Source organism: Abramis brama (genome assembly GCF_963993115.1).
Source record: "Abramis brama genome assembly, contig: SCAFFOLD_52, whole genome shotgun sequence".
Taxonomy (NCBI): Eukaryota; Metazoa; Chordata; class Actinopteri; order Cypriniformes; family Leuciscidae; genus Abramis; species Abramis brama.
Window position 1 is genome coordinate 49,556 of NW_028156020.1, and position 72,089 is coordinate 121,644.

The 72,089-nt window shown below is 40.9% G+C and overlaps 1 protein-coding gene across 1 annotated transcript; it reads left to right on the plus strand.

The window, feature by feature from the left end:
* Positions 1-7,214: 7,214 nt before the first annotated feature.
* LOC311077156 (hydroperoxide isomerase ALOXE3-like) lies at positions 7,215-25,008 on the plus strand (the record flags this gene model as incomplete). The annotated part of the gene is made up of 6 exons (XM_084138964.1): positions 7,215-7,224; positions 7,339-7,483; positions 8,798-8,919; positions 9,379-9,479; positions 22,477-22,647; positions 24,682-25,008. The coding sequence occupies 6 exons, from the start codon at positions 7,215-7,217 to the stop codon at positions 24,859-24,861; spliced, it is 729 nt and encodes a 242-aa protein (XP_083995090.1). The 3' UTR covers positions 24,862-25,008.
* Between the last annotated feature and the right edge of the window lie 47,081 nt (positions 25,009-72,089).

Consider the following 72,089-nt stretch of genomic DNA (forward strand, 5'->3'; position numbering starts at 1 on the left):
AAACTTCATTTAGCCAAGGATGCAAAGCCGACTCTATCAATTCTGCCACTAAAGATTGCTTTATTAATAATCTTCCTAATCAGTTTCATCATCTCAGCATCCCAGATAGCTTAGACAAACTAGATATTGTGACAGAAACTTTTAACTCTCTCTTTTCCAGCACTTTAGACACAGTTGCTCCGTTGCGCTTAAAGAAGATTAAAGAAAACGCCGACGCCGTGGTACAACGAGCACACTCGGGCCCTTAAGAGAGCAGCCAGAAAAATGGAGCGCAACTGGAAGAAAACAAAACTAGAGGTATTTCGCATTTCATGGAAAGAGAGCTTGATTACTTACAGAGAGGCTTTAAAAGCTGCTAGATCTGCTTATTTTACAACCCTATTAGAAGAAAATAAACATAATCCTAGATATTTATTTAAACAGTGGCTAAACTAACGAAAAATGAAGCTTCAAGCACCGAAGTTTCCAAGCAACACAGCAGTAATGACTTTATGAACTTCTTCACTTATAAGATTGATAATATCAGGGACAAAATTATAACTATGCAACCGTCTACTACAGTATCGCATCAGGCAGTGCATTGTAGTCTCCCTGAGGAAAAATTGGTAACACTTTAGAATACTGTATCTTACTTACTGCATAACTAATAAGGAATTATTGAAGAACTAATAGGTAATTATTCATTAACTACTTCTTCACTACTGTTAACTACTAAGGAAGATGTGTTAACTAATCAGTATGTAATATATTTTTATGATTGTGTTAAGTAACAGTTAGTTAATCAATAACTAATGAATTATGTCATAACTCTTGAAGAACTATTATTAATTATCTATTAATTAATGTGCAAGAAAAATACCTAAGAAGTAACTACTAATGAACAGTCATACACAGTGGTTACTACAATAAACCGTTTTATTTTAGCAGTGGAGTGGTGGATGAAGTACACAAATCAAGTACTTGAGTAAAAGTACAGATAACCCAATAAAATATTACTCCAGTAAAATGATAAACTATTGGCCTATTCATTTTCAAAATTATCTTAGTAAATGTACAAAGGTAATTACTTGAAAAGTAAAAAGCACTGATCAATGTTTTTTATTTTATTTTCTAGCCAGTTTTAGTCATTCTTCAGCACTAATAAGAAAGATAAGTGCAGACATTTACTAGGCTATATATTGATCTGCAAATAAGCAAACTTTTTATTTAATTAGCAAAATGTATCATAATGTATGATAACTTATCTATTTTACAAAGGTTTAGATAATACCGTTAATAATGTGTTTTTTACAGTAAGTTTGATTTGAGTCAGAAGTATGTGGTAATTCTGTATTAATTACTAATGAGTTCCCTATATTCTCACTTTAGAATACTGTTCCAGGTTCCAAGTAATTCCTGAAGAATTATCTAATAATTATTTGTTAATTACCAATTAATTTCCTTATATGTTCACTATAGAATACTGTTTCAGGTTATAAGTAGCCTAAATCCTGGATAATTATTTGATAATTATTTATTAATTACTAATGAGTTCCCTATATTCTCACTTTAGAATACTGTTCCAGGTTCCAAATAATTCCTGAAGAATTATCTAATAATTATTTGTTAATTACCAATTAATGTCCTTATATGTTCACTTTAGAATACTGTTTCAGGTTATAAGTAGCCTAATTCCTGGATAATTATTTGATAATTATTTATTAATTACTAATGAGTTTCCTATATTCTCACTTTAGAATACTGTTCCAGGTTCTAAGTAATTCCTGCAGAATTATTTGATAATTATTTATGAATTACAAATAAGTTCCCTATATTTTTTTAGTTTCCCTCAGTCATTGCCTCAAACATGAATTTACTCAATGGCATTCTATGCTGAGGAAAACAGACACACACAGTACTCTATATAAAATATAAAAACTAATCTGAGGTTATTTTTGTATGACTGTTCATTAGTAGTTACTTCTTAGTTATTTTTATTGATCCTTAATTAGTAGATAATTAGTAGTAGTTCTTCAAGAGTTATGACAGAATTCATTATTTATTGATTAACTAACTGTTACTTAACACAATCATAAAAATATATTACATACTGATTAGTTAACACATCTTCCTTAGTAGTTAACAGTAGTGAAGAAGTAGTTAATGAATAATTACCTATTAGTTCTTCAATAATTACTTATTAGTTATGCAGTAAGTAAGATACAGTATTCTAAAGTGTTACCGAAAAATTTGATTAATTCGTTGCTATAGGAGAGGAAGAATCTACTAAACTCGTTAAATCATCTAAATCGACAACATGTGTGTTAGACCCTATACCGACTAAGCTACTGAAAGAGATGCTTCCAGAGGTCATAGATCCTCTTCTTAATATCATTAATTCATCTTTGTCAATAGGATATGTACCAAAAACTTAAGCTGGCTATGATTAAACCGCTTGTTAAAAAAACGCAACTTGATTATACAGAATTAGTCAATTACAGGCCGATCTCGAATCTACCTTTTCTGTCAGAGCCACTAGAAAAGGCGGTCAATTAGTCAATTACAGGCCGATCTCGAATCTACCTTTTCTGTCAGAGCCACTAGAAAAGGCGGTATCCTCACAACTGTGTTCCTTTCTTGAAAGAATTTATATCTGTGAGGATTTCCAGTCAGGATTAAGACCGTACCATAGTACCGAGACTGCTCTCATTAGAGTCACACATGATTTGCTTTTATCATCTGATCGTGGTTGTATCTCGCTATTAGTGTTACTCAATCTTAGTGCTGCATTTGACACTATCGACCACAACATTCTTTTAAATAGACTCGGAAATTATGTTGGCATTAGTGGAATTGCACTAGCATGGTTTAAATCATACTTATCTGACCGTTATCAGTTTGTAGCAGGAAATGATGAGATGTCTTATCGATCACAAGTTCAGTATGGCAGTCATTAGACTTCATGAATGTGAGAAGACGAAGCTTTTGTCAGAACAACGATGGAGGTTATGGCTGGCGAGGATAAACAGGAAAGAAACTCCCTCAAAACACGTAAGAATTTGTTGTGTTTTATTGCGAGTGTACACAAATATAAGTTAACACTTTGCAGTTTGAATGATGTCCTGTATGTACAAAATGACGAGGTATTAAAAACATACAAAAACAACATTGTTTCCACTGTTTGATCACGCCCGCGACTCTCTCTCACTCACTCACACACACACACACATTCCAGCCTTGCAATCTCAGATTATGTCCCTAAAGAACCCGCGTATAAAGTAGTTCCGCATTAACTGTTACATTAATTAATTTGCACGCGAGTTTTATTTATTTTCATACCATTCATATTCATGCACATATTTCCAGGTTCGGAATTGCTTACATGTGTTAAAACTCCTAGCCAATTACCAGATAATGGTACACATGGATAATACTGTATCTGAGGCAAAGCTGCAAAATCAGTGCTCAGTGCATACGGATCCACACCATTTATGACTGAAATTTTGCATTGTACTTCTCTCTGTCTTGTGTTAATAGAGTCTCTTTATAATCTCTGTCACTTTGTCTCTACATATGTGTACTTTGTATGTACACATATACATATATATATATATATATATATATATATATATATATATATATATATATATATATATATATATATATATACATATACATATACATATATACATATACATATATATATATTTATTTATTTATATATAAAATGAACACCAGGTTTGTTGTGCCTTGTAGGCATATATGTGCAGTTCAGCATAAAATAATAATAACAATAGCTTATAGCAGGTGGCCTATCAATCGTTACAAAGGAACACTTCAGTAACACTATACTAGAGAAAAATAAATTGATTATCATGTCACTTCAAATGTTTACAATCGTTATGATGTTATAAAATGAGATTGAAGTAAAAACATGAAGCCTAATGTTTGGTGCGTTTTGCTTTTCAAACGCACAGCGCGACTGACTGCAGAGTGCAGAGAACATTTACTGAAACGATCGAGCCACTCCAAACTATGAAACATTATTGTTACCATATTATACATATCTACGTTTGAGCAGATATAATATTCACCATATTAGAAACACTCAATAGAGGCAATAGAGGCAACATACACTTTGAGGGTGGAGGGAGACAGCCCTCCATCCAACCCCTCTTGCAGGAAATAAAGCAGAACACCATTCAGAGAAGAACACCATTCAATGAATAGGTTCCACTTCAAGGCATCAGCATGCCTCGTAGAGGGTGCTCTCGCAGAAGTGATGGTGTCTACAACTGACTGTGGTAGACCACCTAGAACCTCTGCGTCCCGTCCAGGGACCAGACATGGAGTCTCCAGAGGTCTGGACGCGGGTGCCATATGGTGCCCCGTCCCTGAGAGAGGAGGGCCTCTCTCAGAGGAATGGGCCAGGGAGGGGCTGTCGAGAGGAGTGTGAGTTCGGGGAACCAGGTCCGGTTGGGCCAATAAGGGGCAACTAGCAAGACCTGCTCCTCTTCCTCCCTGACTTTGCTCAGTAACTGTGCAATAAGGCTTACTGGAGGAAACGCATACTTGTGGAGGCCCCGAGGCCAGCTGTGTGTCAGCGTGTCCGTGCTGAGGGTCCCCATAGTCAGGGAATGGAACAACTGGCAATGGGACGAGTCCAGAGAGGCAAACAGATCTATCTGTGCGGCCCCGAAGTGGTTCCAGATCAGCTGGACCGTCTGGGGATGGAGTCTCCACTCTCTGTAGACCACAGGCTGTCGTGAGAGCGCATCGGCGGCACGATTGAGCAGGCCAGGGATATGAGTGACACGAAGCGAACTCATGTTTCTGACTTCATAGGAGGAGGTGGTGGTCGAGTTACGACATGTGACGGGAGAGTAGACCACCTTGACGGTTGATGTAAACAACGGCCACAGTGTTGTTAGAACGGACCAGTACATGCTTGCCGCGCAGCTGCGTTTTGAGGGGTTTCAAGGCAAGGTGTACTGCATTCAACTCGAGGATTTTGATGTGCCAGTGCAGTTGGGGGCCCGTCCAGATCCCCGCTACTGCGTGCCCGTTGTACGTGGCCCCCCAGCCGGTGTAGGAGGCATCTGTGAAAACCACAGCATGCCTGGACACTTGTTCTAGGGGCACTCCGGCCCGGAGAAATGAAGGATCTGACCACGGGCTGAGGGTTTTTCCGGCAGGCTGGGGTGATTCTCACACGGAGCATGCAAGCTGCGCCACGCCCACCTCGGGACTTGGTCGTGAAGCCAGTGCTGAAGCGGTCTCATATGAAGCAAACCGAGCCAAAGACCCAACTGGCAGATATGTTGGAGCAACAAATCCCTGTGTTCGCACAACTGTTTCTGAGACTGAGCTAGTATTAGCCAGTCGTTGAGATAGTTGAGGAATTGAAGGCCACGCTCTCTCATGGGAGCAATGGCTACCTCCGCGACCTTCGTAAAGAGGGTGACAGGGCCAGCCCGAAGGGTAGGATTTTGTACTGATAAGCTCAACCCTCGAACGCGAAACGCAGGAATGGCCTGTGTCGCGGCAGGGTTAGGGTTAGACATGAAAGTATGGGTCCTTCAGGTCGATCGCTGCAAACCAATTTTGGGGACGGATGCACTGAAAAATGCGTTTCTGCGCTAGCATCTTGAATGGGAGCTTGTGAAGGACCCGATTCAAGTGTCGCAGGTCCAAGATTGGCTGTAACCCACCTCCTTTCTAGGATACAATGAAGTACGGGCTGTAGAAGCCCGACTCCATGTCGGCTAGAGGAACCGGCTCCATCACATCCTTCGCTAGTAGGATCGTGTAGCCAAGTCTGATGGTACAGAAGAGCCAGCTGGATCGACCGAGAAGCACTCTCCAGGCTTCCACAAACCGGGACAGGGGGACCAACACTTACTGGTCTCCACTGGTCGGCAGGGGTTATGGAAGAGGGCGTAATCGGGTCCTCGGACCGTACCCAGCTGCCGGCTGGTGACACAAGAGGGGAGTCTTACACTTGCTTAGTCTTACACTTGCCACCTGGCTTGGCAGTGACTGATACAGGCTGGGCGGCCTGCCTGTGGCTTGCTCTGCGCTGAGGCCTGGGTGAAGGCGGCTGCTGTAGGCCAGTGAGAGCGGAAGCGGCGGGTGGAGGATGCCCTTGGCGACGAGCAGGCGGAGGAACTGCCACCGGCGGCAGGGTGATGGCACCAGCGGGCCGCTAGGGCAGGATGTGTCGGATTGCCTCCGGTAGAAGCAGTAGAAAACTGTTGGGTGCAGCTCTCCACCGCGTCTCTGAAAAGCCCAACCTGGGAAATTGGGGAGTCCAGGAACCGAGCCTTGTCCGAATCTGTTAAATCCACCAGGTTGAACCAACGATGGCGCTCCTGGACCACCAGAGTGGACATTGTTAGGCAGATCGCGCAGGCGCAACACTTGTGCTCCGGAGAGCCAAGTCAGTTGAGATGCGGAGCTCACTGGTGAGCGCATAGCCTAAACTACCCTTGTGCATGTCCATGAGTGTTTTGGCCTGGTAGACCTGAAGCAACGCCAAGGCATGCAAAGAGGAAGCGGCTTGCCCACAGGCTCTTTACGCTTTGTCTGTAAGAACAGATGAGCGCTCACAGGCCTAAGGGGGGAAACGAGGATCTCCTGTCCAAGACGCAGCGGCTGCCGGGCACAGATGTGCCGCGACAGACCGCTCCACTGGAGGGATGGCCTCGTAGCCCTTCACTGCTCCTCCGTCAAGGGTAGTGAGGGGGGAAAAGCTCTCCAGGTAGCTTCTGGCAGTAAAAGGTGCCATCCACGACCTAGTAAGCTCTCCATGCACTTCGGGAAAGAAGGGCACTGGGGCGGCGGGCTGAGAACCAGCACAGCCGGGCTGAGCGGGACACGGTGGAGGGTTCCACTCGAGTCCGACAGCCTCAGCGGCCTGTTTGAGGATAGCTGACAACTGAGGATCTGGCTCAGGCAACGTTACACTTCCCGAAGGGAATAACGCAGCTGAGTCGTCATCTCCAAAGGTCAGCTCACCCTCCGATGCTGTAATTGGCATCCTGTCCCCTGGAGAAACCTCGAGTGAGACATCTGGTCGGTCCATTACAGAGGGACCAGTGCTCTCAACGGGGGGCTCCACCGGTATCAGTGTGATGGAGGAGTGAGGAGCACCCAGGGAGTGGTTACTGGGCGGAAACTCCATCACTGTTCTCTGATCACCCATCCCACACAGCACTCTGGGGTGGGGCGTGGTAATGGGGGCCCGTCAGAAGTCAGACAGGGAACAAGACCAACAGACAGGGAACGACCACATCCAGAAACGCACGGGCGGAATGACATCTTGAAAAAGATGCAAACGCACCCGTGTTGCTCTTTCAGGAAGTGAGAAACCTCTCACCAGTGCTGAAGCACACAGGGGAATGATCGCTGCAACACTGACAGGGATGGTGCAGCCTGTACCAGTGAAGAAATCACTCTTCTTGCCCTCAACCGGCTGTCAGACAAACAAACACAAACATAAAATGTGATGCTGTTAGAACAGCAGTTGAGAGCTCAGAGTTCGCGACCACCGCTGCTCACACTGTAGAAACATCAGCCTGGGAGAGACTTCCTGAAGAAACACCTACACACTCGCTCGTTGTAGAAAACAACACTCTTCAGAGACATCGACATAAAGAACGATCGGCTCTGAAGCGAAAGACAGGTGGTGCGTGCATCCGCTTCCGTATTTATACCCGCCTGGCGGGGCGGAGCGCGTGATGCAACTCACGCACGCCAATGCGCCCATTGGCTCGTTCTAACATGCTCGAAGATGACAGGCTCCCTAGTGTGATCCCATTCAGTCTACGTCTGACGTTCTCGACTGAAAGAGAACCTGTATAGAGAATCCTTTACAAATGCCCATTAAAAAAGTACACAGGTGATCTTCAGTGTAAAATATTGCACGGCACAGTTGCTGTTAATGCATTTGTGAATACTATTAATTCTAATGTGTCTGATGTGTGCCCCTTTCTGTAAAATAAGGGAAACGATTTTCACTGCTTTTTAGAATGTTTAAGATTGAAGAATTTGTTTAGTGTAGTTAAAATTATTATTTTTTTTTTTTTAACTTCTCCATTCAAAGCTTCACTCTTGGTCCATGTTATAGAGCGGCCCTAGGAAGTGAAAGTCAATTGCTAAACTTCTTGATTGGACAAGCTAAACAAGCTATTTATATTTCAAGGGGAAAAAAGTTAGAAGATATAGATGGTTTTTAAAAATTTGGTGAAAAGTCGGGTTCTGACTGATTTTAAGTTTTATAAGTTGGTTAATGATTATGAAGGTTTTTTGCAAAGGTGGGGATATAATGAAGCTATTTGCACAGTTGTGGATGGAATGTTGTTTTTTGCTTTGGTATTGGAATAAGTATTTGGGTGTAGAAGAAATAATGATATGTGGAATACAAAAATGTGACTATAATTTAAAATCTATGTGAAGTTCTTATGATCAAATAAAGTTGTTGTGAAACTCTCTCTCTCTCTCTCTCTCTCTCTCTCTCTCTCTCTCTCTCTCTCTCTCTGTATGTGTGTGTGTGTGTGTGTGTGTGTGTTACATAATACATCCAGTTGTTAGGGCTGAACTAATACATCCTGGTTCACTTTCTGATTCATATTTCAACAAATACAGTGTCAATAATACAGCTTAATGGGTTTATTAGTTATTGAGCACATGCTGTACATGTACTGTGTTGTAAGTCGCTTTGTATTTATTTCTTAAGCAGGAATTTATTCAAAGCAAAAAAAAGTAAAGCTGTAAATATGTAAATCTGGAAAACATCTGACTGTGAGTTTACTTACAGGTTTGTTGGAGCTCTCTTGTCACACTTCTTTCAACATGATGCACACGTGCAGAAGGACACAGAGCTGCAGCGTTGGATCAGTGAGATATTCACCAATGGCTTCCTGGGAAGAGATTCCTCAGGTCTGTTATCAGTCTGTTATCAGGGCTGTTGCAGTTGAAGATGCTGCAAGTGTGATTTCTGGTGGGATAGAAATGTGTCTAGACCAATGACTGCATTTCCAGTGGAATTGTTGCCATATTAGGACATTTACTCCAACAAAGGTTTCTTTTCTTTTTATTTTGTGTTCAGTTTAGTATTTGCACAGCATAAGATAGACATATTTGCTTTGAGGCACAACCTCTTTTGTAAACCCCACTGTAAATCAATGTTTTAATGCAGAATAATTGAACCAGGTCAATAGACAAAATTAGTTTGGTTTATGGCTCCACTCTCCATTTCATATTGTGTGTGTGTGAGTGAGTGAGTGAGTGAGTGAGTGAGTGAGTGAGTGAGTGAGTGAGTGTGTGAGTGTGTGCGCACATGTACAAACATCCTAAACTGAGTTCCTCACAGAAACAGCCTTTGATTCTTCTTCCCAGGAATACCATCATCTTTTCAGACACTGAAAGAGCTTATCAAGTTTGTCACCATGGTGATCTTCACTGAATCAGCCCAACATGCCGCTGTAAACAGTGGACAGGTCAGTTAGTACAAGTCACTTCACTTCCAATCACACAGAGCCATTAAAGCTGCAGTCCATGATCCTAATCTCATACACTTTTTCTCAAATCCAGTGAATTAATCCAGACATTCATCTAGCTGTACAGGGTGGGCCATTTATATGGATACACCGTAATAACATGGGAATGGTTGGTGATATTAAAGTCCTGTTTGTGGCACATTAGTATATGTCATGGTCACCACCCATCTTGAGGAGTTTGCCCCCTCACATATACTAATGTGCCACAAACAGGACTTTAATATCACCAACCATTCCCATGTTATTACGGTGTATCCATATAAATGGCCCACCCTGTACATTCAGTGTCTCGTGTTCATGTGTTTTGATTCATGTGTATAGTTCTGTTCTAGTGTTTTGCGGTCTGTGTGTTAAGCCGAGTGCACACTGCGATTTTGGCCACGATTAGGCCGTCTGAGACAAATTTAGCAAATCCTAAAAAATTCCTCTGATCCTTGGCTAAAATCAGAAGTCTTTGATTGTTAGTTTGACATGTTCACCGACAGCCGATTAATGACCTTTGCGGTTCCCGTGCCTGAGCTTGTTCCCATTCTTGAGATTCTTTTTTGTGAAGATTTGAGTTTGTTCTTGAAATTAAAGTTAAAGGGCCCTATCTTACACCCGGCGCAATGCAGCGCCAAGCGCGACAAGTGTTTTTTACTAGTTTCACTAGTTCGCCTGCCCATTCATCCTTAAAGGTTAATAGTAAACTAACTTGGCTTGCTGTCCTTGGAGGAGACTCGAACACGAGGCTTGGCTTGAGCTCCGAGTTAAATGAATCCCGTAGTTTGCCCGTAGATGGTCTGCTCGCGTGCTTTAACCTCGCGCACACACACACACAGCTTTAACCTCACACACGAGCAGATCCATTTCCTCTCTGGAGACGCATTTGGTCTTTCCACTATCAAATTCCGTCATGTAAATAGGGAATCAACCATGGCGCTAACGCAACTAGCATTTAAAGGGAATGGGAGATGAGACTCTGATTGGTTTATTGCACGTAAAGCCCAAAACACACCCATTACGCATTATGAGACAACCCTTTTATGGCGCTTTTCCACTGCATGGTACGATACGGCTCGGTTCGGTACGGCTCACTTATGGCACGTTTCCACTGCATGGTACGGTACGGTACGGCTCGCTTTAAATGGTACCACCTCTGTTGAGGTTCCAAGCATACTGTACCGATACTAAAATGGTTGCCAAGGAGAGGATGGGGCAACACGGAATGAAAAATGTGCATTTAATATGATGATGTCATGGCAGTAGAGACGGCAACTATAACGATAAGTCCCACCCACTTTGAAGCGGTACTAACTGCAGTGGGAAAGCAAGCGAGCTAAAGCGAACTGAACCGTGCAGTACCGAGTCAAGCCGTACCATGCAGTGGAAAAGTGAAGCGAGCCGAATCGTTCCGCGCCAAGTCGAACCGTACTGAGCCGAGCCGAACCGTACCCATGCAGTGGAAAAGCGCCATTAGACCATATGCCGGGAGCACCGACCATTTTTCCCGTCGTTAAACTAGCAAAAATGGATTCGGACATGCCCTAAGTGAACTTGCGCCCTTCGCTTTAGATCATGCGCTTAGATCGTTAAAATAGGGCCAGCAGCATGAAGGGGAGAGTTTTCATTTGATTGGCTCTTGAGCTTAAGTGTCAGAAACCTTTCACAAACCCATATTTGCAGACTCTGCTTTAAACTGTTTTCTGTTATTAACATTAGCTCAAGATACATTAACCCCCTAGGCAGTGGTTCTTTAAGTTTGGGGGTGCACAGATACTGCAGAGGGGTGCAGGAGATCAGCAGAAAAACAGAACACAGCCGTTACAGTGGCTTTCAATTGCGTGAAAAGCGTTTGGCACTCTGCCTTTATAAAGTGAACGAACGCTAATTCCACTGAATTGTTCTTCTTAAGACTGTTGACTTGTCACCAGATTTTCTTTAAAGTAAATAAGGGGTCATGACTAAAAAGTTTGAGAACGTACTCGGTTACTAACGTAACCTCGGTTCTCTCTAGAAGAGGGAACGAGTACTGCGTTGAAAACGCTACGGGAAAAGTCTCTTTTCACGAAACACTGAAGCAAAAATTATCCTTTAATTTTTCATATATGTAAAACGCGTTGCGGCAGCAGCAGACAGCTGAAGCAAGACGGCTTGTCTGCTCATTGGCTGCTCTGCGGCAACTGCATAAGCCTATCGAGCGCAGGCTGATGCAACATCAGACTAATGAGGGCGCTTCGCGCCCTCCTCGCCACTTCCCGCCGAGACGGGCGTGGCTTACCTCTATAAAAGGAGCTCGAGAAGGCTGATTCACTTGATTTTGATCGCCGAAGCGAACCAGAGTGAACCAAACGCACGGCAAGGGAACGCAGTACTCGTTCCCTCTTCTAGAGAGAACCGAGGTTACGTTAGTAACCGAGTACGTTCTCTTACGAGAGTTCTCTCGTACTGCGTTGAAAACGCTACGGGAACCCCTTGCAAAACGCCGTGCGTGCTGGGATAAGAACACTGATCACCGGAAGCTATTTCAGGCATACAGTGCATAATCACCAGATAGACTCACACAGAGTCAGGGAATAAAGGGGGGGAGCCTTAATTCCCTATATTGTAGCGTCCGCAGGCTTAACATGACCTCACAGGGAGAGTCTAAAGACAGGAGGGGTTTCCTCCGTCCTTATATAGACATGTCCACAGACGCGAATATGACATCACATAGCCAGGGTAGGGAGCCTGCACTAATGTGGGAAAACGTGGGTCTTACACAGTTCTGCCCAGTATAGTCGGTAGCGCATTGCGCCTGTAATTAGATTACACCGACAAAAGCTTAGCCTGTAAGGCGGGAACCTAGGTTATAAAACCTGATAAATGTAGACGGAGAGGCCCAGCCTGCCGCCGTACATATATCCTGTAAGGAAATCCCGCTGGACCAAGCCCACGAGGAGGCAACGCCTCTCGTAGAGTGCGCTCTGACTCCCAACGGGCATTGAATGCCCTTGGCAGTATAAGCCAGCGCTATGGCGTCAACTATCCATCTGGATAGACTTTGTTTCGAAACAGCCGTTCCTTTGGAACGTCCGCTGAACGAGACAAAGAGCTGCTCTGTCTGTCTAAAGGCAGCAGAGCGGGACATATAAGTTCTTAAAGCCCTAACAGGGCAAAGAAAACTCGAGTCCCCTTCCTCACTCGACGCCGGCAGGGCAGCCAGGGAAATGACCTGAGCCCGAAAAGGCGTGTTGAGGGATTTCGGCACATAGCCGTGCTTAGGTTTGAGTATGACTTTAGAGTCATTAGGACCAAACTCCAAGCATGTCGGGCTCACGGAGAGCGCGTGCAGATCGCCTATGCGCTTCACTGAAGCGAGAGCCATGAAAAACACTGTTCGAAAGACAAATGTTTGAGGCTGATTGACTGGATAGGCTCGAAAGGGGCACCTTTCATGGCCGCCAGGACCGTAGAAAGGTCCCACATAGGGACTGACGGAGGTCTGGGTGGATTCAGTCTCCTAGCTCCCCTGAGGAAGCGGATGACTAAATCATTCCTTCCTAGTGACTGACCCAGCGTTGAACCGGAGAACGCTGAAATAGCCGCCACATACACTTTGAGCGTGGAAGGGGATCTGCCCTTATCCAACAGCTCTTGTAGGAAGGAGAGAACCTCCGTTACCTCACATTCGAGGGGTGAAAGGCTCCGAGCTGTACACCAGCCGGAGAAAACCGACCACTTTGAAGCATAGAGTCGCCTGGTCGACGGCGCTCTAGCCTCCGTGATGGTATTCATGACTCCCTCTGCGAGACCAACGGGTATCCGTTGAGCGCCCACACATGAAGGGACCATAGTTCCGGGTGTGGGTGCCAGATCGAGCCCCTGGCCTGCGAGAGGAGATCTCTCCTCAACGGCACTGGCCATGGAGCGATGTCTGCTAACTGCATCAGAACTGGGAACCATGCCTGGTTCTTCCAGAACGGTGCTACAAGCAGCACTGGGCATTTCGTTTTCCTGACCCGTTCCAACACCTGAGGCAGGAGGGAGACGGGGGGAAAAGCATATAGCGGGCAGCGCGGCCACTTTTGGGACAGCGCGCTGTCGGTCTTTGAAAAGAATGCGGGGCAGTGAGGACACATTTATGTAGGACACCACTGCCATGTTGTCCGAATGGACTATGACGTGTTGGTCCTTGATGTGGGGACAAAAACGCGTCAGCGCGTTGTGCACTGCCAGCATTTCTAGGCAGTTTATGTGTCGGAGCTTTTCCCGTTCCGACCATAGGCCGAAGGACGGTCTGCCCTCGAGCAGCGCTCCCCATCCCGAGGTGGATGCGTCCGTAGACACCATCCTCACCCTCGAGGAAGTCCCCAGGCTTACACCTGATTGGTACCAGTCGTTCGCCATCCAAGGCACCAGGGCTGTGACACAGTCCTGATCGACCTTGAGGCGTAATGACCGGACACCCACGCTCTGCGCGGAACCCGCGCTTTCAACCAGAACTGCAGCGGGCGCATGCGGAGCAAGCCCAGCCGGAGAACTGACGATGCTGAGGCCATGAGACCCAGCATCCTTTGAAATTTTCTGAGCGGGGTGAAAGCGCCGCGGCGGAAAGACATCGCCGCGCGCTGAATGTTCAGCACGCGCTGTGGCGACAGCCGCGCTGTCATAGACTGTGAGTCCAGAACTATACCCAGAAACGGAATCGTTTGGCTGGGGTTCAGTGAACTCTTCGCCCAATTGACCGTGATACCAAGATTCTCCAGGTGATCGAGTAAAATGGCTCTGTGCTCTATGAGCTGAGATCGTGATTGGGCTAGGATCAACCAGTCGTCCAAATAGTTCAGCACTCGCATGCCTCTGAGTCTGAGAGGAGCGAGCGCTGCGTCCATGCATTTCGTAAATGTACGAGGTGCCAGGGACAAGCCGAAAGGCAGGACTGTATACTGGTATGTCTGACCCTCGAAGGCGAATCTCAAGAATCGCCTGTGATGTGACGCTATCTGTATTTGAAAATATGCGTCCTTCAGATCTATCGACATGAACCAGTCTTCTCGGCGAACATGCGCGAGAATTTTGCTGGTTGTGAGCATTTTGAAACGGCGTTCCACTAATACTCTGTTCAGTCGTCTTAGATCCAGAATGGGTCTGATACCGCCGTCCTTTTTGGGGACTAGAAAGTATCTGCTGTATACCCCCTGTTTGCTTTGAACTCGGGGAACAAGCTCTATCGCCCCTTTGCTTATCAGTTTTGATATTTCGGCGCGAAGTAGGTGTGCTACATACAGCGGAACCGAAGTTTCGACGCGCGCTGTGAAGCGCGGAGGGCGTCGACAAAACTGTAGCGAGAAGCCTCTCTTTATAATGCCTAAAGACCCAGTCCGAAACCCCTGGAAGCGCTGCCCATGCATCTGCATGGTTGGCTAAGGGCCGGATACAGAGCGCGCTCTGTTCGCCGTGCGACAGAGGTGCTATGGGGCTCACAAACATAGGCGTTATGCCTGCGGCATTTGAGGCGGGGGGCGCGCTTAATACAGCGGGCGGAGCGCTCGCCCTCGACCTTACAACAGTGTTTGGCTGAGTGAGGGGGGGGCTGCGCGAGTCCCGTGGGACTCATGTGTGCGAGTAGATGTGGGCTGTGAGCGGGCACATTTACTGCTTGGGGCGCGCTGCTTGTGTAAGCTTGTGAGCGGGCACAGTTACTGCAATGAGTGCACTGTCTGTCTGAGCAGAGTGAATGCACACAGGTTTCGTCTTCACAGAAACCACAAGGCATGCAGAACATAGTGTTTGTGGGCACTAGGCAGTGGGCACGTTCACTATGTTGCGTGCGTGATCGACCCGAGTCGAATATATGAGCGCGGGCCCTGTGTGAAGGGCTGTGCTAGTGTGTAGGGATGGGCACTAGCAGTGGGCATCTTCTCTACACATATAGCATCATTGGCCGTGCTCGTGGGCAGCAAAAAACACGTCTGCAGTTGCCTCTCGGGAACAAACAGAGTGATTTGCATTCGGCGGCATAAATATTTTCTGCCGGTCGGCCTGGGGTTTGAACCTCCGATCCCCCGCGCGCAAGTCTAAGAATCTACCACTGGACCACAGTGAAGATACATTGACCAAGTCAGCGCGAGTATTATCCGCACTGGCGTTTGCTTGTCAGGCATGTACCACGTGCTTGTGGGCAGCAAAAAACACGTCTGCAGTTGCCTCTCGGGGAACAAACAGAGTGATTTGCATTCGGCGGCATAAATATTTTCTGCCGGCCGGCCTGAGGTTCGAACCTCCGATCGCCCGCGCGCAAGTCTAAGGATCTACCACTGGACCACAGTGAAGATACATAGACAAAGTCAGCGCGAGTATTATCAACACTGGCGTTTGCTTGCAGGCGTGTACCACGTGCTCGTGGCCAGCAAAAAACACGTCTGCAGTTGCCTCTCGGGGAACAAACAGAGTGATTTGCATTCGGCGGCATAAATATTTTCTGCCGACCGGCCTGAGGTTCGAACCTCCGATCGCCCGCGCGCAAGTCTAAGGATCTACCACTGGACCACAGTGAAGATACATAGACAAAGTCAGCGCGAGTATTATCAACACTGGCGTTTGCTTGCAGGCGTGTACCACGTGCTCGTGGGCAGCAAAAAACACGTCTGCAGTTGCCTCTCAGGGAACAGACAGAGTGATTTGCATTTTCAGACGCCTGCAAAATGCCAGAATGTGAGAAGAGTGGAAATCGCCCAGTTTCAGCGGGGCTGAAAACACTCCATTCTCCTTTCGCCAGTGACGCGCGGGAACCGTAGAAACGGTGTTCGGTTGCAGGCAAGCGGGTACTACGCGCTCGCTGGCTGCAAAATGCATCTCTGCAGTCGCCTTCAGGGGACTTACAGAGCAAAGCATTGGCGGCATAAATATATATGCCGCTAGACCGGGATCCGAACCCCGGTCCCCCGCGTGGAGAACCTATTGGCGCTTTTCCACTGCACGGTACGGCTCGGCTCGGCTCGGTACGGTTCGTCTCGGCGCGGAACGGTTCGGCTCGCTTCGCTTTTCCACTGCGTGGTACGACTCGACTCGGTACGGCACGGTTCGGTTCGCTTTAGCTCGGTTGCTTTTCCACTGCAGTTAGTACCGCTTCAAAGTGGGTGGGACTGATCGTTAATAGTTGCCGCCTCTACTGTCATGACATCATCCTAAACGCGCCACATTTCAAATGCACAACACAGGAACAATGGAGCCTATCGAGGGGATGGTGTTCTTGATTCTCGGCATGTGGATGTTTTTAACTTCAAGACGGAGAAATGTGTTTAAAATGAGGCTGATGGCAGCAAAACAAATTACTGCAAAAAAAACCAAAAGAGTCTGGGAACTCTTACAACAAAGCGAAGATGACGACATCACTCGGTTTGCCCGACAGCGCACGAGGGTAAGCTAATCTTGCTTAGGATCTCAATCGCTATATTGTCACAAAGCATATAATGAATTTAGCTGCCAATTTTATGTATTAAAATGTGTACTCTGTGTATTTCAGATGTATCATATTTCGCAAAGTCGCCGCCACAGACCATCTGTTTGGACATTTAACAGAGCTTCTGAGTGGTGGGATGTGATTGTTCCTGGGTTTACAAACACGCAGTGGTTGGAGAACTTTAGGATGTCGGAAGAAACGTTTATTTACTTGTGCAACAAACTGCGTCCTGCGATGGAGAGACGGGACACAAACTTCCGCGTGTGTGTACCTCTAAAGAAGAGAGTAGCCATTGCACTGTGGAAACTTGCAACCGGCTCTGAGTACAGAAGTGTTGGACATCTTTTTGGAGCAAGCATTTCAACTGTGTGTCGGTGTGTTCAGGAGTTCTGTGCTGCAGCAGAGACGTTGTTGGTACCAGAACAAATTCGTTTTCCAGATCAGGAGAGGTTTAAAGAAATGGCTGCCTACGTTGAGAACAGATGGGGACTTCCACAGTGTATTGGTGCTATTGATGGATCACACATACCCATAATAGCACCACAAGACTATCACTGCGACTATTTCAACCGTAAAGGCTGGCACTCCATCATCCTTCAAGGTGTTGTGGATGGAAAGGGACTTTTCTGGAATGTGTTCACAGGACTCCCTGGAAGCCTGCATGATGCTCGGGTTTTGAGACTGTCCACACTGTGGGAGGTGGCAAGCCGTGGAAACCACATACCAGCTAGCACCAAAAACATTGCTGGGGTGAATGTTGGTTACTACATCCTTGGAGACTCTGCCTATCCCTTGCAGAACTGGCTATTAAAACCATTCATTGACACTGGACGGCTAACAGCGGAACAGCGGGTCTACAACATGAAAATCTCCAGAGCACGTGTAGTGGTTGAAAATGCTTTTGGTAGATTAAAAGGAAGATGGCGTTGCCTTATGAAAAGAAATGACTGTGCGGTCGACCTAGTGAAATCTATGGTGCTGACATGCTGTGCTCTACATAACCTTTGTGAGAGTCATGGAGAGGCCTATGAGAGTGCATGGGATCCACCTTCAGCAGCAGAGCCTGTGCTGGGACTGGCACAGCCTGTAGAGGAGGAGGGCAGGGATGTCCGTGAGGCTCTGATGCGTTACTTGAATAGTTGACCATGTCTGTTCTGTAAAGTGTGTTGTAAATAAACTTTTGTGCAGTATTTGAAAAAGTTTCCCTTGCATATTTATTTACCCATTTATTATAAATATAATATTAATAATAAATAGCATCATTATAAAGATGTAAGACTCCAGCTTTGATATTTGACCACTGTTTATGATAAATCTGCTTTGCAGTGACATTAAATTCTTAATTTATTCCAGGAGTGCAAAATTATTAATCTGTAACATTTGATATTTTGAATAGGTAATGCAGTCAATAATGCAGTCAATCATGTTTTCTCAGGTTTGTGTTCACTTACATGCAATATACAGCATTCATCAGGGCTCTTATTCAATTGTGTGCATATTTGGAGAAATAATTATCACATGTTCTTATAGATATTTTGTCATACAGAATAGCATTTTTGTTCATTTTATGTCCAAACACTATTTTAAACCACGAGCGGAATATGATACAAATACTCAATAGCGGTTTAAAGTGAGTTTTAGGTAAAAGTGTACTATTAATCTTTTAAATTGTGACATGTAGCTTGATGATACCTGTTGCTCTAATCCACATGCACCATTAAAAAGGAAAGTACATGTTTGACAAGTAAATTTTATTGAAGAAAAATGTAAACAGATCAAACGTTAAACAAAGTGCAAACGTATGTAGTGCAAAAAAATGTATATAAAGAAAATATAAAGACATATATAAAGACAAATTTAAAAGTAAAGAATGTACACCAAGCAAACTTTAAATGTGCAAATGTATGTAGTGCAAAAAAATAAATATAAATACGACATATATAAACAAATTTAAAAGTAAAAAATGTACACTAAGCAAACTTTAAACGTTGTGCACAAACGTATGTAGTATAAAAACATTCACAGGAAAAACAAGTTAAAAAAATAACTATTTCCGTGAAGTATGGACTAGGGAGGTTTTAGTCGGGCAGAGAGTTCTGTTCTTGTCGGTTCTGTCACTGTTCTGTTCGGTCACTCATCGCCTGTACAAGCATCCCCATGACGTTGAGAAAGGCTTGATTGAATGCAGCCGTTTGTGCATTTCCCTCCCTCCTTAAGGCCGCTTCCTGCTCCCTTGCTTGCCGGGCCTCATCTATTGCCATCTGCAAATGGAGCTCCCTCTGTGCACGGTTCAGTTCCTGCTGTTGAATATCAGCCACCTGCATCTCTCTTAAAACAGCAAGATGCTCCTGATGGTGCATGCTCCGTTTCCTCTTGCCTGGACACAAAGAAAGAAAAGTTATAATTGTGATTTTTTTTTCTAAAATGTTTTTCTAAAATCAAAAAAAAAAAATTGAGAGTAAAAATAAAGCTAACATTATCACATATCATCAATTAATCTATGAAAGAACTGTTCATTAACAACCCCATGATCTACAGTGTGAACTAATCAAAGTTACAGTAGCTAGCAATAATGTACAGTACCAGTCAAAAGTTTGGAAACACTACTATTTTTAATGTTTTTGAAAGAAGTCTCTTATGCTCATCAAGCCTGCAGTTAAAAAAAAAAAAAAAAAAAAAAAAAAAGTTATATTATGAAATATTATTACAATTTAAAATAATGGTTCTCTTTTTTAATATACTTTAAAATGTAATTTATTTTTGTGATGCAAAGCTGAATTTTCATCAGCAAGTACTCCAGTCTTTGGTGTCTTATGATCCTTCAGAAATCATTCTAATATGATAATTTATGATCAATGTTGGAAACAGTTGTGCTGCTTAATATTTTTTTTATAACCTGAGATACTTTTTTCAGGATTATTTGATGAATAAAAAGTTAAAAAGAACTGTATTTATTTATAATAGAAATCTTTTGTAACAATATACACTACTGTTCAAAAGTTTGGGAACAATAACTATTTTTTTTTTAAAGAAATTAGTACTTTAATTCAACAAGGATGCGTTAAATTGATAAAAGGTGATGGTAACGATTTATATTGTTAGAAATGTTTTTATTTTGAATAAATGCTGTTTTTATGAATAAATGCTGTTAATGTTTTACTCATCAATGAATCCTGAAAAAAGTATTCCAAAAAAATATATTAAACAGTTTCCATTATGGATAATAACTGAGTATCAAATTATCATATTAGAATGATTTCTGAAGGATCATAAGACACCAAAGACTGGAGTACTTGCTGATGAAAATTCAGCTTTGCATCACAAAAATAACTTACATTTTTAAATATATTAAAAAAGAGAACCATTATTTTAAATTGTAATAATAATTTATATTACTGGATTTTTTTTTTTTTTTTTTAACTGCAGGCTTGATGAGCATAAGAGACTTCTTTCAAAAGCATTAAAAATAGTAGTGTTTCCAAACTTTTGACTGGTACTGTATTTATTGTGAGCAACAGGAATTCATGATATATCCAATTTTAGTGCAGGCTTTCAAAACGACATAAGAAAAGGATTAGGTAAGCTTAGTCTACTCTAAATATATGATTTGTAACAGTAAGTGTTTTAGTCATATTTCATACCTGGTACCACACGCTCTGGTGTCCTGCTGCTGCTGCTGCTGCTGGAGGTTGCTGGTGTCGACGGTCGTGCTGGTGTCGACGCTGCTATCACCAGTTGGGACGTTGAGGCATCACTGCACGGAGAAAGTGCTAACGAGTCAATCGTAGACAGTGCATCTGAAACAAAAAGTTTGTACAATGTTTGTTAATGCACAAATTACAGCAACACAAATCAAACTAGCAACAATAACAAATCCAGAACAGAATTGAATAGGCATACATGTAAAAAAAAACGAAATAAAGCTTTACAGTATATAGATGGTCAGTAAAGTGAAGCTTTCAAACTTAATATATTGTACACAACGTTACGTACCATCCTCGATTGTGTTGTCCAACAACGAGGTGGCCGAGTCCAGGGCACCCTCTCTCCCATTGCTCGCAGGTCGACTTCCGTAGATAGCGTCCATTTGGTCGAACCACTTCCACGTTCTTCTGTTTGCACCACTCCGGCCGTTGTGATCCTTTATGGCTCGGTAGTCACTTTTTAGTTTTTTTAATTTGTCCCTACACTGTTTGTAGGTCCGGTGGTAGCCGTGTGCGGCTAAGAGCTGTGCTACTTCTTGGAACACTTTTTCATTCCGTGTCGCCCCATCCAGCTCTCGCTGGATCCGCTCCTCGGCAACCAATGAGAGGAACGTCTGAACCTCGTCCACTGACCACGATTCAGCCATTTCTTTTTTAATTTTTTTACTTCTTTTGTCAAGTAAATACTCTAAAAACAGGTGCTACCGCGTTGGCTGTTGTCTGGCTATTTAAATCTAGCGGGTGTAGTGTCTCGTGTCGCAAATACAATGACGCTGGTAGTGACGATTCTGTCTGACCAATCAGTGATCTGCAGTGTTTTCACGTCACATTTTAGTATCGGTACGGTACGCTTGGAACCTCAACAGAGGTGGTACCATTTAAAGCGAGCCGAAGACCAACGGTGGGACTAAGAACACTCTTTTCTCCTTCGCCGGTGAATGACGCGTGCAGAGGCAGGGTAGCTTTTCTTGTAACGTAAAGAAAAACTAATCCCGCCCTCCGCTTCCAGGAAGGGCAGCCTCGGAAGGATGCCCGGTGAGTCCTCAGAGTCACCGTAGGCAATTGGCTCGGAGTGAAGGCGTTCGCCGTCAACGAGCGCGAGCACTGCATGAGAAGGCATCTTGAAAAAGACGCAGCTCTTTTAGGGGTGTGTGTTGCAAAGCGAACACACACACACACACAATAACAAGAATGTAAAGGATATGGCGTCGGAAAGCGCAGCAGGTACGGCGGTAGAAGGCGGCGTTGGCCAGCGGCTTCAAGGGCTCGTCCCGCTGAAGTGCTTGCATCAGACGACGCGTGCTTCCTCGTGATCCAGCGATGCGTGCGCTTCGCTGAAGAGATTAAAATCAAGTGAATCAGCCTTCTCGAGATCCTTTTATAGAGGTAAGCCACGCCCGTCTCGGCGGGAAGTGGCGAGGAGGGCGCGAAGCGCCCTCATTGGTCTGATGTTGCATCAGCCTGCGCTCGATAGGCTTATGCAGTTGCCGCAGAGCAGCCAATGAGCAGACAAGCCGTCTTGCTTCAGCTGTCTGCTGCTGCCGCAACGCGTTTTACATATATGAAAAATTAAAGGATAATTTTTGCTTCAGTGTTTCGTGAAAAGAGACTTTTCCCGTAGCGTTTTCAACGCAGTACGAGAGAACTCTCGTAAGAGAACCACTGCCCTAGAGCAAGTAACCCAGGACGACAAGAAAAACCTGTCCATATCCACTTTTCATGACCTAAGTAATGTTAATTATGTGCTCTTGTTATTCTTTATGAATATTTGGCTTATATATCACATTTTACACCAATTCTTTATCCCCAGTTTGACTTGGGCGGCTGGATGCCTAACTACCCCACTGCCCTCAGAAAGCCCCCTCCCAAGGAGAAAGGCCGGACCACTGAGGACATGATCCTGGAGACCCTGCCTGATGTGAGAACGACGGTGCATGGGATGGCTGTCCTGAAACTCCTGAGCAAGGACTCTGCAGACCATGTGAGTTTGTACATTTTAGATTTTCCTTTATTTGTCCTCAAGAGGAAATTTGTTTCCACCATAGGTGCGTACATAATACAAATACAAACACACATAACATATTAACAACATAATCAAACCATAATCCTGCATACCTGACACATCAATGGCCCATTACCTATGTACCGTATTTAGAGCTCGTGTAGATACAGGAACAAAACTCTTACTAAACTTGGCCTTTCTACACATCGGTAACCTATACCTACGGCCAGAAGGCAAAAGGATAAAATATTTATAAAGTGGGTGTTCTGAATCATTTAAGATTTTTTGTGCCTTTCGCAATATGAGTGTTGAGACAATATCCGATAGAGAAGGGGTAGTGATGCCAATAATTTTACTTGCTAAATGAGTTATATTTAAGAATTTGTTCTTATTGATAACTGTAAGCATATGGAAAAAACAAATGGCACCATAAGTAAGAACTGGCTCGATAATACTGCGATACAGAAGCAGAAGAAGACGTGGCTGAACAGACAAGTGCCTAAGTTTACGAATAGCTGTCAGTCTTTGTTGACAGCGTTTGTAAACCCCTAGAGTGTGCTGATTGAAATCGAGATTTTGATCCAAAATAATGCCAAGATATTTAAAATGCTCTATTCTCTCTACTATCTCTCCATTAATGATAATGCTAGAAGCATGGATCTGTGTTTTTGATGTGCTAAAGACCAGTTCCTTTGTCTTAAGAATATTAAGGTGCAGAAAGTTATCCTCACACCATGTGCTAAAATGTGCTGTAGAACGTTGATAGTCCAAAAAAGAGTCATTGTCCTCATTAAGCAGAGCAAGAATGGCTGTATCATCTGCATATTTAAAATAATGAGTAGTTGAAAATTGACTCTGACAGTCATTTGTGTAGAGAATAAAAAGGAATGGGCTAAGTACGCACCCCTGAGGGGCGCCGGTGTTAAGGACAATGGTTGTTGATAATGCACTGCCCACTTTAACCACTTGGGGCCTATTAGAAAGAAAATTGTGGATCCAATATATTAGAGATGATGGGACTTGCATACTCTGTAGTTTCTTTATCATCTGATGACGCTGAATCGAGTTAAAAGCGGAACTAAAGTCAATAAAGAGAAGTCTGGCATAATTCCCAGAGATGTCCAGGTGTTGAAGTAGACAATGTAAGAGACAGGCCACTGCATCATCAGTACCTCTCTTCTGCTTATATGCAAATTGTAAACAATCTAGAGATGGTGTAACGTATGGGAGCATAATGTTTTTGACGATTTTCTCAAAACATTTCATTATAATAGAGATTAATGATACAGGCCTGTAATGATTTAACTCGGATGGATGCGGTTTTTTTGGAACAGGAATAACAATCGATGATTTCCATTTGACAGGTATTGTTGAAGTACAGAGTGAGCGAAGGAAGAGAGAATGAAGAATAGGGGTTAGTTCCAGGGAACAGCTTTTCAAGACCCGACCCAGAATACCATCTGGCCCAGGAGCTTTATTTGGTTTGCACTTAATGAGCTGGAAATAGACATCCTGCCTGGTTAGAAGGGACTCATAGTTCAACTCTTGAAAGGGCAAAGAATCCAAAAGGCTATCACACTCTGCTGAGAAGTCAGAGGTGTCAAAACGGGCATAAAAATTATTAAGATTACTTGCAAAGGTGGTAGGATCTGAAACATAAGTAGTTGTTTAGAGGCTTGTCCAGTAAGGGTCCTCACAAGTTGGAGCAGGGCACATGTTAAAATACTGCAATTCAATTTTGCTGTGAAAAAATGAACAATTAAATGGTGTTCTTGTGTATGCCATCATATTACTCTGGATGACAATGGCTTACTTACACTGCTTTCATTCCTCTAGTTTGCATTACCTGACTGTTACATTACAAAAGAGATTTTGCAAACTGTAAGCATAGTGTTGCAGTGGGCTCTTATAGAATATTAGTGTGCTGTCATACGCACTGTGTTAAACATTGTTATGAACATGTTTCTTATCAACATGTTATTTACGATTACAATCTTGATACCCTGTCCATAGTACCCTCTGGGACATTTCCCTGAAAAACTGTTTGATGAAGAAGTCCATTGCAAGCTCATTGAAGATTTTCAAAAGGATCTGAGGGAGTTGTCAGATCTCATCGAGAAGCGGAACAAGAAGTTGGAGCTTCCCTACACCTATCTGAACCCCAAAAATGTGGACAACAGTGTAGCCATTTGAAAGGATACAGTAGTCCTTAATACATGTGTCTTTCTATTACTATCTTAGTCCATAAAAATAAAGACTAAAGCAAAAATAAATCAAAGTGAGTCATGGATGTTGCCTTTCAGAGAAAATAAAAAAGAATGTGAAAGGCACTGTGTGGTGCATTAATGTGTGGTGCATTTTTTTTTTACTTGTGGATTATGATATACGTTTTTACAGCTGTGGTGCCACCTAGTGACATTAATCAGTACAATCCTGCAATGTTAAACATTGCATATGTGGCAGGGTCGTCAGGTAATGGGGAAAATAGAGACCCCAGAACTATACTTAACACAGGACTACACCACCGGGAAATATCAGCCCTACACAGGGGGGCACACAGGTTCATTACCAATATGTGGGCAAGTAGAGAGACTGGCAAGGGAGTACGATGGGGTAATTTTATTAAAGTATACAAAATATTAAAAGCGGTCAATACATTAATCTTACAAGGGGTCAATATTCACAAGCCACAAAAAATGAACAAACGACGAGTGTACACTTCATCCACACATAAAACAATTTATAATTCCATCATCTTTTCAGACTGTGAAAGAGCTTGTCACGTTTGTCACCATGGTGATCTTCATTGCATCAGTCCAACATGCCACAGTTAGTAAACCCATGCCACAGAAGGCCATACTGGAAAAGGAAACTGCCTTGTGTAGAACCAATAAGCTAAGCCAATACAGAGTCATCTGGGTTTTAAAGTGGAGAGGTTGAAAATGTCATCACAATCCAAAGTGTCTGTTAGTTCTCATTCTCTTTAGTCCTTCAGACATGTTTTTATAAAGAAAAAAGGTCAAAGATAGCTTTTTAGCCATAGTTACACTTATCAATTGATAAGCAGCTGCTACGCTAAACTGACAGAACTGCACAGGTACAAAGATACAAGGGATTTAGGGGGATCTATTAGAATAAATGGAATATAGTATTCATTGTTTTCATGCCTCCTCTTCCTGCCCCTGCTCTCCACTGCACATTCACTGAAGCTAACGTTAATATTTTGCAAGGCACTGGCAATTTTTCAATCTGATCTTTTGCACTCTCTTTTTGGGACCTTTATTTTTTTATTACCTTTATTTTCTAACGTTTTAACCCTCTAAGCGCCAAAGTCGCAAAACTGCGACAAGACGTCATACTTGATAAAACAGGCTGTAGATCCTAATATGGTGTAATATCTCATTTGTATTCCCTACCACTAGATGGCAGACATGTAATACTTTGATTCAAGACCAAAATTACGTCATGTTCCTATTCAAAGTGTTGGAGAAAACAGCAGAGCAAGTGAGCGATCGTGTCATTGATGCGGAAGCAGTTTAGTTCAGAGCGTCTGAGTAAATTGTGAGATTAGTGAGAGAAAATTGTCAAATGGCTATTAAAAACTTGTACCATGAGGATGTGTTGCAAATGTTATTCGCTGATTCTGACTCTGAAGGGGAATATCTGCCTTTTGGAAATGACGATCGGCCGTCTAATGATCGCGCTTCTCCCGGTACATCTTTGCCGCGCAATGGTGTCGCCCGCGCCTCTCCCGGTACAACTTTGCTGCACAATGGTGCCACGCGCGCTTCTCCCGGTACATCTTTGCCGCGCAATGGTGTCCCCCGCGCCTCTCCCGGTACAACTTTGCCGCACAAAGGTGCCGCGCGCGCTTCTCCCGGCAAAGTATTGTAATATAGTAATAATTTAGTACTTTCTCCTGTTATTGTTGGTTTCCTCTTTTCCGATCATTTGGAATTAGGATAAAAAAATAAAAAATAAAAAAGCATGTAAATAAATTCCAACATCAATTCAATATCTACTATTTCCTGAATATTACTGATGAACTGATCAAAAAGTAGGCTACTGTTCACATGCGTTTTACTACTATATAGTATAGTAATAATTTAGTACTTTCACCTGTTATTGTTGGTTTCCTCTTTTCTCAACATTTGGAATGAGGATAAAAAAATAAAAATAAAACATGCAAATAAGTTCAAACATAAGTTCAATATCTACTATTTCCTGAATATTATGAAATTCAAGAGGGCCGCCCCCTGATGACGTCATAATATGCAAATTAGATGAGTATATTTACACCCCATATAAACTTTCAGTCATCCCAAACATTTTTCTAATTTACAGTAGACCTCTATCTTTAAGCCCTTTCAAGCCACAAGCTTTTGAAATTTTGATGTCAAAATCCAGCATTTTTTCAAAAAAAAACCTTGACGCCTAAAGGGTTAATAGCTTCTTGCTTTTTTATTATTTCCGCCTGACATGGACCGACTGATCCACTTGACAGGGTAGGGAGAGGAGACGACACTAGCACTTCCTGCACTTGCCTTACAGTATAGGTAGCCTACACTAAAAGTCACTAAACGAAATGAGTTCATTTAACTTATTTAAAAAAAAAAGTTCATTTCATTTCATTAATAAAAAATGTAATATTAACTCAAAAACTGCAATGCATTAAGCAGAACTTACACTGAATAAGTTATGAATAACCTAGTTGTAGAAAATCCTGCTGTGATCTGATTGGCTGACTGAGTCTTGATAAAGAGCACCTGTGGCCCTTACTAATTATGTTTCAGTCTCCTCTTGTTTGAACCAAAAAGCTGTTGTTCAGACATGGCTTGTGTGGAATTGTTGCGTTGTTGACCATGTAAGTTTCCTTTTTGATTGTTTAGTTTAAAGGATTATGTGTTTGATATGATATATTGAATTCTAGTTATGTTTAGTAGCTCTTTAATGTTATACTCATTTTATTGTTAAAGATGATTTCAGATGTATGTGTAACAGTGTTGTCTCTGTGTTGTGTGTTGAAATCAGATGGACACCAAATCGCACTTTAAGATGTTTATTCTGTTGACAGTGAATATAGAACAGCGGTGATCAGTTTCAGGAATCACCCTCGTGCATTCGCAGCCATTCTCACTCTCGACTGGCGCGAGTCTAAATGACTCTTTTACATAAACTACATAATAAACAGTAATTAATAACACATTTGAAACTGGTCTGTACCTGTTGACAGTGAATATAGAACAGCGGTGATCAGTTTCAGGAATCACCCTCGTGCATTCTATTGGAAGTGAACATTAAACTTGATATTACAATACATATAACAGTGACACAAACCCAAATCATACAACATACTTATAAACACACGTATAACTCAGTATTATCCCCTAAAATGGTTATATAATTACTCATATATTTAACACACGGAGCACTCACTCACCGCGGCCATTCTCACTCTCACCTGACGCGAGTGTAAATCAAATCAAATCAAGTATATTTGTATAGCGCTTTTTACAATACAGATTGTATCAAAGCAGCTTCACAGTATTAAAATAAAATAATACAAAAAAGTTTGTTTCTAGTGGAATTTATTGATTGATAGAATAAAATTAAATATCCCCAAAATATCCCCAACTGAGCAAGCCAAAGGCAACAGTGGCAAGGAACCGAAAAACTCCATCAAGTGACCTAATGGTGTCCTAAAACTCCATCAGGTGACCTAATGGAGAAAAAAAAAAACCTTGGGAGAACCCAGGCTCAGTCGGGGGCCAGTTCTCCTCTGGCATTTATGACTAGAGGCCGGATTGTAGTTTGAAACTGTGAGATTAACAATATTATATGAATGCCTGGCTGAAAAGATGCGTCTTTAATCTAGTTTTAAACTGGGAGAGTGAGTCCGAGTAACGAACAGTATCAGGAAGGCTATTCCAGAGTTTTGGAGCCAAATGTGAAAATGCTCTCCCTCCTTTGGTTGATCTGGATATCCTAGGTATGACCAAAAGCCTTGAATTTATTGATCTTAAAGAGCGCGATGGATTATAGGGTGATAGAAGATCCGTTAAATAGACAGGAGCTAAGCCGTTTAGGGCTTTATAAGTCAGTAGCAATACCTTATAATTAATACGGAACTTTATAGGTAGCCAATGTAGTGATGATAAAATCGGTGTTATATGATCATATTTTCTTGATCTAGTAAGAACTCTAGCGGCTGCATTTTGGACTAACTGTAGCTTGTTTATTGAGGATGCAGGACAACCGGCTAATAAAGCATTACAGTAATCTAGTCTCGAGGTCATGAATGCATGAACTAACTTTTCTGCATCAGAAACTGATAGCATATTACGTAGCTTAGCAATGTTTCTAAGGTGGAAAAAGGCTGTTTTTGTAACATACGAAATATGATTTTCAAAAGACAGGTTACAATCGAGTATAACACCCAGGTCTTTTACTGTAGAGGATAAAGTAACAGGACATCCTACGATGTCAAAGTTGTATTGTGAGAGGTTCTGTGGGCGGTTTTTTGAACCGATAAGTATTACCTTTGTCTTGTCTGGATTTAATAAAAGAAAATTACGCGTCATCCAATCTTTTATATCTTTAACACACTCTGTCAATTTGGATAAATTAGCGTTTTCATCCGGCCGTGATGAAATATATATTTGAGTGTCATCAGCATAACAATGGAAACTAATTCCATGTTTCCTTATAATATTTCCAAGTGGCATCATATATATTGAGAATAACAGAGGGCCTAACACAGATCCCTGCGGCACTCCATAGTTTACTGGAGTTATGATCGATTTTTCTCCATTTAAATAGACAAAATGGTAGCGGTCAGATAAGTATGATCTAAACCAGCTTAATCCTTGTCCTTGAACACCAGTATAATTTTGTAGTCGATCTAAGAGTATTGTAAGATCTATAGTATCGAACGCAGCACTTAGATCAAGTAAAACTAGTATTGAGATACAGCCTTGGTCAGAAGCTAAGAGTAAATCATTTGTGATTTTAACGAGCGCAGTTTCAGTGCTATGATGCGGCCTGATACCAGACTGAAACTTTTCATAGATATCATTTTCTTGCAAGAAAGAGCCCAGTTGAGTGGACACAACTTTTTCTAGTATTTTAGACATAAAAGGTAGATTTGAAATGGGTCTATAATTTGCTAGATTATTATGATCTAATTGTGGTTTCTTAATGAGAGGTTTTATCACTGCCAGTTTAAATGTTCTTGGAACATGACCTAAAGATAAAGACGAGTTAATAATATTGAGGAGAGGCTCTTCCACTACAGGTAACACTTCCTTCAGTAGTTTAGTTGGTATAGGATCTAATAAACATGTTGTTGTTTTAGATGAAGTGATAAGTTTATTTAACTCTTTTTGTTCTATAGTTGTAAAGCACTGTAATTGTTCTTGCGGGGGGAAAATTGAGGCTGAATTATAAGGCGCGATTGAGGATTGAACGTTTACAATTGTGGTTCTGATGTTTTCTATTTTCTCAGTGAAGAAGTTCATGAAATCATTACTACTAAACTGTAACGGGATATTTTGTTCGGGTGACGTCTGTTTATTTGTTAGTCTAGCCACGGTGTTAAATAAAAACCTAGGATTGTTTTGGTTGTTTTCTATTAGTTTGCGGAGATGCTCAGCCCTGGCCGCTTTTAGGGCCTTTTTATAACGTGACATACTGTCTTTCCACGCGATTCTAAAGACCTCTAAATTAGTTTGTTTCCATTTACGCTCTAAATTACGGGTTTCTCTCTTTAGAACATGCGTAGTATTATTGTACCATGGTGCTTTAATTTTCTCTGTAACCTTTTTTAATCTAACGGGTGCAACAACATCCAATGTTCTAGAGAGAATGGTGCTCATAGTGCTAGTTAGTTCTTCTAGTTCATCTGTTTGTTTGGGTTCAGGCAGCAGCTGAGACAGATCAGACAAGCAACTCTAAATGACTCTACCCGAACCAGTTCATAATTCTACCAGATCTGGGCGGAGAGTGCAATTAAAGGTCCCGTTCTTCGTGATCCCATGTTTCAAACTTTAGTTAGTGTGTAATGTTGCTGTTAGAGCATAAATAATATCTGTAAAATTATAAAGCTCAAAGTTCAATGCCAAGCGAGATATTTTATTTAACAGAAGTCGACTACAGTGAACGGCTCGTTTGGACTACATCCCTCTACTTCCTTCATTAATGATGTCACTAGAACCGTTTTTTAACTAACCTCCGCCCACAGGATGCTCCCTCAACCGAAATTCGTTTACGTACTTGCGCACTTCTTATAACTTACTGTGTTTACTCCGCTCTTACGGTGATTTTCTGAAGTAAAACTGACGCTTCATCTTTTGTGTGATGTACAATAAACTTTATTAAACTCATCAGTATATGTTTGATCATCATTCAGACAGCAGACTTGTAGGCCATTAATATATAATGGATACATACAAGCAGATGACAAATACGTTATAATAACCGTAATTAAACTACTAAACTATACCTGTTTCATCTCTATACAGCACTCTGACTCGGTAGGCATTATTGTCCGACTCGAAATGAACACCGTTACTGAGAGTTTCTGATATTATCATCATTCCGTGAGGTGATATTATCCTGAGAGACTGAGCGTGAGCTCGTGAAGCTCCGCCCCCTGGGTCGTGCAGCAGCAGCTTATTTGCATTTAAAGGGCACACACTAAAACAGCACGTTTTTCTGAGGCCCAAAAAATGACAATTTAAACATGCTGTAAAAAATGATCTGTTGGGTATTTTGAGCTGAAACTTCACATACACACTCTGGGGACATCAGAGACTTATTTTACATCTTGTGAAAAGGGGCATAATACGGGACCTTTAAAGGGGCCATACATGAAAATAACTGTAGCAAGTGGAAACACATATTCGACCTGTTACACTCCCCCCTGCTGAATTCCACTCGCTTCTGCACAGAATAGCACCAAAATAATGACCAAAATTACATCAGGTACAGAACCTCAAGAACCATATACATTAATAAGAGAGAGAAGAAGAAGAAAAAGAAAAAAAAACATAGAAAGTGTTCAAAATTTCATGAAATTGTCAGTTCAATTCAGTGTAAACACTATTCCCCCACAGGAATTAAAGTGAAAAGAGGGGGTGGCCAATCCCCTAGACACTCTTAGAAAAACATGCCCATTACATGTTAGCTAAACAATGACAATTCATACATTTGAACACACAAGTTGCTCAGCAGCGAGACGTCACTCCAGTCTCAAATTAATAGATCACAATCTCTTAAAATAACCAAAATACATCAATATAAACATCACAGTAACATTTGCATTAACTAATACCGCAAAATGTTTACCAGAAAGAAGAGAAGAAAAGAAAAAGATGAGTTAACATACAAAACTCAAGCAACATACTCATGTTTACCCCAGAACTTTTTGCTGGTTCATTATCTCAATGAATCTCGTCACTGGTTTAAACAATCTACCAGCCCTGGATCTCACACGACTTAGTGAACTTCCAGCAGGGAAGTCATGAACACTGATATTTGACACTGAATTGTTTTCCTCAAAACGACCACCAATAGGCATTGAAACACTCAAAGAAACAGAAGCAGATTTATCAACTTGCTCTGCAGAGGATTCAGGTACATTCCTGTCCATACTCTCAACATCCTCATTACTCTCTGGTCCCAGCTGGGTAGTGGTAGAGCTGTCAATCACATTATGGTCTAATTCATTAGCCTGAGTGGCATCCACAGCCTGTGTCGGTTCAAAAACATCTGTAGCTTCCTCCACATTGTCCAAGTCTGCATCATCAGAAGGTAGCTGTGATACCCACTCTCGTGTTCTGTAATTGGTAGCATCCTCAGACACATCAGCAACCACAGCATCAACACTCTCTGAGCCACTCAGGTGGCTTTCGGATGGCTCACCTTCCAAGTCATCATCAGGAAGTGGAAGAAAGTTAACTGGCATTAGAAGGTTACGATGTACAGTCTTCACAACACCAGTACCACTGTGCTGAATCCTGTAAGTGTGACTGTCTGCATTAAGACCAACAACAGTGTACACAGTATCCTCCCAAAGGTCAGCAAGCTTCCGTTTTCCACGTGCTCCCTTGTTGGCAAGCAAAATCAAATCAAATCAAATCAAGTATATTTGTATAGCGCTTTTCACAATACAGATTGTATCAAAGCAGCTTCACAGTATTAAAATAAAATAATACAACAAAGTTTGTTTCTAGTGGAATTTATTGATTGATAGAATAAAATTAAATATCCCCAAAATATCCCCAACTGAGCAAGCCAAAGGCAACAGTGGCAAGGAACCGAAAAACTCCATCAAGTGACCTAATGGTGTCCTAAAACTCCATCAGGTGACCTAATGGAGAAAAAAAACCTTGGGAGAACCCAGGCTCAGTCGGGGGCCAGTTCTCCTCTGGCATTTATGAACTAGAGGCCGGATTGTAGTTTGAAACTGTGAGATTAACAATATTATATGAATGCCTGGCTGAAAAGATGCGTCTTTAATCTAGTTTTAAACTGGGAGAGTGAGTCCGAGTAACGAACAGTATCAGGAAGGCTATTCCAGAGTTTTGGAGCCAAATGTGAAAATGCTCTCCCTCCTTTGGTGGATCTGGATATCCTAGGTATGACCAAAAGCCTCGAATTTATTGATCTTAAAGAGCGCGATGGATTATAGGGTGATAGAAGATCCGTTAAATAGACTGGAGCTAAGCCGTTTAGGGCTTTATAAGTCAGTAGCAATACCTTATAATTAATACGGAACTTTATAGGTAGCCAATGTAGTGATGATAAAATCGGTGTTATATGATCATATTTTCTTGATCTAGTAAGAACTCTAGCGGCTGCATTTTGGACTAACTGTAGCTTGTTTATTGAGGATGCAGGACAACCGGCTAATAAAGCATTACAGTAATCTAGTCTCGAGGTCATGAATGCATGAACTAACTTTTCTGCATCAGAAACTGATAGCATATTACGTAGCTTAGCAATGTTTCTAAAGTGGAAAAAGGCTGTTTTTGTAACATACGAAATATGATTTTCAAAAGACAGGTTACAATCGAGTATAACACCCAGGTCTTTTACTGTAGAGGATAAAGTAACAGGACATCCTACGATGTCAAAGTTGTATTGTGAGAGGTTCTGTGGGCGGTTTTTTGAACCGATAAGTATTACCTCTGTCTTGTCTGGATTTAATAAAAGAAAATTATGCGTCATCCAATCTTTTATATCTTTAACACACTCTGTCAATTTGGATAATTTAGCGTTTTCATCCGGCCGTGATGAAATATATATTTGAGTGTCATCAGCATAACAATGGAAACTAATTCCATGTTTCCTTATAATATTTCCAAGTGGTATCATATATATTGAGAATAACAGAGGGCCCAACACAGATCCCTGCGGCACTCCATAGTTTACTGGAATTATGATCGATTTTTCTCCATTTAAATAGACAAAATGGTAGCGGTCAGATAAGTATGATCTAAACCAGCTTAATGCTTGTCCTTGAACACCAGTATAATTTTGTAGTCGATCTAAGAGTATTGTATGATCTATAGTATCGAACGCAGCACTTAGATCAAGTAAAACTAGTATTGAGATGCAGCCTTGGTCAGAAGCTAAGAGTAAATCATTTGTGATTTTAACGAGCGCAGTTTCAGTGCTATGATGCGGTCTGAATCCTGACTGAAACTTTTCATAGATATCATTTTCTTGCAAGAAAGAGCCCAGTTGAGTGGACACAACTTTTTCTAGTATTTTAGACATAAAAGGTAGATTTGAAATGGGTCTATAATTTGCTAGATTATTATGATCTAATTGTGGTTTCTTAATGAGAGGTTTTATAACTGCCAGTTTAAATGTTCTTGGAACATGACCTAAAGATAAAGACGAGTTAATAATATTGAAAAGAGGCTCTTCCACTACAGGTAACACTTCCTTCAGTAGTTTAGTTGGTATAGGATCTAATAAACATGTTGTTGTTTTAGATGAAGTGATAAGTTTATTTAACTCTTTTTGTTCTATAGTTGTAAAGCACTGTAATTGTTCTTGCGGGGGGATAATTGAGGCTGAATTATAAGGTGCGATTGAGGATTGAACGTTTACAATTGTGGTTCTGATGTTTTCTATTTTCTCAGTGAAGAAGTTCATGAAATCATTACTACTAAACTGTAACGGGATATTTTGTTCGGGTGACGTCTGTTTATTTGTTAGTCTATTTGTTAGTCTAGCCACGGTGTTAAATAAAAACCTAGTATTGTTTTGGTTGTTTTCTATTAGTTTGCGGAGGTGCTCAGCCCTGGCCGCTTTTAGGGCCTTTTTATAACGTGACATACTGTCTTTCCACGTGATTCTAAAGACCTCTAAATTAGTTTGTTTCCATTTACGCTCTAAATCCAAAACTCTATCACCAACATCAATTGGTCCCCCCTTGACTCTCCTATTGTACAAGTCAGCATGTCTCTTAAGCTGTTTCTTGGCAGATGCCTGAGCGACACACATTGCCTCCTTCATATCTCTCCGAAGAGCCTGGACGTAATTGTCATAGTTTACAACATCAGGATTGTCTAGAACAGTTCCAAACACCAGGTCAATGGGCAGGCGTGGAATCCTCCCAAACATCAACAGGAAAGGAGCATACCCCGTGGTTTCGTGGATGGTGCAATTATACGCAAAAGTCAGAGATTTTAGTACTTGCGGCCATTTGTGCTTGGTCTTCGCAGGCAGAGCACGTATCATATTGCCCAGCGTCCTGTTCATCCTCTCGCAAGCTCCATTCCCCATTGGGTGATATGGAGTTGTCCTCGATTTTTGGACTCCAGCGATATTCAACAACTCAGCGATCAGAGCACTCTCAAAGTTGGCTCCTCTATCAGAGTGGACACGGCCTGGGAAGCCATAAACACAGAAGTAGTTATGCCACAGTTGATGCGCCACTGCTTTTGCAGACTGATTTGGACACAAGAAGGCATTAGCCATTTTTGTGAAGTGATCTGTAACAACAAGAACATCCAGGGACTGGTTGGCAGAGTCCTCCGCTGACCAAAAGTCTATGCAGACGAGTTCAAGGGGCTCTTTTGTAATGATATTCTCCAACAGTGCACGACCCTCCGGTTCTGGTGTCTTGCTGATCACACATCGACGACAGCACTTCACATACTCTCTCACATCCTTCTCTAGGCCAAGCCAAAAGAACCTTTACCGAGCAAGATACAGAGTCCGCTGCTGACCTTGATTTCCTGCTTGATCGTGAATGCCTTTCAACACCATGGTTTTCACTGCATCCGGCACGACATACAGGTAGGTTTTTCTCTTGGTGACACTATTCTTTGACACCCTGTACAACACACCATTCTTCATCATCAGTTTTTCCCAGTGTTTCATAAACCTCAAGACAGCCTTCGGCTCATTCATTCGTTCCCTCCTATTTGGCCTCCGTCCTCTCTCGACAAAGCAAATCACCCTTTTTACAACATTATCATCCTGTTGCCTCTTCATTAGATATTCATGGGACAGCACATCAATGTCCGGTGATTCTGATGGCATTATCACTTGTGGAAGGTGAGGCAGCAACAAGGTATGTGACTTGAAGTTATCATTATGCCTGTATGAGTGCAGAACAGCTTCCACTTCCTGCTTTGATATTGTTCTAGGTAAGGAAACTTTAGCTGTATGACAGGCAACGGCCACTCCTGCAGTGTCGGAAGAACGGTCAAGGGGGTGAGTAGACCAACGGAAGACATCTTGGACAAAGCCTGTGCGCACAGCTGCAGCTTCTGCCAGCAATTTATCATAAGGGACTCTTGTCAGACGATGGAGTACACTAGGGTGCACAAAGGGCTCTCGACTAGGAATGTACTCATTATCAAACTGGTATGGTGCTAGTTTAGCAACCCATCTGTGTTCACAAGCATCCAATTTTGCTTTGGACAGAATGTACATTAAAGGGTTGTTGTCTGTCCAGACAGTAAATTTCTGACCCCTGAGCCAGTGATGGAATTTGTCACAAATTGCCCATTTCATGGCATAAAATTCCAACCTATGTGCAGGATATCTCGACTGAGCATAGGTAAGCGACTTGCTCGCAAAAGCAATCAGCCTGGCTGTCGTCCCATTGCTAGGAACCTGTGACAATACGGCTCCCAGCCCATTACTAGAAGCATCTACCGAGAGTAGGAAGGTTTCATTGAAATTTGGATGAGCCAACAAGACTTGATCAAGCAAAGCCTGCCTCAATTTGTGAAACGCTCGACTGCATTCCTCAGTCCAATCCGAAGCAGACAACTCTCTCTGACACATTCGACGCTTCCATTTTCCACGAGGAGCCTTTCTTCCAGCTGTAAGACTGAACAATGGTTTGGCAATGGCTGAACAGTCTTCAATAAACTGCTGGTAAAACACTACCATTCCCAGAAAAGACCTTATTTTCTGCTGGCAGGGGACATTGGTACCCTCAACCATGAGATCATCCTCAGTGACAGAAGCAATGGCTGTGACTTTTTCTGGATCGGTAGCAATACCATCCGCACTGATGATGTGACCCAAAAATTTTACCGAACTCCGCAAGATGTGACATTTCTTCGGAGCAAGCTTGAGATTGTGAGTCTTGAGACGCTTAAACACCATTTCCAAGCGCTCCAACGCCAGCTCTTCGGTGGGTGCAAATACCAGGACGTCATCCAGATAACATAATAGACTGTTGAAATTCTGATCCCCGAATATAGTCAACATCATCCGCATGAAAGTGGCCGGACTATTACACAGTCCCTGCGGTAAACGATTATATTTGTATAACCCAAAAGGTGATGTAAATGCTGTGTATTTCCGGTCATCTTCATGAACTTCTACATTATAGTAGCCAGATGTGAGGTCCATGGTTGAAAAATAGGCATTTCCTCCCAAAGCGGCAAGAGCATCTGCTTGATGGGGAAGGGGATGCGCGTCTTTGATTGTGCGAGCATTAATCCAACGAAAGTCTGTGCATATTCTCAAATCTCCTGACTTTTTCCAGACTAGAACAAGAGGTGATGCAAATTCGCTACTAGATTTTCGTATGATCTCACGTTCTTCCATCTCAATCAAAGCTTGCCGAAGTTTGTCATATTGATTTGGAGCAAGGCGTCGATACGGCAACCGAAAGGGCTTGTCGTCACTCAGGCGGATACGATGAACAAAGCCTGTTGCTTTTCCACAGTCCAACTTGTGTCTGGAAAAGATAGAATGATACTGAGAGACAAGCTGCACCAGTTTTGTTTTGCAGGCTGCAGACACTTCACACGACTCCACATCCAAGTCAGCCAAACCCAAGTCGTGTAAGACTGCCGTGTCATCAGCAGAACAGGAGTTGTTAGGTCCCAATTTGACTGGTAAACTCAGAGCATCGGTTACACTCATCTCATCCTGTCTGTCAGTTAAAACATCAGCTGTTCTCTGAACTTTTTGCTCTAAATCAAATGAGGAACCATCAGAAAACTCAGAGTAGTCAAAGTTCTGCAAAGCCATGCAAGGAAAAGCATCAGCAAGTGTAGAATTCCTTTTCAAAGTCACTGCTTTCTCTGAAGGGTTTATCACTTTAAGCTGAACCCATCCATCTTCACGCATCAACGCTACAGTTTTCCCGACCAGCACCGTCCTTGGCCTTGATTTAACTCTACTGGGCTCCAAAATGGCAGCGCTGCCAGCTGAGATGTCATGAGTGCTTTGCAGTTTGGCCCAAACTAAGTTTTCAGTCATGGGTTCGAGTGACACTGCCTTTTTGATCTTTACTGTTCCCACTAGGTCAGGGACAGAACCATTTCTCCACTTCTCCACATTGGCTAGTAGATCAAGTAACTTGCTTTGCTCATTGATATCACACTCGCGTTCAGACGCACTTATTAATAACTCTGAAGAACCTCTCAGCTGAAGAATCAAATGTTTCAAGAGGTTACTGCCAAGGATAAGATCATCACCCTGGTCTTTGACTACCAAAGTTGGAACAGTGACATGACAGCCGTACACATTCATATCCAGCTCGCACACTCCTAATGGGTTTGTTCTGGTGCCTCCACATCCAACCAAAACAACATCTGTCGGGACAAGTGAAAGGTTCGACAACACACCAGTACTCAGCAATTGAGGTAAGATCTTGGAGCTCATGGTGCAAGCCATTGATCCAGTGTCAAGCATTGCTTTTGCCTCTACCTTTCCACCAATAATCACTGAAGTGTAGAAGAGATCATCATATGGCTGAAGTTTCTGAGTATTTTGAAAGACAACTGTACATTGAGAACTATACTCTTCGCAAACACTTTTATATACAGATTCCTGATCGTAATCCAACAATGATCGGGGGTCATCATTAGGACTTGCACTCACCCCCTCCACATGCAGGCCTAGTCGTTTCCCGTATGTGGAACAGCATCTGTCTCAGGCATCACACTAGCAGTGAAGGCTTTGGCTTTAGGACACTCTGCACGTGCATGACCTGATTTGTAACAAAGAAAACACAGATGATTTGCTCTGCAGTGAAAATGGGTGGTGTGGCCAACATCTCCGCACACCTCACATGGTAGAGTAGGCCTCACTCTGTTTCTCTGTGACTTAAACGCATGCCGCTCTGTGCCAGCCTGACGACTTGATTGCCCATGCTCCAAGACACATTCCAACATTGCTAAAATTCGCTCCATTGGTTCAACAGGTTCTGTAGGCTGAGTTTGACATAAAACAGACTCAGGTTTAAACAGCTTTGCTAACCTTTGTTTCAGGAGGCTGGACAGCAACTTCCTGTTTCAAAAGAGAAATGGCTGGGGGTGCTCTAGAAACAGAGCCACATCGTCTCTCTTTTCCATACTCCTCCAAACGTGCATGAACATCAGCCGCCGTCCATTGTTCCAAAGGTCTGCATTTGAATATAAGGGAAAGCTCAGGGTCAGGACAATGTCTGATAAACATTACAGTGAGCTCATGGGATAGATTGTCAATCTTCTTGTCCTGTCTCTTTAGACAGTCCTCAGCCATATCCATGGCCCTATTCAGCCTCAGCCAATAGTCAAAGGGATCCTCACCAGCGTGTGGAAGTGTGCCATAAAAATCAGCTAATGGCATGCTAGAAAAAGCTGTGTCACTGAAATGTTGTTTCAACAAATCAAAAATAGGACTCGGGCCTTTGCACAAATCAATGGAAGGGTTACTACGCAAGCCCACCCTCACAACTTCACGAGCCTGCCCCAAAAGCCTACTTAGGACTTCATCAGCTTGTTCTTCGATTGGCGTCCCTATTTTGCGCAAATATGAGAGCACTATGGCTTCCCACTCATGTATAGTGTACGGCTCAGCCCGATCACCCCTAAAACAAACAGGTTCCTTGATTTCAGATTTTAGAACTCTGCTCAAAACGGATGAGTCTGCATTACTTGAACTGCACACTTTAGACTCTAAACAGGAAGCAATGCTCTCCCCAATAGAGCGTCCCATTCGCTCTACCATCCCCACTATTAATTCCATCGACTCATCCCCTCTCAAGCTGGGTTGTTTCAGTCCACCTTCACTTAACTGGGGGGGTGGAGGACTTGAATTGACATTTACATCTTGCACAGCCTCTAAGGCAGACATTGGAGTAGATGTGACAGGAGTATAATCAAGTCTGCCTCTCCCAACTGACGGCATAGGAGTAAACATGAATAGACCTCTACCTCTTCCAAAACTGTTGTCTGAATGCATATCCTATATTGACAGTAGCACTGATGAACAACAACAACAAAAAAAACTATATATTACTCAAACAAAAGGAAGAAAAAAAAATTCTACCCTTTTTTTAACATATATATGTAATTGTGTTGTTTCAAAACTTCAGAAAAGCACTTTCATAAAAAGAGAGAAAAAAAATAAAAATAATTCAGTCCAAAGTTCAGTCAAAATGAATTTGCTAATTTTCAGAGCTCAAAGTTCAGTCAAAATGAATTTGCTGATTTTCAGAGTTCAAAGTTCAGTCACAATGAATTTGCTGATTTTCAGTCTCCCCAATAATACTTTTCAATAAACCACAGTCAAAAAAATTCTTACGTAAAAAAACAAAAAAAAAATCCTTCAAAGGTCAATCTTCAACGGCTATTATTGTCAAATAAGCAAATGTTGCCTTCAAATGGATACCACAATACCACAACTTTGTTCCTCTCTGCAGTGAAACGTGTTCCTTCACTCCACCTTGTGGACAAAAATGGTATTGCAGCAAACAGCTCCGGCGCGAAAACTCTCGTCACCCACGGCACGAACTCCTCCAGAAATCTCCGATCAGACGATTCACCACGCTGCTTCCAGAGTCACGGTACCATTGTAACAGTGTTGTCTCTGCGTTGTGTGTTGAAATCAGATGGACACCAAATCGCACTTTAAGATGTTTATTCTGTTGACAGTGAATATAGAACAGTGGTGATCAGTTTCAGGAATCACCCTCGTGCATTCGCGGCCATTCTCACTCTCGACTGACGCGAGTCTAAATGACTCTTTTACATAAACTACATAATAAACAGTAATTAATAACACATTTGAAACTGGTCTGTACCTGTTGACAGTGAATATAGAACAGCGGTGATCAGTTTCAGGAATCACCCTCGTGCATTCTATTGGAAGTGAACATTAAACTTGATATTACAATACATATAACAGTGACACAAACCCAAATCATACAACATACTTATAAACACACGTATAACTCAGTATTATCCCCTAAAATGGTTATATAATTACTCAAATATATTTAACACACGGAGCACTCACTCACCGCGGCCATTCTCACTCTCGACTGGCGCGAGTCTAAATGACTCTACCGAAACCAGTTCATAATTCTACCAGATCTGGGCGGAGAGTGCAATTAAAGGGGCCATACATGAAAATAACTGTAGCAAGTGGAAATACATATTCGACCTGTTACATATGATTTAAGATTTGCAATTGTGTTTGTATTCATTAATGGTTTTGTTTATGGGTTTTAGAAACCAACAATTACCTTGTGTCAGGACCGCTTCCCACGTACCGACTAGGTCATGAAAAGTTTAGTAGATTATTCGCGCTAAATGAATGGTTAATATCATGGTGCAATGAGCAGAAACTGCTCTTTGTAAATAATTGGAATCTGTTTTGGGAGCGTCCTAGGCTTTACCGTGCTGATGGCTTACACCCAAGCAGATTCGGATCGGATCTTCTGTCAGATAACATCTCCAAAATGTTAAATACCTTTTGACTAGTAACCAAAAGTTCAAATCATAGTCTCTGCTGCACCAAATTAACTGATATAAATAGTGTAGAATATTGCATAGAAACTGTGTCTATTCCTCGTTTAGTGAGATCAAATAATAAATCTACTGCAGGATCTAGAAAAAATCTAATTGTTATTAAACCAGAAAATGTTGCTATTAGTAACCAAAAACAATTTCTAAAGCTAGGTCTTCTAAACATTAGATCACTCACACCTAAGGCAGTTATTGTAAATGAAATAGTCACGGATAATAGCTTCGATGTACTTTGCCTTACTGAAACTTGGCTTAAACCTAATGATTATTTCGGTCTAAATGAGTCTACTCCATTAGGATACTCCTATAAGCACGAACCCCGTCTGATTGGTTGTGGCGGCGGTGTTGCAGCGGTCTATAGAGATATTCTCAATGTTACTCAGAAAACGGGTTATAAGTTTATTTCGTTTGAAATACTTGTACTAAATGTTACGCTCTTAGATGTTAGAAAAAAATCCATATTATCTCTAGCCTTGGTTACCGTATATAGACCGCCTGGGCCTTACGCTGATTTCCTAAAAGAGTTTGCAGATTTTCTCTCAGATCTATTGGTCAATGTAGATAAAGCATTAATTGTTGGAGATTTTAACATACACGTAGATAATCCAAATGATGCGTTAGGGGCTGCGTTTATAGATTTATTAAATTCCTTTGGGGTCAAACAAAACGTCACCGGACCAACTCATCGTCTTAATCATACACTCGATTTAATTATATCATATGGAACCGATCCAACCGATATAGATATCATTCCACAAAGTGATGATGTCACTGACCATTACTTGGTAACTTGCATATTACGTACTGCTGTAATATGTCATGCGGCGCCGCGTTTTCGACCAGGCAGAACAATCCTTCCATCCACCATAGATAATTTCTCGAGTTGCTTGTCTGATCTGTCTCAGCTGCTGCCTGAACCCAAACAAACAGATGAACTAGAAGAACTAACTAGCACTATGAGCACCATTCTCTCTAGAACATTGGATGTTGTTGCACCCGTTAGATTAAAAAAGGTTACAGAGAAAATTAAAGCACCATGGTACAATAATACTACGCATGTTCTAAAGAGAGAAACCCGTAATTTAGAGCGTAAATGGAAACAAACTAATTTAGAGGTCTTTAGAATCGCGTGGAAAGACAGTATGTCACGTTATAAAAAGGCCCTAAAAGCGGCCAGGGCTGAGCATCTCCGCAAACTAATAGAAAACAACCAAAACAATCCTAGGTTTTTATTTAACACCGTGGCTAGACTAACAAATAAACAGACGTCACCCGAACAAAATACCCCGTTACAGTTTAGTAGTAATGATTTCATGAACTTCTTCACTGAGAAAATAGAAAACATCAGAACCACAATTGTAAACGTTCAATCCTCAATCGCGCCTTATAATTCAGCCTCAATTATCACCCCGCAAGAACAATTACAGTGCTTTACAACTATAGAACAAAAAGAGTTAAATAAACTTATCACTTCATCTAAAACAACAACATGTTTATTAGATCCTATACCAACTAAACTACTGAAGGAAGTGTTACCTGTAGTGGAAGAGCCTCTCCTCAATATTATTAACTCGTCTTTATCTTTAGGTCATGTTCCAAGAACATTTAAACTGGCAGTTATAAAACCTCTCATTAAGAAACCACAATTAGATCATAATAATCTAGCAAATTATAGACCCATTTCAAATCTACCTTTTATGTCTAAAATACTAGAAAAAGTTGTGTCCACTCAACTGGGCTCTTTCTTGCAAGAAAATGATATCTATGAAAAGTTTCAGTCTGGATTCAGGCCGCATCATAGCACTGAAACTGCGCTCGTTAAAATCACAAATGATTTACTCTTAGCTTCTGACCAAGGCTGTATCGCAATACTAGTTTTACTTGATCTAAGTGCTGCGTTCGATACTATAGATCATACAATACTCTTAGATCGACTACAAAATTATACTGGTGTTCAAGGACAAGCATTAAGCTGGTTTAGATCATACTTATCTGACCGCTACCATTTTGTCTATTTAAATGGAGAAAAATCGATCATAACTCCAGTAAACTATGGAGTGCCGCAGGGATCTGTGTTAGGCCCTCTGTTATTCTCAATATATATGATGCCACTTGGAAATATTATAAGGAAACATGGAATTAGTTTCCATTGTTATGCTGATGACACTCAAATATATATTTCATCACGGCCGGATGAAAACGCTAATTTATCCAAATTGACAGAGTGTGTTAAAGATATAAAAGATTGGATGACGCGTAATTTTCTTTTATTAAATCCAGACAAGACAGAGGTAATACTTATCGGTTCAAAAAACCGCCCACAGAACCTCTCACAATACAACTTTGACATCGTAGGATGTCCTGTTACTTTATCCTCTACAGTAAAAGACCTGGGTGTTATACTCGATTGTAACCTGTCTTTTGAAAATCATATTTCGTATGTTACAAAAACTGCCTTTTTCCACCTTAGAAACATTGCTAAGCTACGTAATATGCTATCAGTTTCTGATGCAGAAAAGTTAGTTCATGCATTCATGACCTCGAGACTAGATTACTGTAATGCTTTATTTGCCGGTTGTCCTGCATCCTCAATAAACAAGCTACAGTTAGTCCAAAATGCAGCCGCTAGAGTTCTTACTAGATCAAGAAAATATGATCATATAACACCGATTTTATCATCACTACATTGGCTACCTATAAAGTTCCGTATTAATTATAAGGTATTGCTACTGACTTATAAAGCCCTAAACGGCTTAGCTCCAGTCTATTTAACGGATCTTCTATCACCCTATAATCCATCGCGCTCTTTAAGATCAATAAATTCAAGGCTTTTGGTCATACCTAGGATATCCAGATCAACCAAAGGAGGGAGAGCATTTTCACATTTGGCTCCAAAACTCTGGAATAGCCTTCCTGATACTGTTCGTTACTCGGACTCACTCTCCCAGTTTAAAACTAGATTAAAGACGCATCTTTTCAGCCAGGCATTCATATAATATTGTTAATCTCACAGTTTCAAACTACAATCCGGCCTCTAGTTCATAAATGCCAGAGGAGAACTGGCCCCCGACTGAGCCTGGGTTCTCCCAAGGTTTTTTTTTTCTCCATTAGGTCACCTGATGGAGTTTTAGGACACCATTAGGTCACTTGATGGAGTTTTTCGGTTCCTTGCCACTGTTGCCTTTGGCTTGCTCAGTTGGGGATATTTTGGGGATATTTAATTTTATTCTATCAATCAATAAATTCCACTAGAAACAAACTTTGTTGTATTATTTTATTTTAATACTGTGAAGCTGCTTTGATACAATCTGTATTGTAAAAAGCGCTATACAAATATACTTGATTTGATTTGATTTGAATTACCATCACTGCCATCTGTGAAATGTCTACTCTGTCACCACAAATAAACTGGGAAAAGTACTTGACTGAATGAGTTTTAATGGACCCACCATTCCACTAGCAACAGCCTAATCAGCCTAGAATTTCTGTTAAATTTCTACATAGTAGTTATTTTAGCTCTAAAGATTTAAGTTGAATTTAATTTAATCTAGTTTGTTAATGGTTGAAAATAAAAATAATATAAGTAAATTAGAAACCAGCAGGTGGGTTTACTTTTTAAATTATATTTTTCAGGAAACTACTTTTGTATAAGGCCTATACTTTTACACTTTTGATAGCTAATGGAAAATATGTAAATAAATATATTTAATTTTTTCTACATTTCTACAGTCTACATTTAGTTCCCTATAAGATGTCATTAATTTTACTCATCACAGCGTTCTCCCTCACTGTCAGGTTTCGTACAAACGAAGCAGGCAAGATGGTAAGTTTGATATTTTAATAGCAGAGTGGATCGGACACAGCGTGAAAGGTGAGTAAACAGGAAGTAGATAATTGGATGAAGCTTAACTGAATGATAACAATGTCTCTCTTTCTCTTGCAGATGCAGATGATGAAGATTCTCTGAAGATGGACTGAAGACAGGCTGAAGAAGATCGGGATCGACGGTAAGTATGCAGGTAGGTGAAGTAGAGAGTCTGTGTGTCATGAATAGACACGTATTGACGAGACCAGATGATGACTGTAGGTTGAGTGCTGAATATAAATGGGTGAGATGACAAGGTACAGGTGATGATGATAATTACTTAGAGGAGAGTGAATGCAGGTGTGCGCCAAGGAGGATTCTGGGGAGTGTAGTGCTCCCAGGACCGGACACTCACGGACCGGAAAAACCCGCGCATTTATTTCAATAGGCGTTCATCCCCCACCACAGCTTCACGGAACTCAGTCACAAAGTCAAAATCAGGACGGCGGGCTTGAAGAGAATTAACAGGTAAGCACGGCAAACTGCTTCATCCTTTTTCTAGCACTCTTAAATGTTTTAACGTTGTATTTTAGTGACTCTTCATCTTAAGAAGACCGAATGATGAGACTCTCCTCCACCGACCGTGATTCACACTGCAAAAACTAAAGAAATAGGCAATACAAGCTGATCGATTCTTTTAATTATCATGCTGCGAGTAAACCATAGATTTGTCATTGGGAAAATAGTATTTTTGTATTTTCTCACATTTTTGCATAGACAAACGTCTTCCTCAGGCATATTTGGATATCCGTGAGGCAGTGATGGAGTACTCGAGTCCCTATTCTCTGGACTCGAGTCTGACTCGAGACTGGATTCATGACTTGACTTGGACTCGCGGACTGATGACTCGTGCTTGGACTCGGACTCGAGGATATATAAAATCGGACTTGAGCATCCATCAAATGAATGACGTTGGATGAAGTTTCTGACTAAATGGGTTTTAAAATTTGATATAAGATGTTAAACTTTTCCTGTTTCGGGCTCCAAGACCGGCCGGGATCTCTTTTTTTTTTCCTGCATATAAGAACGAGCAGAGAAAAAGCCTCAGCCGCGCGCGTCTTCAAACAACACGACAGGAGCGCTGCCTTGCTCCTTCTCCCTCGCGCATATTAATCAAAACTAGAAAAAAAAGTTTGTTGAGACAAACATACACACACTTTCTCTCAGACACACACACACACACAGAAACGCTCACTAACACACACGCATACACTCACTCAGACACACATACACTCAGAGTTTATGAGTTTAGAGTTTATAAGTGTATAAGCAAAGTTATAAGTTTAAATTAGTTGAAAGTTGAAAGTTTAAATTAGTTGAAAGTTTAAATCAGTTGAAAGTTGAAAGTTTTAATTAGTTGAAAGTAGATTGATGAGTTTATTAGTTTAAATGAGTCTCATTGGCTCATGTAGTATATAGAACGGCAGTTTGATTTAGTTTTCTAGGTGTTTAGATTTAAATTTTTGTCGGTTGGTGAGTTTGAATCTGGATTTGACTTTTTTAGAACTCCCCAATGTAAGTCTATGGCATTTTTAGGAAAACCGTTAGTCTGATCAGTCTGAAAAGATATAGCAACTCGAGTCAGAACAGTTTGAAGGTCTGAGCCGAGTTTGGAGTATGTAGAGTTAAAGCTGAGTTGTAAATTTTAGGGTCAGAATAATAATAATAACTAGAAAAAAAAGTTTGTTGAGACAAACTTTAAGTTGGCTTGAGAAAGCCGGACCAGAGAGCTTGAAGGAAGTTTAAAGTAGTTTGAAGTTTAAAGTAGTTTGAAGTTTATAGTAGTTTGAAGTTTAAAGTAGTTTGAAGTTTAATTAATAATTTAGTTAGAAAGAAAGAAAGATGGATTAGTCAGAAAGAAAGAAAGAAAGATGGATTAGTTAGTTAAAAATAAAGAAAGATGGATTAGAAAGAAAGGAAAATATATTAGTTAGAATGAAAGAAAAACTGATAGAAAGATAGATTAGTAAGAGAGAAAGAAAAATTGATTAGAAAGAAAGAGAAAGAAAACAGAAAGAGAAAGAGAGATTAGTTAGAAAAAAGAAAGAAAGAAAGAAAGAAAGAAAGAAAGAAAGAAAGAAAGAAAGAAAGATGGATTAGTTAGAAAGAAAGATGGATTAGTTAGAAAGAAAGATGGATTAGTTAGTTAAAAATAAAGAAAGATGGATTAGAAAGAAAGAAAAATATATTAGTTAGAATGAAAGAAAAACTGATTAGTTAGGAAGATAGATTAGTAAGAGAGAAAGAAAAATTGATTAGAAAGAAAGAAAGAAAACAGAAAGAGAAAGAGAGATTAGTTAGAAAAAATAAAGAAAGAAAGAAAGAAAGAAAGAAAGATGGATTAGTTAGAAAGAAAGATGGATTAGTTAGAAAGAAAGATGGATTAGTTAGAAAGAAAGATGGATTAGTTAGTTAAAAATAAAGAAAGATGGATTAGAAAGAAAGAGATGGATTAGTTAGTTAAAAATAAAGAAAGATGGATTAGAAAGAAAGAAAAATGGATTAGTTAAACTTATAAACTCTAAACTCATTTAAACTTATAAACTAAACTCAAAAACTTGTACACTTATAAACTCATCCATTTATACACTTATAAACTCTAAACTCATAAACTCTGAGTGTGTGTGTGTGTGTGAACACACACTCTAAACTCATTTAAACTTATAATCTCAAAACTCGTAAACTACTTTAAACTTCAAACCACTTTAAACTTCTTAAGTTTAAAGCTCCCAGCTCCCAAGCAACTCCATAGCAACCAAAGCAAACCTAGCAACCGTTTTACAAGACCTATATCTCTGCATCAGAACATCGTATAGAGATGAGGTTTGGCTCTTTTGACTCATGCTAGCAAACAGCACTTCCAACATGCTACACATGCTAGCAGTAAATAGCTACATGCTAATAGCGATTAGTTAAGTGCTAAATTATGCTAAGAACTCTATAAAAACTCCATAGTAACCATCTGTGACAACTACCAACCACCTAGTAACACCATAGCAACCACCCAGAAAACCCTAGCAACCGCCTAGCAACCACCCAGAATACCTTAGCAACCGCCTAGCAACACCATAACCACCCAGAACACCATAGCAACCGCCTAGCAACCGCCTAGCAACACCATAGCAACCACCCAGAACCGCCTAGCAACCAACCAAAATACCCTAGCAACCGCTTAGCAACACCCTAGCAACCACCCAGAACACCCTAGCAACCAACCAGAATACCCTAGCAACCACCTAGCAACACCATAGCAACCACCCAGAACACCCTAGCAACCGCCTAGCAACCACGCAAAACAACCTAGCAACCGCCTAGCAACCACCCAGAACACCCTAGCAACCGCATAGCAACACCCTTGCAGCCACCCAAAATACACTAGCAACCGCTTAGCAACACCCTAGCAACCACCCAGAACACCCTAGCAACTGCCTAGCAACCACCCAGAACACCCTAGCAACCAACCAGAATACCCTAGCAACCGCCTAGCAACCACCCAAAATACCCTAGCAACCGCTTAGCAACACCCTAGCAACCACCCAGAACACCCTAGCAACCGCCTAGCAACCACCTAGCAACCACCTAGAACACCCTAGCAACCAACCAGAATACCCTAGCAACCGCCTAGCAACCACCCAGAACACCCTAGCAACAGCCTAGCAACCACCCAGAACACCCTAGCAACCGCTTAGCAAGACCCTAGCAACCACCCAGAACACCTTAGCAACCCACTAGAAAACCCCCAACAACTTTTTAACTTTAAAATACTTTAAACTTTAAACTAATTTAAACTTTAAACTAATTTAAACTTTATACTAATTAAGTTGGCTTGAGAAAGCCAACTTACTGAAATCCTTATTAAGTTGGCTTGAGAGAGCCAACTTACTGAAATCCTATTTAAACTTATTAAGTTGACTTGAGAGAGCCAACTTACTGAAATCCTATTTAAACTTATTATTATTAAGTTGGCTTGAGACAGCCAACTTACTGAAATCCTTTTTAAACTTATTAAGTTGGCTTGAGAGAGCCAACTTACTGAAATCCTATTTAAACTTATTATTATTATTATTATTAGTGGTGCTTTTCAAAGCAACACTATTGTTATTGCTCATACTTATTATTAAGTTGGCTTGAGAGAGCCAACTTACTGAAATCCTATTTAACCCTCTGAGGTCTGAGCTGTTTTCTGGGCCCTGGAGGTGTTCTGACATGCTCTGACATTTCTGGTTATTTCTGTTACTTGTGACATTTTCATGGCTAAAGTCTAATTACACTGTATTCAGCACAAACTCTGCTACAATAATGTATCAGCAGCATGTATGTAAAAGTTTGTAGTTTTGAGATAATGACATTTATGCATGGTTTGTGAAAATACAATGCGGGAGCTCATTAATATGTAAGCTCTTCACACCTGAGAAAGACAAAGAACCTCCCCTAACGGCCCTATTAGGAGCTATCAGGCCCCTATCATTCTGAGCAACCTTGCACAATACTGTAAATGAGGAGATTTAAATGTATGTAAAACATTTTCTTTGTCTTCTTTGTCTTTCTCAGGTGTGAAGAGCTTACATATTAATGAGCTCCCGCATAAAGCTTTTTCACACAAAACACGTCGTAAAATTTTTAAATCAATATATTGTCTTATCTGAATGAGCAGTCATGGTGATTTTCACATAGTTTTGCAGCAAATATTCTAGGCTACGTCATACAATTTTCAAAAGTCTTGTGAAGAAATAATCAGTATGGATTTCATGGCCTTATTTCAGTGAGAATTTTTTTTTGTATTTTCACAAACCATGCATAAATGTCATTATCTCAAAACTACAAACTTTTACATACATGCTGCTGATACATTATTGTAGCAGAGTTTGTGCTGAATACAGTGTAATTAGACTTTAGCCATGAAAATGTCACAAGTAACAGAAATAACCAGAAAAAAGAATTTAAAAAAGAATGGCTTTTAAATTGTTTGGATTTATTTACAACACAACATAACCCAAAGATACACAACAAATGCCAAAAAAGCACTTCAAAGACAGAGACCTTTGTGCCATTCCTAAAAACATTGTACATACCTTTCATTTCCTAGATTTTCACTTTACCGTGTTCACGTACAGAGACTCATGTGAATGTTGAAGTCCTCAGTGGCATCTGGGCCCTGAAAAAAAAAAAAGTGAACATACTGATATCAAGAGAAAGGCCTGCACGATTTTGGAAATAAATATTAGATTTTTCTGGTTAAAATTGCTTTTTAAAATTCCTTTTTAAAATTCACAGAATACACACACACACACAAATGTTTCCAACAATATATAATATAATGAACACCAGGTTTGTTGTGCCTTGTAGGCATAAGGTATATGCGCAGTGCCGGATAAAATAATAATAACAATAAATTACCTATAGCAGTATAAATCTTCCAAAAGATTTCAGTAACAACTAAGCTAGAGAAAAATATATTGATTATCATGTTAATTCAAATGTTTCCATCCGTTATGATGATATGAAATGAGATAATAATAAAAACATGAAACCGTTTGGTGCGTTTTGCTTTCATCCAAAATATGGTACATTGAAACGCGATCGCGCAGCAAAATATTAAACATTCAAACGCGATCGCGCTCAAATATAAAACATTATGGTTACCATATACATATCTACGTTTGAGCAGATATCCACAAACACAGTAACAGTAAACACGGGTCTAAATATTATAATATTCCCCATATATCTAGCAACAGTTCAACTGCAACGTGACATTTATGCAACAATAACAAACTAATATGTAAGAATTTCTTACCTTACATCTTTCTTGTCTTCAAATCGCATTCTTCTTCTTCTGAGGTAGCCTAAATCCAATGTAAGCTCAGGCACGTCTTTCAAACTCGACGAAAAGTGAAGTGAAGTGTTTTGTTGTTGAGGTAATGAGCGAGTCCGCGTTCCATGTGGAGATTTGCATGTGAATATCTTTTGCGCGAGTGGGCGTGGCCAAATTAACTGTAATGAGCAAGCGTTTGAGAAGCTGGACATCTTGTTGGTTTTATACAAATTACTTAAACAGAGAATATTTGTTTTCGTTTTGAATCTGATCATTTAAAAGTACACACTTAAATGTTTATAAAGGTATATGGCTCATAAATGTGTGACAAGTATTCGCTGAGTTTTGTTTCAGTTTATAGACGTGCTCAAGAAAAAAAAGTTCACCGCGACGGAGAGGCAGAACGCACACCCTGTTTATTTTCTTTATTTTACAAAATACACTGTTTTGATTTGATTGTAAGTGGACACATACAAAAGGAGAAATATCACAGATTCTTTTTTTATATTTCTTTTTTCTGTATGACCATAAATGACGGAGTAATTTAAGTTTATAGTGCTACAATGTGGAGAAAATCCAGCAAAACGCGCCCGCACGTTTGTCGATCTCAGAGGGTTAAACTTATTATTATTATTATTAAGTTGGCTTGAGAGAGCCAACTTACTGAAATCCTATTTAAACTTATTAAGTTGGCTTGGGAAAGCCAACTTACTGAAATCCTATTTAAACTTATTAAGTTGGCTTGGGAAAGCCAACTTACTGAAATCCTATTTAAACTTATTATTATTAGTGGTGCTTTTTTAAAAGCATCACTATTGTTATTGCTCATACTTATTAGTGGTGCTTTTTTGAAAGCATCACTATTGTTATTGCTCATACTTATTTTTAGTGGTGCTTGCTGAAAGCAAGGCATCACTATTGTTCTCTTGCATACTTATTAATGGTGCTTGCCAAAGGCAAGGCATCATTAGTGTTCTCTTGCATACTTATTATTATTAGTGGTGCTTGCTGAAAGCAAGGCATCACTATTGTTATCCTCCATACTTATTAATGGTGCTTGCCAAAGGCAAGGCATCATTAGTGTTCTCTTGCATACTTATTATTATTAGGGGCCAAGCACCGAAGGTGCGGAGGCACCTATTGTATCTGTTCCCGTTCTTATTAGGGGCCAAGCACCGAAGGTGCGGAGGCACCTATTGTATCTGTTCCGTTTCTTATTATTATTATTATTAGGGGCCAAGCACCGAAGGTGCGGAGGCACCTATTGTTTTTGTTCGCGTTCTTATTATTATTAGGGGCCAAGCACCGAAGGTGCGGAGGCACCTATTGTTTTTGTTCGCGTTCTTATTATTAGGGGCCAAGCACCGAAGGTGCGGAGGCACCTATTGTATCTGTTCCGTTTCTTATTAGGGGCCAAGCACCGAAGGTGCGGAGGCACCTATTGTATCTGTTCCGTTTCTTATTATTATTATTATTATTATTATTATTATTCTTCCGCCATGGGAGTCTATGGCAGCCCATAGAACCGATTGCGGGAAAGTTGTTTTGGTTTGACATTCTGATAGAGGACCGTCTCAACATTAAATACACCAATTTTGGTGTTTCTAAGTCATTCCCTCTAGCGCCACCACCTGTCCAAAGTTTCACTTTTATTTTGCTAATAACTTTTGAACCGTAAGGCCAATCAGCGAAATTCTTTTTTCCTCTGATTCCTGAGCTCATGGCGATTCGATTGCACCCTATGACGTCATTTGCCGTCATAAAAATATGGCCGCCATCTTGAATTTTCAAAAAAAGCTACTTTTTCGAACTCGTCCTAGACGGTTTGTCCGATTTGCACGAAAATTGAACCAGATCATCTTCAGGTAGTGCTGACAAAAAGTTATGGAATTCAAATGGATTCGTCAAACCGTTTTCAATAAACGCACAAATACATTTTACGTAGCGCTAGCAAAAACAGTCGTAAGGCCGTATCTCCGCAACGGTTTATCGTATTCAGACCAAACTTGGTACTTGTACTCACAAGCATGACCTGAGGCTACATGCTGTGTTTCGGCGCAGCGCCACCTACTGGTCCGGAGATATGAAAAATGGCTATTTTTGCTTATAACTTCTGAACAGTTTGTCCAAAAATCATACAATTGGTCTCGTTAGATTCAGGGCAACATGCCGAGTCGACTGATATCCAATTTGACCATATCGGTCATTTTGGCTGTCGGCCATTTTGAATTTTGTGCTAAAATTCTGTATTTTATGAACGCATGAACGGATTGTTACGAAATGTGGTATGGGTCATCAGCACAATGCCCTGAATGAGCCTGAGAAGTTTCGAAACAGCGCCACCTAGTGGTGAATTTTTTTTTTCAAATGCTTATAACTTTGGGTGTGGTCGACTTATTTTCACGAAACTCATCTTTTTAGACTCCTGAATCGTTGCCGAGTCCTACGATACCAAACATGCTAGGTTTCGCCTTACGGTTTGTGTAGCGTTGTGATTTAGCGCTTAAAAAACATTTGGCTATATCTTTGAAACCGCTAGTCCGATCGAGACGAAACCACCGTCAGAAGTTTGGAAACATAGGTCGATAGCTAAACACCAATGCCCAAATGCGAAAATATTGATGTTTAGGGGTACTAATTTCCAATCAAAGTCATGTGTCAGTCATTTTTTTCGTGTTTTTTCATATAAATGTCTATAACTCCGAAGCGAATTGAGATATTTTCACCAAAATTGACACACATATGTATGGGCTCACTCTGAGGACACGTAAAAAAAATTGTGGGACTGAGCCTCTTGGTGGCGCTATAATTGAACAAAATATGAAATTCCCATTGACTTCAATACAGTTTTGTGAAATAAAATGCTATACTAAACAAATGCATTGGTGTAATATTACGAAACTCAGATTGTGTCATCAGCACCATCCCCTGAAGGCAACCAAAATATTTCAAGACAGCGCCACCTAGTGGTCAAAAGTTATAACAAAATTTCCAAAAAGGCTAATAACTTTTGAATAAATCTGGCTATTGAAATTCCACGGTTCTTAATAGATTCCTTGGGTCAAGCCGAGAACATAGATACCAAGTTTTCCTTATTTGGCCAAACTTCCTGTCCGCCATCTTGATTTTCATTCAAAACCTACTTTTTCGAACTCCTCCTAGACCGTTTGTCCGATTTTCACCAAAATCGAATCGTATCATCTCCAGACTGTGCCGACAAAAAGTTATGGATTTCGTGTCGATTGATGAAACCGTTTTCGTATAGCACAGCAGCAAAGTTGAGGCATGATGCCAAAATGACTATTCAGGCTTTATATCTGCAATGCCTCGACATATTGACACAAAACTTTGTATGTGTCACTGTCTCCTTACTCTGACCACACCACATCAATTTCGTAACAGCGCCACCTTTTGGTCAAAAGTGACAATCCATTAAATCATATTTTGAATCACTTTTTACATGATTTTTCAGCCATTTCGCCTAAAATCCTCTTTAAATGTCTTTAATTGCTCATTGTTGCAGTTGGTCTGACACTTTCAGACATGTTGGCATGTCTTGTCGTCTTATTCTGCTTGGCCCCGGTAATTGCTGCTTGCAGCTATATTTATTATTATTATTATTATTAGGGGCCAAGCACCGAAGGTGCGTAGGCACCTATTGTATCTGTTCCCGTTCTTATTATTATTATTCTTCCTTCTTCCAACTGGGAGTCTATGGCAGCCCATAGAACCGAATGCGGGAAAGTTGTTTTGGTTTGACATTCTGATAGAGGACAGTCCCAACATTAAATACACCAATTTTGGTGTGTCTAAGTCATTCCCTCTAGCGCCACCACCTGTCCAAAGTTTCACTTTTATTTTGCTAATAACTTTTGAACCGTAAGGCCAATCAACACAATTATTTTTCTCTCTGATTCCTGAGCTCATGCCAATTCGATTGCACCCTATGACATCATTTCTGTCATAACAATATGGCCGCCATTTTGAATTTATCTAAAAAGCTACTTTTTCGAACTCGTCCTAGACGGTTTGTCCGATTTGCACGAAAATTGAACCAGATCATCTACAGACCATGCTGACAAAAAGTTATGGAATTCAAGTTGATTCGCTTAACAGTTTTCGATAAACCCACGAATACATTTTACGTAGCGCTTGCGAAAACAGATGTAAGGCCGTATCTCCGCAACGCTTTATCGGATTCAGACCAAACTTGGTACATGTCATCACAAGCATGACCTGAGGCTACATGCTGTGTTTCGGCGCAGCGCCACCTACTGGTCCGGAGATATGAAAAATGGCTATTTTTGCTTATAACTTCTGAACAGTTTGTCCAAAAATCATAAAATTGGTCTCGTTAGATTCAGGGTAACATGCCGAGTCGACTGATATCCAATATTACCATATCGGCCATTTTGACTGTCGGCCATTTTGAATTTTGTGCTAAAATGCTGTATTTTAAGAACGCATGAACAGATTGTTACGAAACGTGGTATGGGTCATCAGCACAATGCCCTGAATGAGCCTGAGAAGTTTCGAAACAGCGCCACCTAGTGGTGAATTTTTTTTTTCAAATGCTTATAACTTTGGGTGTGGTCGACTTATTTTCACGAAACTCATCTTTTTAGACTCCTGAATCGTTGCCGAGTCCTATGATACCAAACATGCTAGGTTTCGCCTTACGGTTTGTGTAGCGTTGTGATTTAGCGCTTAAAAAACATTTGGCTATATCTTTGAAACCGCTAGTCCGATCGAGATGAAACCACCGTCAGAAGTTTGGAAACATAGGTCGATAGCTATACGCCAATGCCCAAATGCGAAAATATTGATGTTTAGGGGTAGTAAATTCCAAACAAAGTCATGTGTCAGTCATTTTTTACATGTTTTTTCATATAAATGTCTATAACTCCGAAGCGAATTGAGATATTTTCACCAAAATCGACACACATATGTATGAGCTCACTCTGAGGACATGTAAAAAAGATGGTGGGACTCAGCCTCTTGGTGGCGCTATAATAGAACAAAACATGAAATTCCCATTGACTTCAATGCAGTTTTGTGAAATAAAATGCTATACTAAACAAATGCATTGGTGTAATATTACGAAACTCAAAATGTGCCATCAGCACCATCCCCTGAAGGTACCCAAAATATTTCGAGACAGTGCCACCTAGTGGTCAAAAGTTATAACAAAATTTACAAAACTGCTAATAACTTTTGAATAAGTTGGCCTATTGTAATGCAACTGGTCTTAATAGATTCCTTGGGTCAAGACGAGAACATAGATACCAAGGTTTCCTTATTTGGCCTAGCTTCCTGTCCGCCATCTTGATTTTCAGTCAAAACCTACTTTTTCGAACTCCTCCTAGACCGTTTGTCCGATTTTCACCAAAATCGAATCGTATCATCTCCAGACTGTGCTGACTAAAAGTTATGGATTTCGTGTCTATAGACGAAACCGTTTTCGTATAGCGTAGCAGCAAAGTTGAGGCATGATGCTAAAAGCACTATTCAGGCTTTATCTCTGCAATGCCTTGACATATTGACACCAAACTTTGTATGTGTCATTGTCACTTCACTCTGACCACATCACATCAGTTTTGTAACTGCGCCACAGATTGGTCGAAAGTGATAATCCATTAAATCATATTTCGAATGACTTTTTATATGATTTTTCAGCCATTTCGCCTAAAATCCTCTTTAAATGTATTTAATTGCTCATTGTTGCAGTTGGTCTGACACCTTCAGCCATGTTGGCATATCCTGTCGTCTGCTTGCGCTTGGCCCCGATAATTGCTGCTTGCAGCTATATTTATTATTATTATTATTATTATTCTTCCGCTCTGGGAGTCTATGGCAGCCCATAGAACCGATTGCGGGAAAGTTGTTTTGGTTTGACATTCTGATAGAGGACAGTCCCAACATTAAATTCACCAATTTTGGTGTGTCTAAGTCATTCCCTCTAGCGCCACCAACTGTCCAAAGTTTCACTTTTATTTTGCTAATAACTTTTGAACCGTAAGGCCAATCAACAAAATTCTTTTTTCTTCTGATTCCTGAGCTCATGGCAATTCGATTGCACCATATGACGTCATTTTGCGTCATAAAAATATGTCCGCCATTTTGAATTTTTTGTAAAACCTACTTTTTCGAACTCGTCCTAGACGGTTTGTCCGATTTGCACGAAAATTGAACCAGATCATCTTCAGGTAGTGCTGACAAAAAGTTATGGAATTCAAATTGATTCGTCAAACCGTTTTCGATAAACGCTCAAACTAATTTTACGTAGCGCCTGCAAAAACAGTCGTAAGGCCGTATCTCCGCAACGGTTTATCGTATTCAGACCAAACTTGGTACATGTACTCACAAGCATGACCTGAGGCTACATGCTGCGTTTCGGCGCAGCGCCACCTACTGGACCGGAGATATGAAAAATGGCTATTTTTGCTTATAACTTCTGAACAGTTTGTCCAAAAATCATAAAATTGGTCTTGTTAGATTCAGGGCGACATGCCGAGTCGACTGATATCCAATTTGACCATATCGGTCATTTTGGCTGTCGGCCATTTTGAATTTTGTGCTAAAATTCTGTATTTTATGAACGCATGAACGGATTGTTACGAAACGTGGTATGGGTCATCAGCACAATGCCCTGAATGAGCCTGAGAAGTTTCGAAACAGCGCCACCTAGTGGTGAATTTTTTTTTTCAAATGCTTATAACTTTGGGTGTGGTCGACTTATTTTCACGAAACTCATCTTTTTAGACTCCTGAATCGTTGCCGAGTCCTACGATACCAAACATGCTAGGTTTCGCCTTACGGTTTGTGTAGCGTTGTGATTTAGCGCTTAAAAAACATTTGGCTATATCTTTGAAACCGCTAGTCCAATCGAGACGAAACCACCGTCAGAAGTTTGGAAACATAGGTCGATAGCTATACGCCAATGCCCAAATGCGAAAATATTGATGTTTAGGGGTACTAATTTCCAATCAAAGTCATGTGTCAGTCATTTTTTTCGTGTTTTTTCATATAAATGTCTATAACTCCGAAGCGAATTGAGATATTTTCACCAAAATTGACACACATATGTATGGGCTCACTCTGAGGACACGTAAAAAAAATTGTGGGACTGAGCCTCTTGGTGGCGCTATAATTGAACAAAATATGAAATTCCCATTGACTTCAATACAGTTTTGTGAAATAAAATGCTATACTAAACAAATGCATTGGTGTAATATTACGAAACTCAGATTGTGTCATCAGCACCATCCCCTGAAGGCAACCAAAATATTTCAAGACAGCGCCACCTAGTGGTCAAAAGTTATAACAAAATTTCCAAAAAGGCTAATAACTTTTGAATAAATCTGGCTATTGAAATGCCACGGGTCTTAATAGATTCCTTGGGTCAAGCCGAGAACATAGATACCAAGTTTTCCTTATTTGGCCAAACTTCCTGTCCGCCATCTTGATTTTCATTCAAAACCTACTTTTTCAAACTCCTCCTAGACCGTTTGTCCGATTTTCACCAAAATCGAATCGTATCATCTCCAGACTGTGCCGACAAAAAGTTATGGATTTCGTGTCGATTGATGAAACCGTTTTCGTATAGCACAGCAGAAAAGTTGAGGCATGATGCCAAAATGACTATTCAGGCTTTATATCTGCAATGCCTCGACATATTGACACAAAACTTTGTATGCGTCACTGTCTCCTTACTCTGACCACACCACATCAATTTCGTAACAGCGCCACCTTTTGGTCAAAAGTGACAATCCATTAAATCATATTTTGAATCACTTTTTACATGATTTTTCAGCCATTTCGCCTAAAATCCTCTTTAAATGTCTTTAATTGCTCATTGTTGCAGTTGGTCTGACACTTTCAGATATGTTGGCATGTCTTGTCGTCTTATTCTGCTTGGCCCCGGTAATGGCTGCTTGCAGCTATATTTATTATTATTATTATTCTTCTTCCGCCATGGGAGTCTATGGCAGCCCATAGAACCGATTGCGGGAAAGTTATGAAATTTGGCACAATGATAGAGGACAGTCCAAAAAGTCACCATACCAAATTTGGTGTCTTAAAACCAATCCCTCTAGCGCCACCAACTGTCCAAAATTTCACTTTTATTTTGCTAATAACTTTTGAACCGTTTGGCCAATCAACAAAATTCTTTTTTCCTCTGATTCCCGAGCTCATGCCGATTCGATTGCACCCTATGACGTCATTTTCCGGCTTATAAATATGGCCGCCATTTTTAATGGGCTGAAAAAGCTACTTTTTCGAACTCGTCCTAGACGGTTTGTCCGATTTGCACGAAAATTGAACCAGATCATCTTCAGGCAGTGCTGACCAAAAGTTATGGAATTCAAATTGATTCGTCAAACCGTTTTTGATAAACGCACGAATACATTTTACGTAGCCCTAGCAAAAACAGTCGTAAGGCTGTATCTCCGCAACGGTTTATCGTATTCAGACCAAACTTGGTACATATACTCACAAGCATGACCTGAGGCTACATGCTGCGTTTCGGCGCAGCGCCACCTACTGGTCCGGAGATATGAAAAATGGATATTTTTGCTTATAACTTCTGAACAGTTTGTCCAAAAATCATAAAATTGGTCTTGATAGATTCAGGACGACATGCCGAGTCGACTGATATCCAATTTTGCCATATCGGCCATTTTGACTGTCGGCCATTTTGAATTTTGTGCTAAAATGCTGTATTTTAACAACGCATGAACAGATTGTTACGAAACTTGGTATGGGTCATCAACACGATGTCCTGAAGGAGTGTGAGAAGTTTCGTAACAGCGCCACCTAGTGGTGAATTTTTTTTTTCAAAAGCTTATAACTTTGGGTGTGATCGACTTATTTTCACGAAACTCATCTCATTGGACTCCTGAATCGTTGCCGAGTCCAACGATACCAAACATGTTAGGTTTCGCCTAACGGTTTGTGTAGCGTTGTGATTTAGCGCTTAAAAAACATTTGGCTATATCTTCGAAACCGCTTGTCCGATCGAGACGAAACCACCGTCAGAAGTTTGGAAACATAGGTCGATAGCTATACGCCAATGCCCAAATGCGAAAATATTGATGTTTAGGGGTAGTAATATTCAATCAAAGTCATGTGTCAGTCATTTTTTTCGTGTTTTTTCATATAAATGTCTATAACTCCGAAGCAAATTGAGATTTTTGCACCAAAATCGACACATATATGTATGGGCTCACTCTGAGGACACATAAAAAAAATGGTGGGACTGAGCCTCTTGGTGGCGCTATAATAGAACAAAACATGAAATTCCCATTGACTTCAATGCAGTTTTGTGAAATAAAATGCTATACTAAACAAATGCATTGGTGTAATATTACGAAACTCAGAATGTGCCATCAGCACCATCCCCTGAAGGTACCCAAAATATTTAGAGACAGCGCCACCTAGTGGTCAAAAGTTATAACAACATTTCCAAAACTGCTAATAACTTTTGAATACATCGGCCTATGTAAATGCCACTGGTCTTAATAGATTCCTTGGGTCAAGCCGAGAACATAGATACCAAATTTTCCTTATTTGGTCAAACTTCTTGTCCGCCATCTTGATTTTCATTCAAAACCTACTTTTTCGAACTCCTCCTAGACCGTTTGTCCGATTTTCACCAAAATCGAATCGTATCATCTCCAGACCGTGCCGACTAAAAGTTATGGATTTCGTGTCGATAGACGAAACCGTTTTCGTATAGCGCAGCAGCAAAGTTGAGGCATGATGCTAATAGCATTAATTAAGGCTTTATCTCTGCAATGCCTTGACATATTGACACCAAACTTTGTATGTGTCATTGTAACTTCACTCTGACCACATCACATCAGTTTTGTAACTGCGCCACCTATTGGTCGAAAGTGATAATCCATCAAATCATATTTTTAATTATTGTTTCTATGATTTTTCAGGCATTTTGCCTAAAATCCTCTTTAAATGTCTTTAATTGCTCATTGTTGCAGTTGGTCTGACACTTTCAGACATGTCGGCATGTCTTGTCGTCTTATTGTGCTTGGCCCCGGTAATGGCTGCTTGCAGCTATATTTATTATTATTAGGGGCCAAGCACCGAAGGTGCGGAGGCACCTATTGTATCTGTTCCCGTTCTTATTAGGGGCCAAGCACCGAAGGTGCGGAGGCACCTATTGTGTTTGTTCCGGTTCTTATTATTATTATTCTTCTTCCGACTGGGCGTCTATGGCAGCCCATAGAACCGATTGCGGGAAAGTTGTTTTGGTTTGACATTCTGATAGAGGACAGTCCCAACATTAAATACACCAATTTTTGTGTTTCTAAGTCATTCCCTCTAGCGCCACCACCTGTCCAAAGTTTCACTTTTATTTTGCTAATAACTTTTGAACCGTAAGGCCAATCAACAAAATTCTTTTTTCCTCTTATTTCTGAGCTCATGCCGATTCGATTGCACCCTATGACGTCATTTTCCGTCATATAAATATGGCCGCCATTTTTAATTTTCTGAAAAAGCTACTTTTTCGAACTCGTCCTAGACGGTTTGTCCGATTTGCACGAAAATTGAACCAGATCATCTTCAGGCAGTGCTGACCAAAAGTTATGGAATTCAAATTGATTCGTCAAACCGTTTTCAATAAACGCACGAACAAATTTTACGTAGCGCCTGCAAAAACAGTCGTAAGGCTGTATCTCTGCAACGGTTTATCGTATTCAGACCAAACTTGGTACATGTCATCACAAGCATGACCTGAGGCTACATGCTGCGTTTCGGCGCAGCGCCACCTACTGGTCCGGAGATATGAAAAATGGCTATTTTTGCTTATAACTTCTGAACAGTTTGTCCAAAAATCATAAAATTGGTCTCGTTAGATTCAGGGCGACATGCCGAGTCGACTGATATCCAATTTTACCATATCGGCCATTTTGACTGTCGGCCATTTTGAATTATGTGCTAAAATGCTGTATTTTATGAACGCATGAACGGATTGTTACGAAACTTGGCATGGGTCATCAGCACGATGTCCTGAAGGAGTGTGAGAAGTTTCGAAACAGCGCCACCTAGTGGGGAATTTTTTTTTTCAAATGCTTATAACTTTGGGTGCGGTCGACTTATTTTCACGAGACTCATCTAATTAGACTCCTGAAACCTTGCCGAGTCCTACGATACCAAACATGCTAGGTTTCGCCTTACGGTTTGTGTAGCGTTGTGATTTAGCGCTTAAAAAACATTAGGCTATATCTTCGAAACCGCTTGTCCGATCGAGACGAAACCACCGTCAGAAGTTTGGAAACATAGGTCGATAGCAATACGCCAATGCCCAAATGCGAAAATATTGATGTTTAGGGGTAGTAAAATTCAAACAAAGTCATGTGTCAGTCATTTTTTACGTGTTTTTTCATATAAATGTTTATAACTCTAAAGCAAATTGAGATATTTTCACCAAAACTGACACACATATGTATGGGCTCACTCTGAGGACACGTAAAAAAAATTGTGGGACTGAGCCTCTTGGTGGCGCTATAATAGAACAAAACATGAAATTCCCATTGACTTCAATACAGTTTTGTGAGATAAAATGCTATTTTCATTCAAAACCTACTTTTTCGAACTCCTCCCACACCGTTTGTCCGATTTTCACCAAAATCGAATCGTATCATCCCCAGACTGTGCCGACTAAAAGTTATGGATTTCGTGTCAATTGACGAAACCGTTTTCGTATAGCGCAGCAGCAAATTTGAGGCATGATGCTAATAGCACTATTCAGGCTTTATCTCTGCAATGCCTTGACATATTGACACCAAACTTTGTATGTGTCATTGTCTCCTCACTCTGACCACATCACATCAGTTTTGTAACTGCGCCACCTATTTGTCGAAAGTGATAATCCATTAAATCATATTTTTAATTACTGTTTCTATGATTTTTCAGCCATTTCGTCTAAAATCCTCTTTAAATGTCTTTAATTGCTCATTGTTGCAGTTGGTCTGACACTTTCAGACATGTCGGCATGTCTTGTCGTCTTATTCTGCTTGGCCCCGGTAATTGCTGCTTGCAGCTATATTTAGGGGCCAAGCACCGAAGGTGCGGAGGCACCTATTGTATCTGTTCCGTTTCTTATTAGGGGCCAAGCACCGAAGGTGCGGAGGCACCTATTGTATCTGTTCCGTTTCTTATTATTAGGGGCCAAGCACCGAAGGTGCGGAGGCACCTATTGTATCTGTTCCGTTTCTTATTATTATTATTAGGGGCCAAGCACCGAAGGTGCGTAGGCACCTATTGTATCTGTTCCCGTTCTTATTATTATTATTCTTCCTTCTTCCAACTGGGAGTCTATGGCAGCCCATAGAACCGAATGCGGGAAAGTTGTTTTGGTTTGACATTCTGATAGAGGACAGTCCCAACATTAAATACACCAATTTTGGTGTGTCTAAGTCATTCCCTCTAGCGCCACCACCTGTCCAAAGTTTCACTTTTATTTTGCTAATAACTTTTGAACCGTAAGGCCAATCAACACAATTATTTTTCTCTCTGATTCCTGAGCTCATGCCAATTCGATTGCACCCTATGACATCATTTCTGTCATAACAATATGGCCGCCATTTTGAATTTATCTAAAAAGCTACTTTTTCGAACTCGTCCTAGACGGTTTGTCCGATTTGCACGAAAATTGAACCAGATCATCTACAGACCATGCTGACAAAAAGTTATGGAATTCAAGTTGATTCGCTTAACAGTTTTCGATAAACCCACGAATACATTTTACGTAGCGCTTGCGAAAACAGATGTAAGGCCGTATCTCCGCAACGCTTTATCGGATTCAGACCAAACTTGGTACATGTCATCACAAGCATGACCTGAGGCTACATGCTGTGTTTCGGCGCAGCGCCACCTACTGGTCCGGAGATATGAAAAATGGCTATTTTTGCTTATAACTTCTGAACAGTTTGTCCAAAAATCATAAAATTGGTCTCGTTAGATTCAGGGTAACATGCCGAGTCGACTGATATCCAATATTACCATATCGGCCATTTTGACTGTCGGCCATTTTGAATTTTGTGCTAAAATGCTGTATTTTAAGAACGCATGAACAGATTGTTACGAAACGTGGTATGGGTCATCAGCACAATGCCCTGAATGAGCCTGAGAAGTTTCGAAACAGCGCCACCTAGTGGTGAATTTTTTTTTTCAAATGCTTATAACTTTGGGTGTGGTCGACTTATTTTCACGAAACTCATCTTTTTAGACTCCTGAATCGTTGCCGAGTCCTATGATACCAAACATGCTAGGTTTCGCCTTACGGTTTGTGTAGCGTTGTGATTTAGCGCTTAAAAAACATTTGGCTATATCTTTGAAACCGCTAGTCCGATCGAGATGAAACCACCGTCAGAAGTTTGGAAACATAGGTCGATAGCTATATGCCAATGCCCAAATGCGAAAATATTGATGTTTAGGGGTAGTAAATTCCAAACAAAGTCATGTGTCAGTCATTTTTTACATGTTTTTTCATATAAATGTCTATAACTCCGAAGCGAATTGAGATATTTTCACCAAAATCGACACACATATGTATGAGCTCACTCTGAGGACATGTAAAAAAGATGGTGGGACTCAGCCTCTTGGTGGCGCTATAATAGAACAAAACATGAAATTCCCATTGACTTCAATGCAGTTTTGTGAAATAAAATGCTATACTAAACAAATGCATTGGTGTAATATTACGAAACTCAAAATGTGCCATCAGCACCATCCCCTGAAGGTACCCAAAATATTTCGAGACAGTGCCACCTAGTGGTCAAAAGTTATAACAAAATTTACAAAACTGCTAATAACTTTTGAATAAGTTGGCCTATTGTAATGCAACTGGTCTTAATAGATTCCTTGGGTCAAGACGAGAACATAGATACCAAGGTTTCCTTATTTGGCCTAGCTTCCTGTCCGCCATCTTGATTTTCAGTCAAAACCTACTTTTTCGAACTCCTCCTAGACCGTTTGTCCGATTTTCACCAAAATCGAATCGTATCATCTCCAGACTGTGCTGACTAAAAGTTATGGATTTCGTGTCTATAGACGAAACCGTTTTCGTATAGCGTAGCAGCAAAGTTGAGGCATGATGCTAAAAGCACTATTCAGGCTTTATCTCTGCAATGCCTTGACATATTGACACCAAACTTTGTATGTGTCATTGTCACTTCACTCTGACCACATCACATCAGTTTTGTAACTGCGCCACAGATTGGTCGAAAGTGATAATCCATTAAATCATATTTCGAATGACTTTTTATATGATTTTTCAGCCATTTCGCCTAAAATCCTCTTTAAATGTATTTAATTGCTCATTGTTGCAGTTGGTCTGACACCTTCAGCCATGTTGGCATATCCTGTCGTCTGCTTGCGCTTGGCCCCGATAATTGCTGCTTGTTATTAGGGGCCAAGCACCGAAGGTGCGGAGGCACCTATTGTATCTGTTCCGTTTCTTATTATTATTATTATTATTAGGGGCCAAGCACCGAAGGTGCGGAGGCACCTATTGTATCTGTTCCCGTTCTTATTAGGGGCCAAGCACCGAAGGTGCGGAGGCACCTATTGTATCTGTTCCCGTTCTTATTATTATTCTTCTTCTTCTTCTTCTTCTTCTTCTTCCGCCATGGGAGTCTATGGCAGCCCATAGAACAAATTGCGGGAAAGTTGTTTTGGTTTGACATTCTGATAGAGGACCGTCTCAACATTAAATACACCAATTTTGGTGTTTCTAAGTCATTCCCTCTAGCGCCACCACCTGTCCAAAGTTTCACTTTTATTTTGCTAATAACTTTTGAACCGTAAGGCCAATCAGCGAAATTCTTTTTTCCTCTGATTCCTGAGCTCATGGCGATTCGATTGCACCCTATGACGTCATTTGCCGTCATAAAAATATGGCCACCATCTTGAATTTTCAAAAAAAGCTACTTTTTCGAACTCGTCCTAGACGGTTTGTCCGATTTGCACGAAAATTGAACCAGATCATCTTCAGGTAGTGCTGACAAAAAGTTATGGAATTCAAATGGATTCGTCAAACCGTTTTCGATAAACGCACGAATACATTTTACGTAGCGCTAGCAAAAACAGTCGTAAGGCCGTATCTCCGCAACGGTTTATCGTATTCAGACCAAACTTGGTACTTGTACTCACAAGCATGACCTGAGGCTACATGCTGTGTTTCGGCGCAGCGCCACCTACTGGTCCGGAGATATGAAAAATGGCTATTTTTGCTTATAACTTCTGAACAGTTTGTCCAAAAATCATACAATTGGTCTCGTTAGATTCAGGGCAACATGCCGAGTCGACTGATATCCAATTTTGCCATATCGGTCATTTTGGCTGTCGGCCATTTTGAATTTTGTGCTAAAATTCTGTATTTTATGAACGCATGAACGGATTGTTACGAAACGTGGTATGGGTCATCAGCACGATGCCCTGAATGAGCCTGAGAAGTTTCGAAACAGCGCCACCTAGTGGTGAATTTTTTTTTCCAAATGCTTATAACTTTGGGTGTGGTCGACTTATTTTCACGAAACTCATCTTTTTAGACTCCTGAATCGTTGCCGAGTCCTACGATACCAAACATGCTAGGTTTCGCCTTACGGTTTGTGTAGCGTTGTGATTTAGCGCTTAAAAAACATTTGGCTATATCTTTGAAACCGCTAGTCCGATCGAGACGAAACCACCGTCAGAAGTTTGGAAACATAGGTCGATAGCTATATGCCAATGCCCAAATGCGAAAATATTGATGTTTAGGGGTACTAATTTCCAATCAAAGTCATGTGTCAGTCATTTTTTTCGTGTTTTTTCATATAAATGTCTATAACTCCGAAGCGAATTGAGATATTTTCACCAAAATTGACACACATATGTATGGGCTCACTCTGAGGACACGTAAAAAAAATTGTGGGACTGAGCCTCTTGGTGGCGCTATAATTGAACAAAATATGAAATTCCCATTGACTTCAATACAGTTTTGTGAAATAAAATGCTATACTAAACAAATGCATTGGTGTAATATTACGAAACTCAGATTGTGTCATCAGCACCATCCCCTGAAGGCAACCAAAATATTTCAAGACAGCGCCACCTAGTGGTCAAAAGTTATAACAAAATTTCCAAAAAGGCTAATAACTTTTGAATACATCTGGCTATTGAAATGCCACTGGTCTTAATAGATTCATTGGGTCAAGCCGAGAACATAGATACCAAGTTTTCCTTATTTGGCCAAACTTCCTGTCCGCCATCTTGATTTTCATTCAAAACCTACTTTTTCGAACTCCTCCTAGACCGTTTGTCCGATTTTCACCAAAATCGAATCGTATCATCTCCAGACTGTGCCGACAAAAAGTTATGGATTTCGTGTCGATTGATGAAACCGTTTTCGTATAGCACAGCAGCAAAGTTGAGGCATGATGCCAAAATGACTATTCAGGCTTTATATCTGCAATGCCTCGACATATTGACACAAAACTTTGTATGTGTCACTGTCTCCTTACTCTGACCACACCACATCAATTTCGTAACAGCGCCACCTTTTGGTCAAAAGTGACAATCCATTAAATCATATTTTGAATCACTTTTTACATGATTTTTCAGCCATTTCGCCTAAAATCCTCTTTAAATGTCTTTAATTGCTCATTGTTGCAGTTGGTCTGACACTTTCAGACATGTTGGCATGTCTTGTCGTCTTATTCTGCTTGGCCCCGGTAATTGCTGCTTGCAGCTATATTTATTAGGGGCCAAGCACCGAAGGTGCGGAGGCACCTATTGTATCTGTTCCGTTTCTTATTATTATTATTATTAGGGGCCAAGCACCGAAGGTGCGTAGGCACCTATTGTATCTGTTCCCGTTCTTATTATTATTATTCTTCCTTCTTCCAACTGGGAGTCTATGGCAGCCCATAGAACCGAATGCGGGAAAGTTGTTTTGGTTTGACATTCTGATAGAGGACAGTCCCAACATTAAATACACCAATTTTGGTGTGTCTAAGTCATTCCCTCTAGCGCCACCACCTGTCCAAAGTTTCACTTTTATTTTGCTAATAACTTTTGAACCGTAAGGCCAATCAACACAATTATTTTTCTCTCTGATTCCTGAGCTCATGCCAATTCGATTGCACCCTATGACATCATTTCTGTCATAACAATATGGCCGCCATTTTGAATTTATCTAAAAAGCTACTTTTTCGAACTCGTCCTAGACGGTTTGTCCGATTTGCACGAAAATTGAACCAGATCATCTACAGACCATGCTGACAAAAAGTTATGGAATTCAAGTTGATTCGCTTAACAGTTTTCGATAAACCCACGAATACATTTTACGTAGCGCTTGCGAAAACAGATGTAAGGCCGTATCTCCGCAACGCTTTATCGGATTCAGACCAAACTTGGTACATGTCATCACAAGCATGACCTGAGGCTACATGCTGTGTTTCGGCGCAGCGCCACCTACTGGTCCGGAGATATGAAAAATGGCTATTTTTGCTTATAACTTCTGAACAGTTTGTCCAAAAATCATAAAATTGGTCTCGTTAGATTCAGGGTAACATGCCGAGTCGACTGATATCCAATATTACCATATCGGCCATTTTGACTGTCGGCCATTTTGAATTTTGTGCTAAAATGCTGTATTTTAAGAACGCATGAACAGATTGTTACGAAACGTGGTATGGGTCATCAGCACAATGCCCTGAATGAGCCTGAGAAGTTTCGAAACAGCGCCACCTAGTGGTGAATTTTTTTTTTAAAATGCTTATAACTTTGGGTGTGGTCGACTTATTTTCACGAAACTCATCTTTTTAGACTCCTGAATCGTTGCCGAGTCCTATGATACCAAACATGCTAGGTTTCGCCTTACGGTTTGTGTAGCGTTGTGATTTAGCGCTTAAAAAACATTTGGCTATATCTTTGAAACCGCTAGTCCGATCGAGATGAAACCACCGTCAGAAGTTTGGAAACATAGGTCGATAGCTATACGCCAATGCCCAAATGCGAAAATATTGATGTTTAGGGGTAGTAAATTCCAAACAAAGTCATGTGTCAGTCATTTTTTACATGTTTTTTCATATAAATGTCTATAACTCCGAAGCGAATTGAGATATTTTCACCAAAATCGACACACATATGTATGAGCTCACTCTGAGGACATGTAAAAAAGATGGTGGGACTCAGCCTCTTGGTGGCGCTATAATAGAACAAAACATGAAATTCCCATTGACTTCAATGCAGTTTTGTGAAATAAAATGCTATACTAAACAAATGCATTGGTGTAATATTACGAAACTCAAAATGTGCCATCAGCACCATCCCCTGAAGGTACCCAAAATATTTCGAGACAGTGCCACCTAGTGGTCAAAAGTTATAACAAAATTTACAAAACTGCTAATAACTTTTGAATAAGTTGGCCTATTGTAATGCAACTGGTCTTAATAGATTCCTTGGGTCAAGACGAGAACATAGATACCAAGGTTTCCTTATTTGGCCTAGCTTCCTGTCCGCCATCTTGATTTTCAGTCAAAACCTACTTTTTCGAACTCCTCCTAGACCGTTTGTCCGATTTTCACCAAAATCGAATCGTATCATCTCCAGACTGTGCTGACTAAAAGTTATGGATTTCGTGTCTATAGACGAAACCGTTTTCGTATAGCGTAGCAGCAAAGTTGAGGCATGATGCTAAAAGCACTATTCAGGCTTTATCTCTGCAATGCCTTGACATATTGACACCAAACTTTGTATGTGTCATTGTCACTTCACTCTGACCACATCACATCAGTTTTGTAACTGCGCCACAGATTGGTCGAAAGTGATAATCCATTAAATCATATTTCGAATGACTTTTTATATGATTTTTCAGCCATTTCGCCTAAAATCCTCTTTAAATGTATTTAATTGCTCATTGTTGCAGTTGGTCTGACACCTTCAGCCATGTTGGCATATCCTGTCGTCTGCTTGCGCTTGGCCCCGATAATTGCTGCTTGCAGCTATATTTATTATTATTATTCTTCCGCCATGGGAGTCTATGGCAGCCCATAGAACCGATTGCGGGAAAGTTGTTTTGGTTTGACATTCTGATAGAGGACCGTCTCAACATTAAATACACCAATTTTGGTGTTTCTAAGTCATTCCCTCTAGCGCCACCACCTGTCCAAAGTTTCACTTTTATTTTGCTAATAACTTTTGAACCGTAAGGCCAATCAGCGAAATTCTTTTTCCCTCTGATTCCTGAGCTCATGGCGATTCGATTGCACCCTATGACGTCATTTGCCGTCATAAAAATATGGCCGCCATCTTGAATTTTCAAAAAAAGCTATTTTTTCGAACTCGTCCTAGACGGTTTGTCCGATTTGCACGAAAATTGAACCAGATCATCTTCAGGTAGTGCTGACAAAAAGTTATGGAATTCAAATGGATTCGTCAAACCGTTTTCAATAAACGCACAAATACATTTTACGTAGCGCTAGCAAAAACAGTCGTAAGGCCGTATCTCCGCAACGGTTTATCGTATTCAGACCAAACTTGGTACTTGTACTCACAAGCATGACCTGAGGCTACATGCTGTGTTTCGGCGCAGCGCCACCTACTGGTCCGGAGATATGAAAAGTGGCTATTTTTGCTTATAACTTCTGAACAGTTTGTCCAAAAATCATACAATTGGTCTCGTTAGATTCAGGGCAACATGCCGAGTCGACTGATATCCAATTTGACCATATCGGTCATTTTGGCTGTCGGCCATTTTGAATTTTGTGCTAAAATTCTGTATTTTATGAACGCATGAACGGATTGTTACGAAACGTGGTATGGGTCATCAGCACAATGCCCTGAATGAGCCTGAGAAGTTTCGAAACAGCGCCACCTAGTGGTGAATTTTTTTTTCCAAATGCTTATAACTTTGGGTGTGGTCGACTTATTTTCACGAAACTCATCTTTTTAGACTCCTGAATCGTTGCCGAGTCCTACGATACCAAACATGCTAGGTTTTGCCTTACGGTTTGTGTAGCGTTGTGATTTAGCGCTTAAAAAACATTAGGCTATATCTTCGAAACCGCTTGTCCGATCGAGACGAAACCACCGTCAGAAGTTTGGAAACATAGGTCGATAGCTATACGCCAATGCCCAAATGCGAAAATATTGATGTTTAGGGGTAGTAATATTCAATCAAAGTCATGTGTCAGTCATTTTTTACGTGTTTTTTCATATAAATGTCTATAACTCCGAAGCAAATTGAGATTTTTGCACCAAAATCGACACATATATGTATGGGCTCACTCTGATGACACATAAAAAAAATGGTGGGACTGAGCCTCTTGGTGGCGCTATAATAGAACAAAACATGAAATTCCCATTGATTTCAATACAGTTTTGTGAAATAAAATGCTATACTAAACAAATGCATTGGTGTAATATTACGAAACTCAGAATGTTCCTTCAG